This window comes from Coturnix japonica, chromosome 4 (assembly GCF_054131305.1).
Source record: "Coturnix japonica strain WE chromosome 4, WE-NBRP24, whole genome shotgun sequence".
NCBI lineage: Eukaryota > Metazoa > Chordata > Aves > Galliformes > Phasianidae > Coturnix > Coturnix japonica.
The window spans coordinates 57,991,857-58,063,945 of record NC_140666.1 but is presented as its reverse complement, the minus strand read 5'-3'; the positions used below and the strand labels follow the sequence as shown (position 1 = coordinate 58,063,945).

Sequence of the window (72,089 nt, the reverse complement as noted above, 5' to 3'; positions counted from 1 at the left end):
AATGTCTTCTATTCTCTCCTTTCTACCACTTCATATGCATGTCCTATCAGGGGTACAATGTATTTTATAACATTTTCATCATCTTAGCATATAGCCCCTAGAATATGCGTAATGTGGCAGGAAAGGGTTGAAGGGTTGAGCAGTCAATACATGATGCAAATTTGAACTCCTGCAGTTACTCCTTCCTTGAAGTTCCTCTTTGGGTTTCAGAGTTTCTCGATTCCAGTACCTCAGGTCTTACTGTAGCTTCATGCACACACACACAAAAAACTTTCTCTATAGTTTTGTTCCCCCGCAGAAAGAATATTTTTGAAGCTTTCTTTATTTCATTTAACAAAACGATTTGCTGATTATGATATTGGGGTGACATTCTATTTTTCAGCCAGAGAAGCAGAAGAATCCAGATGAAGGGCAGAATTCAAGTGCAGTGATACTGGTTAGTGCATAAGGACCTCTGTGTTTGGGGGACATCACTGTCATCAGTTGCATCCCAGTAAATAAGAATTGCAGTAAATGGTGTTTCTAATCTAGAGATGCTAATAATTCCCGGAATTTAATATTTTAGTGAAGTCGTACAGCTACAAGTGACATTTAGGCACTGGGGAGCTGGAGTCTTATCACATGACATGGAGGACTTCCAGGTCAATAGAACAGACTAATTCAGTTGGAAGAGACCAACAGAATCATCGAGTCCAACTGCCAAGACAGCAATCCCAGTTATTTTTAAAAAATGTTCTTCCTTAAAGAGCACAGAAGACCCAAATCTGTCTTCACTGTAGCTGGCTTCCCACTGATTTGAGGACAGACTGAGTATCTGTAGGAAACAGTCTTTCATAGTGATTTTTTTATTGCTGTTTCATCCTGCTGTGGAATACAAAGATAAGTGCAAGCAGAAATACGCAAAGCGCATACAGGAAATTACTCAGGTAAATAACTCTACTGTTAAATGCATTTGCTAGATTACATCTCTGTTGGAATTCAGTTAGTCCTTGAAAAGTCTCTGATTTGTGTGGTCTTTGTAATACATTAACAGAAGGAGCTTCTTGTTGCTCACTTCATATGACCAGAGAATATCATTATTCAGCTTGGCAGAAAAGTGCTACTAAAGTTGAGAAGCAATATAACCTGACTTTTTTGTTGTTGTTTTTGCTTCACTTTGGGATTTTTGCCTGTGTAATAAGAAAGAAACAATTAAATTTGTAGTTTATATCCATGAAAATTAAAACAGAATATCCTCTTTTAAAACAAAATGAAAAAAAAATGTACTTTATGCCTCATATCCCTCACTACAAACATATATTGCAAAACCTCTGAGATATTTTGATTACTAAAGGAGGAATTCATCAGTAGGTCTCTAAAATTCAAAAGGTATTTCCAAACCATTAATTCAGTGGGTAGTGCATCATCAAATGTGTAAAATAACCTTGAATAAAATCAGTCTCTGATGGCAAAGTTCTGTGACTGCTATAAAGTATCATGCTAAATGTCTTAGGAAGATGTTTCCAGACAAATTACTCAGTTAAGAAGCACCCTTTCAAATTAATACTAATGATGGGAGGAGATTAACAAAATATACAAGGAAACAATAAATTTGAGGTGGCTTTCATCTCTCCATGCAAGTAGGACTGTAGTGTGTATTGTATCTTTACATTAAAATGTAGTGTGTTGCATCTTATTAAAACAAACCAACAAAAAATCTAGGATCTTCTTATTCTGAATTTGTTTAGTAATTTGAACATGTTTGGATCAGGAACGTGGGATGAAGAAAAAGATTCCAAACTTTGCTTTATATTTGCTAACATTTTTGATCGAAACATTGTGAATAAACCCACTGGTGGTCATTAAAATACACAACTAGAAGCTTCTCTTCTTTGTCTTCCTTTCATACATAATCTGTGTTTAAATTGAAAGTCATAAGAGGATAGATTCTAATAATTTATTCTGACTCTGAAGTAATTATATTCATATCAGTGTAGTTACTTGAAATTGCATCTAACAAAATGAGATTAAAGTCTGAATCTAGGTCCATACAGTTTTGTTTCATTTCACATTCAGGAAAGCTGAGATAGATGAGGAATTTTGTGCTTTCAGTCAATTGAACCTCCAAGAGTTCTTTATTATCACTACATATAACTACTGGTTTTCTTGGACAGCCTTAACCTCCTATTGATAAGCAAAGTAATCATGATGTACAGCATTGACAAGTCCAGATTGTTTCCAAATGCTGCACTGCTTATTTGTTCAGCCTGTAGATGAGGAGACTTTTCATGTTGCATAAGGCAGCCTATAGACAGTGCATGATGTAGCCCATCTATGAAAGCCAGCAACTCTAAGTTCTGAAGCTTTGCCTGATTATTTGTATCTGTAATCACTGTGATTAGACTACTTCTGTTGAGGTGAGAGAAAAGCAGCTTTGAGGGTTTCTGTTGATTTCACAGGTAGCTGTGAAACTAATTGAGGTTCTGAGATTTCATGTTCATTTCCCAATAAACTCCTTGTGAAATTTGTGCTTTGGAATTCAGAGCTTCCGTGTTGATTTTAAAATCTTGTCTGCTTTTCTAAAAGAGCAAACTATGATTCTTTTGGCTTTCAAATTAATACTTTCCATTCTCTGGCCTCTCATAATAATTTTCTCTACATAGACTTACGCTCTCATTGAAAAACTGGTATTTGACGGAAGCTTCAAATTTCTATCCAGACCACCACGCAGAAAATTTTAGTTTTGCATGAGGAAATAGTTTGTGTCTATAGTGCCCTAAAAGTGATCTGGTCATCTCCCTGTGTGACCTGCTGTAGAGAACCTGCTTTAGCAGAGGTTTGGACTCCAGATTCCAGAGGACCCTTCCAACATCTACAGTTCTGTGATTCTGTGGAAAAAAAATAACAACAGTGCTAGGAAAAAGCTGAATCTGATGGTTTCCTCTGGGCTAAGTTCAGTTGTAAGGTGCACAACTGAGGTACCTGAACACCAGCTCAGATGAGCATCAGATGACCCTCATCATTAATTATATTAGATTTTAAAAAAAATAAAAACAACTTATCTTAAAGTGGTAAAAATTGTAGAACTTGGTCCTCAGACACTGGTTCTGGCCATGACCTAGTAATTCCCGTACATCTCAGATTGAATGTGTTTCCCTTTATTTATGTGTTTATTAATTTCAACTATTTTATTTTTTTTCAAGTATTGAGGAAGTGGGCATAAAAGGATTATGTTCTTACGATGAGGAGAAACTAATTTATTTTTCTTCATTAAATTAAGGTATACCGTTATGTGGTGAAAATGATGCTGAAATAGATTTTTGTTACTTTTTATCTTCTGAAATTTTAAAACTTGCTAAGAAAATGTCTGTTTATCAAATTCATTTATGCAACCTTCAGACTTACTAAAACATTACACTTTTCTACTTCCCACATGCTTTCTATATTTGAAAAGAGCCTCTTTGGCAGTAAGTAGCTTTGACAGAGACAATTGAGAAAACAGTTTGCTTTCTTCCTACATAATTGATACTTTCTTTTACTCTCTAAACTTAGTTCTCACTTCAAGAAGGACCACCTCAATCATAAGAATGTTTTACTGATAACAGGGGTTTCATTTTATGATCATTTGTTTAAGACTGTTTTAGTCTAGGGTCATTACAGTCTAGAGTCTAGTCATTACAATCCCAACATCCAGTCAGTTTCAATAGTTCATTTTAATATGTTGTAATGACAATAGCAACGATGGAGATAAGTCTTAGAAGATGCTATTTTAATTCTGAAGGCTTTCACACAGTTGTTTTACTCTTCAGTTTTCGTAATTATTTTACTTAACATAGTCTTTGTTCTTCATTTTTACTTGGGTGCTGTCTTTGTAAACACTGAAGTATTGGATCTGTGAAGTGGACAGCAATGTGTGAAACACAGTGGCATGACTAATTACTACACAGGGTGGCACATAATGGAGGCATCTGCACAGGTTTGAGGATTTGCATCTTTTCTGTTTTGTGTTTCAAACGTGATTGCACTTTGTGAGAGGATTTGATATAGGATGCCTGTCTATTGCTGATTCTCTGTAGTAAACATTTTTCCAGCATGATTGCAGCTCCCAGAAAAGGTTTTTGTTTGCTTTCTATTGTTTTGTTTCTCAAAAAGATTGTGCAACTAATTCATATTGCTACATATGTAAGTGTAGACATTGGCATGTTAAGATTTACTTTTCTGTTCAGAAAGGACCATTGCTGTCAACAGGGACATAACATTATACATGGTGTAGATATTGTCTATGAAAATTATTTGAAAAAACTGTTTGAGAAAATATTTCTGCAAATATTGTAAGGTTTCCCATTTTTATCTTACCCATATTCAAGGTAAATCTTAGTGTGTTCTTCATAAGTTATTTAAGTGTGCTTAGAGCTGCATACTTCAGCATATGTCTTAAATTATTTTGTCCTGCTGAAGTAAATAGAAATGTTGTGGCTGAATTCAAATGGAGGAAGGAAGCCATTCACTGTGGGTTATAGAGTTTTATGCTTGATTTTGATATTTTTTGTTTGTTTTTTTAAAGATGGAAGGGGATAATAAGCAATTGTGATTATAGGAATCCTGTCATGGAATCTGATTTATGATTAGGTGGTATTTAGAAACAAGTTCTCCTGATAGTAGAAAATGATTGAAATATTCATTCAAGTATATGTACTGATCTTATTTGTGCTACCAGGAAATGTAATGAGCACTTATCATTTGTCTAACTTCACCTATCCCTCCTCTGAAAGCATGGATAGGACATATGGGCCTTTACAAAAGTTGAGGAGATTATAAAAAGACCAGGCCATAACAAGCTGGGGGCAGAGTGACTGTATCCACAAAAGGACATTTTTGTGCAGCTTATTTCTTTGGTTCACTTAGTGTCTATAATCCTGCACTAGGCTTTGTAGTTGAAGAGTCACCGCAGGCCAGCTTGCTGAACTGGGAGTCTTTACTTAAACAAAAAGAAATGTTGATAAAGAGACCATATATTAACCCTTCCCTTCTCAGCATGTTAAGCTCTAGAGTGCAAAGGACCCAATGTAATATATTGGAATTCACAGTTGGTTGCATTTTATGCAATAATTGCGTAATGTAAAATGAGCTGTCTGCTTCTTGGAGCAGCAGATGGAGTTCAGATATCTTCTCTGCTAGGCTATATTCCTTTTAAAAAGAGATGATTCTAATAAAATCTTACTTCCAGCAGGAGGATAGACAGTAATCCAAAGACAAAATGATATACAGTCATGTATAGAGATCATTCAGTTAAGACACCTTCATTTTAATTTTTTCAGGTTAAAGGGAACAGCAAATCTAAATTTTCTGTATCCAAGACACATGCATTAGCCAGTATGAACAGGGAGTGCTCAGTGGCTGTTTGTATTTGAGTATGTATAGTATGTGTTTGAAGTGCATCCATATGATTGGACATTGAATGAGTTAGGTGGGTGGGTATTTAATTAGATGCTTCTGGAATGGTGTAGCCATAAAATAGCCATCAGACTGTGATGCCTGCATCTATGAACATGGAATCAATTTGAGATGTGGCACAAAAATAGAAATTTAATCACAGAGGAAAACCTAAGATACTGCTGTAATTATATACATGTAAAGCATTGCTGGTGATTAGAGATTTACAGCCTTAGATATTGATGTCTTATTCTGCTTTAGTTTCCCCTCAGCATTTCAGTCTTTTTGTAGATCTGAGTCTAAGAAATAAAAATAATTGAATGAATGTTTGCAAGTTGGATTTTCAAAGTATGTCAGTTTTTGTTTGTTTGTTTGTTTTTTCTGTTGGCATGCTAAGAAATATTTTTTGAAGCAAAAAGGCTGTTCCTGATGCAATCCCCCTGTAACAAAGTAGAAGGTTAAGTTGTTAAGATATCATTAGGCCTTTCATGCTAGTTTATTGAAATGTTTATCTTAAAGGATAAACTAAACAGTCTTCATAAGAATATGCTGGATTCATACAAGCTTTTATGGAGCCAGATATTTGATAATTTGGCAGGTTTTTTCTGTAATTGCTAGGTGGTGAACACTTAAATTATTAACTGCAAGCTATTTAACCATGTTTCAGGTGTTCCAAAAGCTTGCTGAACCGCAACAATCACATTTAGTACTGTAAAATTAGCACAGTAAGCACACTCCTTCTGAACAATCATGTACAGCAACCCATGGAGAAAGCTCAACATGAACTGCATCTATAAGGCCAGGAAGTAAGTTGGGGCTAGCATTGCTTCCTTAAAGAATGTGCTGTTCCTTAAAAAATGCAAGAATCAAATTGTATCTGTGACTGAGTGTGGAAAGTGATTGTAATACCTGAACAGGCAGAAAGTGCCTGATATCGTCAGCACTCCAAACACTTCTAAAACTATGTTGGAGGCTACTTTGATCTTGCAGGAGGAGAGAACAATTGATATTTGATCTACTTTGTGCAGTCTGATTGTTTTCAACAAGAACTGAATAACTACTACTTTTGAATCCTTTGGGAATTGAGCCCTTATTGGTAACTCATCTTTAGTCATCTTCATTTAGCTGGGAGAAAAGTAGATAGAGATACTACCTAGTTTCATTCTGAATGGAGGAAATATAGGAAAGTAATCTAGAATTTCTGTAATCTAGAGCCTTCCTTAAAATAATGTAACAGAATAGTAGCTTGATTCAGAAGCACCACTTTTTTCCTGCCTGTCCTCCAGTCTTATTCTTCTGAAGACATCTGTAAAGAAGACAAAATTTACAAACTATTCACTCATTTATACCACTCTCTTGATTTTCTACTTCTAATAGGGAAGTTTTCTGATTCTAGTTTTCCTACAACTGCACTTACTGAATCCTCTTCTTAATGCTCTGCTCACAGAATGGTTGCCATTTATGCAAATATGAATATCCAGAATTATATCAGTAAACATTGAAGAACTCTGAGAAGGATGTAAATCATAATGCTTTAGGGCTTAAACTACATGAAACTTTTTTCTTGTGTCATAACTGTCTAACACACAGTTACTTCCAACATAATTGCCCTTAGCTGCAGGCTGGACAAGTAGATAAGTTACCAATCCCAAATATTTGCAGACCAGATGCTAGCAGTGTTTCTATTGTGATCTTGTGATCTTCTTCTGTTACTGAAAATAACCAGAACTCAAACTTAGCCTTAACAAAGCATGCACACCTAATTTTAAAGTATCATTGTCAAACATTTTGCTTTTTCAAGGAATCGTGTATTATTACTAAAGAGTCATAGAATTATAGAATCACAAGGTTGGAAAGAACCTGTAAGACCATCTAGTCCAACTGTCCTCCCATTACCATTGCTACAAGAAACCACTAAACCATATCTCGTAGCTCCTCATCCAGATGCCTCTTTAACACTGCCAGGGATGGCGACTCCACCACCTCCCTGGGCAGCTATTCCAGTGCCTGATCACTCTCTGAGAGAAATGAAATAGTTATTCATCTTTTCTAGGCATCAGCAAAGTTTTAAATCAGCATCATTAAACTCATGTTCTTCACTATACCATGGAATATAAGTTCCAATTTCTCTCTGGTTACTCTAAGAAAGGTAGAAGTCATGCAAGGTCAGACATTTCTATGAGATATTGTTCTGAGTCAGGATCTACACAGCTTTTGACCAGATCCATCCAAGGCCAGCTAACAGCAGTACTTGATACAATCAGTTCACAAATGTTAAATCTCTGCATGAGTCAGACTATAATTTGGGACCAGCCTTCTCTCTGTTTCATTATATGGTGGTTTCATGTAGTGTACCTCCCACTTTAAAGTCAATATAGCTCTTTTGAAAGGGAGTCCAGTGTAGTCCTTTTTAAAGCAAGTTTCCCATTAAATTTTAAGAGTTGCCTTTCTTTCAACCTTACTTTCACAGAAAGAAAGATCAGATTTTTTTTTATTTTTTTATTTTTTTATTTTTTTATTTTCTTAAAAGTAAGTGTTTCACATCTGGAGAAAAGTGAAACTTTTGAAGACCTAAAAGATACTATAAAATCTGCTCAGTTTGTAATTTTTTTTTAATTTTTTTTTTTTTATATTACACTAAATTCAAAATTGATAAGGAATAATAGCTCAAAAAGGCATGGAAGAATCTATTATAGACAGTGTTATCACACTTCATTTTCTATTAAACCTAACCCTTCTGTTTCATTTTTAATAAATTATATCTAAAATTATACTATATTTAATTATGCTCTTAAACTTCAAACTAATGAAAAGCTAATTCGTGATTGTATCAAATTAGCCATGAGGACTAAGATGCTATTTGGTAATTTGCAATGTATGTCCTACATCAAGTGCTGATAGATTTAGTATATGTGAATATGTATTCCACGCTAAATAAAATTAGGCACTCAAAATTTATAGTATGTGAACAATATATCTTTATAGATTATATGCAATAATTAAAATATTTGAATGCAGGAGCAAATGAAAAGATATGTAAACTTTAAAGAATTGGAACTAGTTTGGAGTTCTAGCTTGTCGCTTTTCTGCCATTGTTTTCTTCCACTTGTGATTTAGTTTTCTCTTTCTGTAGTATGAGGTTTTTGTCACAGAGTACCTTGATGTTACCAGAAGGACCACATCCTGCTAATTTATATATGTGTGACTTGAATAACTCAAGAAAAATCTGTATAAGTAAAATTAATTCTGTATTATAAGCATAAAATAATGTATCTGGATGAAGTCCTGAATTTGATTAGCTTTAAGTATGTTCAAAAGTCAATGTTTTTGAAGAGTGAAGAGAGCTAGGAGGTTTGTGGATTTTCTGTGTAAAGAATATCAAAGTTAGTCTGGAAGCAAATAGTTCACTTATTTCAATAAGCTGTTCTGTTAAAAGGCTGTGACTAAGTACTATCCAGTTTTCTTGATGAAAAATATTTTTGTAATTATTACATGGAGTCAGACTACATAAAAGGTTTAAAGGGATTCTTATAGAGTGTTAATAACTGATCTACCCCTGATTTTGTTTTTCACAAATATTTCTAGTTTGCCTATCTATTTCTTTTCTTGAATTTTATCACTTAGCACAACTGTAACAAGCGTGAGAGAGGAAAAGAATTGTGAACCTAGAATATGCTTACTGTATTTCAGAGTATTCTTAAAATAAGGTATTAGCAGGTATGTGTGTCCAGCCTACCTCTGAACCAGACCATCTGTCACTAAGAACCTATCAGACTGAAGGAGATCAGAAGTTAAGGAGGAAGGTTGAAGTAATTAAAGTCTCTTGAGCTGAACTGAAATATTCAGGCAGGTATCAAGGCTAATTCTACATCACATTGATGTATGCCAGAACAGCAGGATGAAGTTCTGAAAAATAGTCAGCACAGATTTGTCAAGAAAATCTAGTTTCAACCTTTGATGAGACGTTGGCAGAATGGGTAAACAGGGATAAGGAAGTGGGTTTTGATTTACAAAACCAATTGAAAATTCAGAGAAAAAGGTTGAATCTTCGCCTGCTTGGTCACGAGGACACATCACTGGTTCGTGGCCAGCCCGTACCGATGCATGCAGTTATTCCTCCCCAAGTGCAGGACTCTTTTTGCCTTTGTTGAATCTCATTAGGTTCCTCTCCACTCAACTAATTCATGATTCATCCATGGGTGGAGCTTAATACATTCAAATTGTTCTCTCATATAAAGAGCAACCCCTTCAGGTTATCCTGTCCTAAAAAGTATGTAGCCATTCTTGACAGCATTCTGGACATGAGAATGTCCCTTTGCATCTCTGAGAAGGGTGGAAGGGGATCCCATATAGCCATACACAGCTTTGAGGCCACTGGCAGCTAAGGAATATTTGTCACTGTTTTGGATGGCCTGGTTTATTCTTGAGCTTGTAGCAATATTGTGCGCACTGCTAGTTTAAACCCCGCCTCCCAAGCCCTTCAGTTTAAAGCTGACCTCACTAGGCTGTTCAGCCTGCTGCAAAAGGTTGCCCTGCCTCTTCTACATAGTTGGATCTCATCCCTTCCTAACAGGTTTTAATCTTCATACAATGTCTCAGTGTCATAAAAAAATGAAACTCACACACTGGCACCAGCCACGTAGTCAGCAATTGATATGCATTCTACATCTATTTCTGGCTTCCTCCTTTCCTCTTAAAAGGTAAAAAAAAAAAAAAAAAAAAAAAAAAAAAAAAGATACTCTAGGGAAAAAATAAGCATTGCTAATATGCATTAACTGGATTGTTGTATGTACTTTAGTGGAGGTATGTTATATATTTCTGTAGTGTAATAATATGTGCGTACATTAATAGTCAGAAGTAGAAGCCTTGGATGGAGTGTTCTATGTTTGAGCACTACTGTTGATGTTTCCTTAGTCCAGGAAATAAAAAATAAAATAAAATAAAAGTAGTAGGGAAATGTAGATGCAATAGCAGTCTTGCTGTATACTTAAAATAAACAGGTTGGTGGAGGGTGCCCTTTTCTTCAGAGACTAGAGACATTTTTAATGCCCCTTGGAGCTATGACTGGGAATAATAGAGAAAAAATAGGGGGAAAATGTCTGACTACAGTATTAGTGAAGCATTGCCCAAGACTGTGATGTCCTTCATTTGAAATTATATTAGACAAACATCTTGGGGGTGGTCAAAATATAATTAATCCTGTCTCAGGGCATGAGTAAATCTTCTTGACAGCCCTTTGAGCTCTACATTTCAGTGATTTTATCACAAGTATTTAAAGACCTAACATGATTATATATTACTGTGTTTCTGAACCTTCCAATATGTTGACTAAAAATAGTTCTATATCCTTCTGCATTAGAATTTGTAAGCACAGTTTTCCTTGCCTGCAGCAATTTAGACCAAAGCATTCTTCACAAGCAGCAATATTAAACTACTCTGTGTAGCACAGAAAGATGCATTAAAACAAATACAGTGTATCATTGTCTGTGCACAAAATACATTGAAGAAAAAGGAAATGCCCTAGGCTAGACGTGCCTGCTTCAATCCCAGTCCATCCGAAAAAGACCGAAGAGGAGAAACTTGCTTCTTGCACATAACTGTATTTGAAATGTTTCTAAATGGAATCTTTATGCAGAATCTTTAGCAGAGCCATATAAAGGCTTTTCTAAGAGCAATCTTCTGAAAGTCACAGCACATTACAGAGATTTTAAAAAGTCACTGAACTTGAGTTTAGAGCCCTACAGTTTTCTTGAGGTCTTAAAATTCATGACTTCTTTTTGATGGAACTGAGAGGAGACATTTCTGTACTCAGCCCCCTTTTCAACAGCCTGAACTGTAACCCATGAATGTAACACTTCAATTAGATTTCAAAATATGATCTGAGCTGTCTGTTGGGCTACAGCCTGAGATAGATCAATATCTTAATTTAATAGCATAGCTTAGTAAGGAGAGAACCTCATATTATAGCAGACACAAAATCAATCAGTGGGGTGCATCTTATACAGGCACAAACAGAATAGAAACACTTCTAACACTGCTTTTTTTCATAGTGTTTGTCTCAGAAATGCTGAAACCAGACAGCATCCTTAAAATAGTCTCTGCAAAGCATTTTAATCAGCTTGTGAAACACAAAACAAATAACCTCCTACTGCAGAATAGTCATTTCCTGTAAAGTCTTTATTCACATGGAAGTGAAATGCAGCTCCTGGACATAATGCCAGCATCAAGCCTCTTTTAAGCTTAAAACCATTCAGAAAGCAGATAAGTAGAGCCAAAGGATACTTGTGGTGTTCTGCTACTACCCATTTGTTCAAGAGTGTGTGTTCATAGTGAGATGCTCATAAAAAATATATCTAAGTCCCATATACTGAACAAACAAGATACTCCTGTGCATCATTGATCTGTGCATTTATTTGACTCTGCTTTTATTACTGATGAACATTTCAGTATAAACAGTTTATACTTCTGTTATGTAATGTTTCTACTTAGCATTCACAATCACAGTGGAATTACTTTTTAAATAATTTTAATAATTTTAAAAAGTTTACTCATAGATTTCTCCTGCTTGCACTCTGAATTATGACAGCTGCTGTTCTGACTCAACAGTTCATGTAGCTTTAAGAAACGTATCTTTTGATTATTATTATTTTTCCTTCAATGATCACTCATGATTGGGGTTGGAACTAGATGATCTTTAAGGTTCCCTTCGAGCTAAGCCATTCTGTGATAGCTAAACAGCACTATCATTCCCTTTAGATATTTATGTTCCTACTGTAAGAAGAAGTTCAAACATCCTGGTATTCATCACTGAGTTCTCTTAGGAAATGCTGGTTAAAGGAACAGAATCACCCATGTAAATTGGATATTTGGGAAGATCGTATTGCACAAATCTATCAGGTATTAGAACTAATTATTGAAAATAATGCACAAACAGTTGAGTACTTCATGAAAATAAATGCATGTACAAGTTTCAGTATGTAAAGTAAAATACACTATAGTGAGTAGCTGGGGTATTTGACATTTAATAGAGCAACTGTAAACTGAGACTACTACAGTGAAATGAGAACAAGTAGACAAATCCAAAGAAGAGAGAACTCTTGTCTGGCTCTGTTTTTGCAGTTTGTGTGTGTGGTTTCCACAGAAAAGGCAAGCAATATTGTTATTCATCAATTGGAGTTTGGTTAATCAAAACCAAGTATCGTATAGTAGTAAAAACTCAAGTGGTGCTTAACAAGCATAAGAAAGTACACAAATCCTTCAGCATTTCCTTTATTGCATACTCCACATAGAAAATGTCAATGGCCACTTAGAGTGGAAATAAAGTTTGAAACATCCCAACAATGTTTAGTTTTCTTCTAACTGTAGATCAGTTTGTGGAGAAGTATGTTATTCTGGAATACAGAGAAGATTGTATCCTCTGGACAGAATGTCCATTAATTTGCCTCCAAATCTCTTCATTTTAACTCTAAGATACTATTTCAGGTTTATTTTAGATTTTTACAATTCTGTTTCCTAAAAGAAATTGTTACTACATTGTGCATGAAAAATAGTCCATGTGTGGTAAAAGGAAGAACAGTTGGTTAAAAAAAAAAAAAAGCAGATAAATTGTTTATCTATTTCTTTATACAATTTATTAACATTTGAATGAGCAATAGCTGGAAACACACATTTCATATACAACAAAAGTTTCTGGAGCTGGTTGTATTCAGAAATGGGAAAGACCATAGTAAGGAAAGCTTAGCCTTGATGGAAGAATGTCAGTTTAGAGGACAAGAGAGCAAAGGAACATATGTCTATGTGCCCTGATGTGTTGTGCACAGAAGCGGTAGGAAAGCTGATGTCATCGAGTGGCCACTCTTGTAATCTTCAAACAGTTGTACAACCAGGATAAAGAAAAGCGAGTGGCACTCTGCCATTGTGATGGAGGAACCAGAGAACCACAGGCTTGTAAGCTTCACCTCAATCCTGGGGAAAGTGGTGGAGCAGCTGAAGTATGCTTTATTTAACATACCATCTAATTTAGCTGAACTAATAGTAGGGACTCTGAGAACTTCTGGTAGATCAAATATTGTAGTACAAAAAATAGTGTTTTCTGTTTCTGAGAGACACATCAGTCTGTAGAGATCCCCCCCTTTATCACAGAGTGCCTTCAAAATATCAATAGGGTTATTTTGAATCTTGTTATTTCTGACTCTCTAGAATAGCATATTGACCTTTATCTTAGGTATACTGTGACATACTGCAGATCGGAAATAGAAAATATGTCTTTCTCTTGTTCTTTCCCTTTTTAGAAATGAGGCTAAATGAAATGCTTTTCTGTAATATATCTCTAGAGTCAGTAATGTGCGCCAGATAGATTTTTTTCTTTCTCCCCTCCAAAGCCTGTACAGAAGTAGCCACTGACAAGATGTAGTAGATGCAGTGTGGCTAGAAGCACATCTCCCCAGCTGTGCCTGGTGTTCATAAGCAGTTGAAGTGGAGGCACATGGTGGAGCATCCAGCATTACCTATCTCTTCTAAGTCTCTCCCAGGCCATGAGCTTGCTTTGGAGAAAGAACTGTCTGTGTTGTTACATTTGCTGTTTGTCAGTCTTGTTAGCTAAGCTAGTTAAATTATAGATAGCACAATTACACCTGACGAAAAAGAATTCTTTCATTGCAAATGCCTTATCATCTGCAAGCCATGTTAATGTAAAGCCATTCTCACTCCCGTATTTGGTTATGTCCATAGAGATATTTACCGTGGGATTTTTTCCTTGGTAGATTTCCAGTCTTCCAGTTCCATCACCATGGCAGGAGACATCCCCACTTTGGGAAAGAGTGTGTCTGAAAAGAAGTGGGATGGATTGCTTTTTGGAAGTGCTGTAGCCAGTTTAAAGTTGTAATTTATACCAGGCAGACATAGAATACCATAGTGTCGTGCCAAAACAATTTGAAAGGAAGCAAAGAAATACACATTTGAGATGGCCATCTGTCCTCATGTCTGTAACATCTTAGAGGGAGGTACTGGCATGTCTAAGGCCAGTAGCTGAGGTTTTGTTATTTTTCTCAGAGAATCGAGAAATAGTATCTGGCATCAACCTGTGATGATAGAGGTCCTTGCAGTATTTTTGGCTTGGTTATGTGACATATAAAGGGAAGAACTCCAGCTAAAGTTGGAGTCGTTGACTTAAATTTCCTGTTGAGTGTGTGTGTTTGTGGGGTGTCTGAAGGGGATGTGGCAGTGGATATATCCAGCTCTGAAATTGCTTTGTCAGAACTAGTTGCCTTCTCACTTGTTAAAAGAAGTAACACATCATTAACAGCTCAAAGAAGGCTGTTGACTTTCTGTTAATAATAAAATGGAAAGAAACTGCGACTGGCTTACTGCCTACTTCAGAGCTTTGGTGCTCGCTCAGCACACCAAGCACTTAAAAGAGGTGATTAAGAGTTTGATGGATGAGCCCCTCTATTCATTTCTAAAGAAAATTTTCTCTTACCTCATAAGTGGAATAGTTTGAATTACTCAAAAACAGATGAATGGATGAATTCTTTATTAAAAAATATAATGCTGGTAATTATAGCAGTAAGACAACTTTAAATGCTTTGTAATGTGGAGTGACATACAGTTCCAATGGCTGATTACTGGAATTCAAGAGTGAAAAAGCTGTTTCTACAAACTCCTTAAAAAAAAAAAAAAAAAAAAAAGTAGGTGTGACCAGGGGAATGAATGATGAATAATGAATATTCCACATGATGGAACATACTTGAACCTTAAACTTTTCTGGTATCAAAACTCCAGCAGGAGCACCTCATAAGTTTTATGGATTTCCAGAAGTCAGCAAGTAAGTAGTCTGATGACACTTGCCACAACAACAACAGTTACATGAACAGATAATTCATGTGGAGGTTCATTTTAATCAGAGATTCATGTGATAAAAAGCTTTCAGCTCCCGTAGAGTTCTGGAAATGTCCATACGCTCAGGAGCAGGAATGAGGTACAAAATGAAGCTGTATCTAAGGCTCCTTTTATTTTTTTCTCTGCTTCTATTTTAAACTGCAAATATCCATAATGCCAATGCTCCTCTATGGGAAGGCAATTTAATTGAGGTGGTATACTGAATAATAATAATAAAAAAGGATAAGTATTACATTCTTCAAATTCTCTAGCTGTTTGTTTAGTCACTACTGGTAAGAGTGCTAATTTCATAGCCCACTTAAGTACAAAGCATGCTTATGACTCTGATCACCAGAGTAGAGGATTAGGATACCATTTACATGCATCTAACAGATCCTGCTGTCCAGAGGCTCTACAGCCACAGAAACAGCTACCTAAAAGTCACAGTCAAAGGTTCTCCAGAGAACTAGAAGTTGAAAACTTCCCAAGCCCACCTTGCTGCAAATGGAATGGAAAGCAGATCTGCTATTTCCTGTGTAGTGCACTAGCCAGGAGATGACAAAGATGAACACATTTTATTCCTGTTTTCTTTCTGCCCTGAGCTCCAGTGCAATGAGTGTGTTGGTTTTGGTGGTAGCATAACTAGCAAACTAAGTTTGTTAGTCTAGAGTTGTGAATACTCACGTTTGGATTCAGCCCACAAGTATCTGGGAATGTGTACCTGGACAGTTTTTATTTCTGCTGACAAGGCCTAGTGGTGATCCCTGTGTCATCTGAAGAGGCTCCAGTAGGGTTTCTCTGATCAGTTTTCGAAGCCTGGTATTTTTAAGACACAAATTTTCTTTGATGTTTTGTTTATTCCTGTATTGACGAAGTAAATAGCCATTTGTTAGTAACCTTAGCAGCTGAATCAAACCTTTAGAGAGAATTTAATCCCAGTAACATTAATATGGGTACCTGGTTTTACTGAATGAAAGTATTCCCGTGTCCCCCATTGAACTCTGAATTTCTCTACTCTCTAATTTAGTGGGGGAAAATAAGTTACACATTTTTATAACGGAAAGCATGGAAAGAGGAAAGGAAACACCACATTTGAGTGTGAGAGCTTGTGTTGAGTGTTGGATTTTGCATATATGCCAAAAGATGGGGGGAGGGGGAGGGAAGAAAAAAAAGTGCAGATCACAGCAGTTGTTCTCAATGTATTGTTTGGCATGCAGCAAATCCAGTGAGCAAGGCCCTAAGCAGCAGACTTTGGAATCTATTACATTTGTTGCACAAAGTCGCTCTAAACCTATTTAATCTCTTTCATCTCTGTTTCTGATGTCCTCACCTTATGCACTGAGTAGATAAATGAAGAGGGAGATTAATAAGGCAGTGCTCTTAACTGATTCTTGAAAGGTCAGTTTTTGTGTTTTAGGAAGGGAAATGTTTTACTTTACATTATTCTTTCATTTCACCATCATCTATTTTCTTCCATATTCTCAGAATAACACTGAGTCCGAAATACTTCTTTTTATTTTTTTTTTTCTTTTTTTTTTCTTTTTACCTAACCAAAAATTAAGTGTTGATTATCAGTGCCATGTTCCCAGGGATTACCTTGCACAGAAACATGGTCCCTTTTCTCCAAGTAGAACATGAAAATGCTGGGAGCAGAAAAGTGTTGACGGACTGTGGCTTTTGTGTTTATTCAAACGCTTTCTTTGAACCAGGCATTTAATAGCAGATTGGTCTTTTTTCAAACTTTTTTGAGGGCACCAGGGGCACAGAATCTGTGGCAGAAATCCTGAATACAGCAGAAGGAGCAGCTTGTTTCACACACTTGTGCTGGCATTAGTAAATAGCTGTTGGCAGGGTGGCTGAGTGAGGAGCTCTGGACTGGGAAATAAATCAGCAGCCTTCTTTTTCTGTGTTGTGTTTTATTTTCTTTTTCTTAAAAGGCCAGCACTAAGGAGAAAAAGACAAGGAGTGCTGCAGATTTTCTCTGGAATTTTTTGAAGCATTCAGTATTGGTCTGTCACATTGAAGTTACTAAAATTCCCACCTGAAGTCAAAAGAGGAAGAGTCAATCTAATGTTTTATATTTTAAAAGATCCTACCAATGGAGAATAAATTTTCACCAAATAAACAAGACTTGACAACAGTCAAATTCCCTGTAGTAGAAGCGATTAGACTGATTAGACTCCCCTGTTAAGGTATGAACTGAATTTGCAAAATCATTATCGCATCGGTCTACACGTTCATAGTCACAGCAACATCTAAGGTGTGTTTGTACTTTTACCCTGGCATTGCCAAGATGTATCCCTGGCATGAATTTTTTCCCTCAGTACTTTTCACAATTCAGGGGTCAAATGTACAGGAAAGTAATGGTCTAAAAATATTAATGCAAATATAAGTAAAATTAACATAAAGCATAAGTGATATTGAAACAAAAATTCCAGAGAGAAATAAAAATAAAAACAAAATACTGAGTCCCTACCAGTACGTAAATATTGCTTAGGAAACCATTCAAGCCACTTGGTCTCATTTCTCTTTCTTAATTTGATTTTGCTGTGAAAGGCAGTATTTCATCAAGTTAATAATGGTAAAGTTACTGTAAAAGTACTTAAATAAAAAGATTAGAGATGCTTGGGTTTCTTCATCTGCTATCACTTGCTAATATGAAGAGTATGGAGTTCAGTGGGTAGATACTGTTCAGTTTATTAGTAATCCCCAGGTGCCTTTTCTTAGCACCTGACTTTGAAGATACATGCTTAAAAATGGAAAGATCTGGAAGAGGTCAGGAAGTATCTCTCTCAGGCTCTGTGGATATGTAGTTAGTTATATTTCTGAAAGACAGTATAATATCTAAAAACATGCCTATTTACTGTTTTATGGAAATCTTTCTCAATAAAGAGATATTAGTATTTTGGAAGTCTCTGACTGTAAGAAATGAAATGTTATCTGCCAAAAGAGTGTGGTTATTGTGCGGAAATCAGAGTGAACATTCAGACAAAACAATGAGATCAGAACTGGTATTCTCCTTATTTTATTGTTTGTGTGTTGTGGTCCCAGTGGTAGGCTCCACACAGAGCTTGGAGTTGAAAAATAGATCAACGTGCTGTTTCCAGGTACAATTGAATTCACAGCAGAGAGAAGTTATATGACCTCGGCAAGGTAGTCAGAACATAATATTTGCATTTCTTCCTTTCCGTTATGTTCATCTTTTCTTTTTTGTATCATAGAAGTATAAGGAGAGAGGAATGGGAAATACAAAGAGCAATGAAAGCTGAGAACTGTGAAAAGGAAACAGTGGAAAAGTAAGTTACTGTCACAGTAAAGATTCTATGAAGAGGGAGGGCAGAAAGCAGTATGTGTGTCATGCTGTGATGGCATTAAGAGTTTGAATGAGATGAAGTGATAGCGTCAGCTCTGCCAGCAAGTTCTGGGTGGAGTTACCCACTGTGATAGTCCTGAAGATCTGTAACAGCTCTGAAACCCTAGAAGCAGAGAATAAGAGAGAAGATGGAATTTTAGCAGCTGAGAAAATACAAAAAAGTGCTGGTCCAAATTATAAAGATCAATCTTTAGAAAATGCAGCTCTCTGGGAGCAAGGAATGTCTGCTAGATGATTCATTAACTCTCATGTGGCTTTGTTATTTTTGAGCCTTGTTTTAATTTACGGAGATACTGTTCTTGCTTATCAGGTGTAGCAGGGAGCCTGTTGGGAACTGTATCTCAAAGGAAATTTTCCTCCAGTAAGATGAAATTTGAATGCACGTGTGAGAACCAGCTGATCTCTGTTAATTCATTATGCTATTTTTACGAACAGTAATCTAATAAAATTGTCTTTTGGTGACCAACTTCTCTTTGCAGAATGCAACCAGAGTAATATTTTTACACGTAAGTTTCTTTTAATGAAAAAACTTCAAAAGCAATTTTTTCTTTCAATTCCCCTAATGAAAGAGAATCAGAGAGGTTAGCGATGCAGAGAATAGGAACAAATGATAAAGAAATTTATTTATTTCATTTCTCAAAATCCGCTAAAATGAATGAATGAAAAGTTTTAAGGTTAAAAGAAGCACCAAAGCCCTAGAAAGTTTTCTACATCAATAAGTGCTTTCTTTGAGCAGCCACAGTGCTGCTGTAGACCTGAGCACCATTTTCTGCATTTGGCATTTCTCAGATACGATGACTGTCACTGTACTGAAGATGCTGAGACATTATCTTTTCCTGCTCAGAGAAACCTGGGTGGTTCATGAATATTCTTTAGCTGGAATATAACAACCCACTGAGGCATGCAGTGTGGGGCTTAAGAGGTTGTGGTGGGTTTTTTTATTTTATGCACGCTGTTATGATTTTTCTCCTTCAGAGAAATGAAGTTATTCACTAATGTTTGCATTTCTGGTTGATAGCTGAAAATTCTACTGTGGAGGTTTGTAATCAAACAAAATGAATGTTCATAGAGAGAAAGGTGCTTAAGTTTAAAGCGATGGTAGCTTATATGCACTGTGCTGCCAAAGTTCAATCTTGGGAAAACAAATAAAACAAGACGGAAAAGTACAACCTGTGAGTAGACAGTCTTCTATTCAGCTTCAGTTGTGTCATTACTTCCTCTCAATCAAAAAGAAAAAAAAAAAGAAAAAGAAAAAGAAAAAAAAAAAAAAAAAAAGAAGGAAGCCAACACAAAGATATAAATATATGAACACAAACTTTGTAAGGCATCTAAACCCAAGTTGTCTGAGGTATTTTTTATACATGAATGCAATCAGTTAACCTAGTTAATTATTCCCTTTTTGCTGCCAGGAAAAATAAATTTGCAGCGTACAATAGGTCAAGGATCTGGTAGGGAACACAATGTGCAGTTCATAAATCTGAACAAACTGAACAGGGAGCAAAGACACAGCTGTAAAATACCATGGTGAATCCAGCTTTTCCTTGTAGATGACAATTCAACAAATTGTGACTTCTTTCAGAGGAGGTGCTATTAGATTAGGGTATTTTATTTCCAATATACTTTTACCTTTGCAGAACAAAATAGACTTTACTCAAAAAGTTGGCACACTTTTCTTGTTATCAGGCCACTAATCTAGTCTATTCAGTTGATATAATGACATTTAGTCACACGCATAAAATAAGCAGTTGTTATAAATGAAGTATACAGAAGTTAAGGCTGCTAAGTCAAACCTTCAGAAGTTGAAGTACAGAATTTGTTTTGAACTTCTGTGCTTAATTTGGCACTTCTGTGCATATAATTTAATCTCTTATTTATATCTTCTTACATCAAAATATACACATTATTTTCTTTTTAGTCCTTCTTTTAGACAATCTGCAAAGTAAACAGCTATGATTGAATGAGTGGCAATTCGATAATTATTTTAGTGCTCAGTGTCAGCTAACGCAGTTCTATTTACTATACAGCATCCTAATACCACACTGATTACAAATTTATTACTATTCTCATGGGCTTTTCATGGAGCTCATTATCGGAGCATCTGAGTGTTTCACAAATGTTAACAGGTTTATCTTCACAGCTCTTTCTGAGCAGTGTTTTTATTATAGACTCCTCTGAGAATTGCCTTGCCAGTCTTTAATTATTTCCACTGAATATTTGCAAATGGCAGCTCCAGACTTCCTAATCCTTCCAAGCTTGGACATATATTTGTTGGACATCAATAAGCATCTCCCTAATACCTGGGCATTCCCTTTGCCATTAATCTGGCAGTAATCAGTAATCCAGTCCATGCTTCAAAATTATGAAAGCTGGAAAGTTCGTCAGCTAAGAAATTATAATTTTGTTTGTTTGCTTTTAAATGTTAATTTTATATATTTTCTCTAGGTTTGTTCTTGGGAAAAGTTGGGCTGTTTTTTAAAAACTTTCTAAACCAGTTTTTCCAGTGGACTGCAGGCCAAGCTCTTTAAATCCTGCAGTGTTAAGCAATCGGTAATAGAATTTCAGAAAGCATGCCAGTGATAACCGACCACAAGTGATACTGCTTATAAACATCATGTGGCTCACTAACTTCAATTTGTTATACTCCGGTTGTTAAAATAAATCATAATATATTAATAAGACGCAAAGTATGTCAAAGCACTATTTATACATTATATATTAATTCTAATAAATATTTTTAAGCCAATTGCCCACTGCTAAATTAGAAATTTTAATTACTTGGAGAGTTTCTCCTAACTGTAGACAGGAGCCTATTCTGTTTCCACCAGCCTTCCCATGGCGCTCACTGGAAGTGCTGACATCCAGTCTCCAAAGGCTACTTGCTTTCTGTCTGCACTGCAAGTAGGTCATCTCCTCACAGCAAAAAGATAGGAGAAAGGTAAAAAAATAAATATAAAAAATAAAAAATAGGAGAGAAAAGTAGCAAAGAAATGAAAGTAGATCTCCTTGGATTCACAGAACTGACATATTCTATTAATGAGAAATTCACAAGCAGTTGTCTTGAAGAAACAGCTGTAACACCATCTTCCAAAAAGTTGCACACTCCACAGCATGAGTGAAATCTTTGCAAGAACAAAGGAGGAAATGAATAAAGCATTAAGGGCTAGGTTTCCATGCCAATGAATCCCTTCTTTTACTGTGTATAAAGCAGAGTAGAGAAGTTACTTTAAAATATAGGAATTACTAGTATTCTCCATGGATGAACAGCAAGGGCCAAATTTATTCCTCTCCCAAAGTCCTGGGTGAGTGGAAGGAAAACTGGCACAAAGTCTTCCCTGGTGCTACATTACCAGCTTTGGAGCACTGGAATAGAAATGCTTTCATTGCTCACCATGTTGCCCTCTACAAAGGTACTTGTTTAAATCCAGAATAGGGAATTTAACCCTTAGCATTGTCTAGGTGAAGTTTCATAAAGAACATCATTTGGAAAACCAGAAACACAAGGGCAGCACTATCTCTGAAGCTGTTCTTTGTGTATGTATGTCTCCTCCTATGTTTTTTGTCCAAAGGCTGATGCCTTTCCTGCAACTGTCTGTTAAAGAAACATCCCACATACCTCCACTGCATTCTCACCATTTCTCATTGCAATGTTCAGTGGGTGGAATATTGGGATCTTAATCAAATGACATATCAATACAGGAACTAGCCTTTCCAAAGATAGCTATTAGTGTAAATCCAATAGGGTTCATGTGAAATGCATTGCTCTAATGCTCAGTATGCCAAGTGGTTTGTCCTTTCTGTTAAAGTCTTGAAATGGCTTCTGTCTGGCTGAGCCCAGGTGAGTGCTGTGTTCCCAGGGCAAGTGGGGAGAATCTATTCCTTTCCTACAGCTTCTGGGAGTGAGGAGAGCAGGAAGGTTTGGTACTGGGAAGTATGAGCTGTTGTCTCCATTTTTCATCAGATCTGTAAAATCCACTTGAGGGAGGGATGCCAGGTTCAGAGCCAGTTTCCAGGGAGATAATGCTGAGTCCTCTGTGACAAGCTAATATATCATTGAGCAGAGATGGGAGAAGGCAAAAAGATGCTCTTCATGTCGGCATTCAGGCCGACTGATGCTACAAGGGTAAGTGCATGTGCTAGGTGGCAGGTTAAAGTAAGGATGAGGTGCTGAAGAGGAACACAGTGTGCTGATTGCCTACGTATGTGTCGGTTCATTTGCTCAGTCCCATGTCTCTACTCCCAGATTTCATTACAAGGATTTGACTGAGAAGGCTGCTAGAGAGGCAGCGGCAGGAATATTAAAGGGTCTTGGTGTCTTTTGTGCCTAAATCCCTCCTGTGTGATATGGAGCACAAACATAGCTGGGGCTCTCTGAGTGTGACTTACTAGCCTGGATGTAGATCTATCACTTGGATTCTCTGGATTTTGGACTCCTCTTAATGTGTCCTAAAAATAAATAGGTATAAAGTAGGTAGCAGTGACAGAAAATAGTTTAGAAAAAACTAAGATATATTTGAATGAATGTCTAAAAATACATAGGTATTTGGATGAAAGTAATTGTGTAATTATAGCATTCTAGACTAGTTTTGCAAAATGGTTATTTTTGCTTATAATGCAATTACAAAAACAATAGTAACTAGCTCACAGGCAGCTCCAAGACACTGTTAGTATAACAGAATAGTTGAGCTCTCATAGAGGGGGACCAGAAATATTTATGTGTGGGGTCTGGGAAGAAAATCCATACTTGTAAAGCTTCCTGGAGTACAGGGAAGTACAATGACCTCCTTAATGTCAATAAAATCTGATGTGCAGATGCTGTTGCTATTTTGGCATTCTGCTTATTGAGTTTTCATCAAGCTGTGACACTAAGATAGTTCTGTTAACCTGTACTTTTCCCAGCCTTTACTGTGAAGTTAGTGCAACACATTATTACTGCAGTGTTTATTCTTCTCTGATGTTTTTCCCCAACTTTATTACTAATCACAGTCAAGTGAAAGAGGAGAAACATTTCATGGTATAGAATAAAACTGTTCAAATTGATGTAAATTCTATAGATCTTGATCTGATGTTTTATTTTTTCTAAACATTACTGCATTCAAGCTTAAGAATTTTCCAGTTTTAATTGCTACACAATACATATTCTGTGTTGTTCTAATTCATGTATTTCCTGTTGACACTTAAATAATAGTTTTTACAAAGTAAGACTTTAAAATGACAAGTTAATTTAAAAATGCAGATGTTAACAAATACACTGAGATAATTTAGTTGAGATCTTGACAACTTCCTAATAAGCCACTGAGGTGCATCAATATCTAAATGTTCTCTATGAGATTGTGATCTTTCAGATTTTCCAATGTCTTGCTTCTGCTTGTGATGCCTTAATGCTTTCTACATAGAATGCTTTCTATTTTGAGGAATATGAAGTGAACAGCAGAGCTCTGAATCCCAGTGAACAGATGCTTACCCTGCCAGCGTAGTTCCAGGCAGAAGAGTATTTGAGAATATAGGTGGATGATGAGATGGAGAATATCAAGGACAAGGAAGGGACTTGGAGGAATAGCTTGTGCGAGGAAATTGCCAGGAATGGTTATGGATCTACTGAGATCTCTTCAAATCTTGAATCAATAAATGTCATTAGCATTTCATTCCCCAGAGAGAATTCTCAGACTATGCCAGAAATTCCAGCTGCTCCCAGCTAGCTGCCAACATGTCCAGCCTGACCCCTGACAGCTCTAATAGCACAGTGACAATTCACAATGCAACATCTGCATCCCACTGACATTTTGGAAGCAAAGTGAAGTTGCTTGTGCTGAATATCAAATTAAGGGTTATCACACAGAATATCCAGCAGCTGTTTCAGAAGGGAAGCTAAAGAAAGCATTTTAAATAAGACAGACAAATATATGTCCAACTGGGGGATATATATATATACGATTTTGCTCAATTTTTCAAACATTTCCCAAAGATGAACTGTGATATGTTGTAAGCTGCTGAGTCTGTTTTCATTGAAAACATTTTTTCTAGACAGGTCCCTCTCATTAGTTGAGAAAATAAACATCCAAATTATTTGCAACAATTCCTTTGTGTATATACTCTGCTTCTGCTATCAGTCACTTTCCTTCTCATTACCATGCCTTGCTTCAGAGTAAATTGTAACTTCTCCCAGTATCATCTGCACAGTGCTGTGAAGGCCCAGATTCTAACTGGCGCTTTCCAGAGCTAACACAGTTGCAAATGATTTGTAACTACCAAACAGCTGAACTACTTTGACTTGCTCTGGTTTTCAGGTCTCAGAGCTAAAACACACAACTTTGTATGGTATTACAATTATGATAAACCAGACTTTCAGTTTCATCACTGAAGTAGACTTCGTGTCACTTATGACAATTAACATTCTAATAGTAGTAGTGTTGCAAAATCAACTTTTTTGCCTAGCAATTTTAGAAAATAATTTTCTTTTTAGGTATATAGCAGTTTTCATTCTCTACATCTTGGAAATATTTACAAGCATGAATTATTAAACTTCACAGCGCTCAAGAAACAAGTATTAGTGGTTTTAATGGTCACTCTTGACTGTAGAAGGAAGCTGAAGTCCATGTATATTGTTTCATCATCACTCTCTTGCTTCATTTAGCTCCAACTCAGTGTACAATTGACTGGGTTTTTTATTTCCAGAGCCTTCAAAAAATACATGCACCACATTAGGTCTGTGATGTTTAAATATACTGATGGCCACGGTGATCTTCAGCTTTGAATTTCTCCCATGAGTTAACAGCTTCAGTATTTGATTTTATTTGAGATTTGCATTTGACAGAAAAAATATAATAGCCAATTATTCAGACTGGTCTTAGCAACATTTTTAGTGCAGCAATACTGCTAAACAGGCCCTAAGTGTATTCATCCTATGGAATATTTTCAGAATTTTAATATTGTTCCATTATCACTGAGTTGACTTAATAGTCCTTCCTAACATAAGTGTATACAACCAACGTTTTGAAAGTACTGTTCTCTATATTTCCCTGTACTGAGCATTTCCTGCTTTAAAAGCATTATATGAATAGTAGCAATTTATCTGAACTCCAGCCTTTATTTTTTTAGCAAAATAGCTCAATAACAGTTCAAATAGGTAAATGAGGAATAAAAAATGAGTTTTAATTTTCTTCATTTTTTTCTGAATTGTTACTCTAAAGCTGTTTCTCACTTTTGGCACCAAGGCAAAATGGAAGCATAAAGTTCTCTGCACTTCTGATTTCAGTTTTGTTCTGAAAAAAATAAATAGAAAGTCAAGTAGAAAATTAAGGAGGAGGTATTTTTTTAAATAGTCAGCATTTGCCTCCAAAAGACTTTCTATGAACAAACATGATTAATATACATTATTTCATCTCACAATATTCAGTGGAAGTAATCTTTATCCCCGTAGGTCCTATCTTAATGACTCACCTAAATTAAGCAAGGCTATCTCTTTCTAGCCTGAAAAGGTTGCTCCTAGTTCACATGCTCTGTACATTACTAGGAGCTGCAACATAAAAACCTCTCAATTTCCAGCTGAAGCTCCCATTCTACAGTCTTGCAGCCTGACTCTTATCTCTCATTAATTGGGCATAATTTACCTCTGCCACCATTACTGTTTTTTGTACAATTGTATAAAGTCTGGGAAAGCACTTTAAAGATTGTCCAATTCCAGCGCCCTCGCTTTGGGCAGGATTGCCTCCCGATGAGTCAGACACTAGATTAGGTTGCCCAGAGTCCCATCCAACGTGACCTTATCACCTCCAGGGGAGTTTTTGACCTATATTACTGCAGGCCTACAGGATTTCCATTTGTTTCATCATTTTTTCAAAATACTTAGAATCTTTGGAAAAAAATCCAGCTGTTAATCTGGTTATCTTCTATACTTGACACAGCATTTGCTTTTACTAGCTAAGAAAGAAATGTAGCACTTTCTTTTATATATATACATATATACATATGTATAACTGCGGCAAGAATTGTAGAGTTTGTTTACCAATATTTGAATCAGTTGAATTTTATCTCCCTCCTCTTGCAAACTCAATGTGTCACTGATAATCGTTTTGTCACTTTCTCGTCATTACAAATCAGCAATCATTGTTTGGATGTCTGTTCAGCATTCTGCTGATGACCACATCAGGTCATAATCTGATAAAGCACTCACTGTAATTTACAGGCTGACGTAAAGTGTTAGTTTGAGGTGTTAACCCTGAGTATTAACAGTACAACATGTATGAAGTACTAAGTTTTATAATTAAACCAAAATTCTTTTTTAATCACTGTCTTCTTTAAATCCCCTTATAGTTGTTTTTGGGGGGTGTTTTTTTCTCTCCTGTCTGAATTTAGTTGGATTATTCTGTGCTTTATTTTGTCTTTGTGATACTCTGCAAAATTAATTGTGTAAAATTAAATCCATCAAGGAGCATGTAGCTGATGTGCTAGAATTATTCTGAGTAAATAAAATTAGTTTCTGGAACACACGTTAGTTTTCTCAAGCATAGTAGTTCAGTTTTCCTACTCCAGACTATAGCAGGTCCCTGAACAGATTTTTATGAGACATAGAATTCATTGTTTCCTCCCAGGCTGCCAATTCCATGTTTGTGACTTCTGTAACTTTGGTCTTTTCTGTCAAGAGTTCAGGCTGTGTCCCAAAGGCTGCCAGGGACAAGTCATCGCATGAACCTAGCACTTCAGGGGAGCGTGCTGCTGCAGAAAAAGAGAAATAAAATCTATAATTTTACTGTGCAACAAAATGCCTTTTTGGGGGGTTTGTCCCCTAAGTCTTCAAGTCATTATGTAACTGTACCTGTCCAGCTGCTGGCTGACAGATCATGCCAAGATTATATGAGCGTCACCTATCTCTTATCTCAATTCTGAGGAGAAACATTGTTATCTATTATATAAAGACTTAGAAATAAGAGTGAAGTTACCAACATCTATTACTAAAAATTAAATGAGTCTTTTTTAAAAGCAAAGTCTTGCTATAGTTCTTGAGAAGTTAGAGAATGATCCAAATTAATAAATTAAAAAAATAAATAAATAAAAATTAAAATAAATAAATAAATAAAAATTTAAAAAGGCTATGAAAAGCTAAGAAATAGACTTTTAGAAACAGCATAGAATAAAAGTGAAATCTAATTTTACTGGAATTATGAGGTTGTGGTAGTCTTTGAAAACCTTACCTCTTTGTTTCTTTGTCGTGTTTCAGATATTTTCACAGTTTGGGTATAGGCCAATATATATTTTGAAGTCCTTTATGAAACATTTCTGAAGGTCATTTGAAAATGGACACCATTTAATTATTAGGACATGATAAAACACTCTTTTTGGCAGATGTTTTACTCTAGAAACTATTCAGCTTTGAATTTGAAAGTAGAACCTAAATGACGATGATGTTCTGAAGATTTGAGGGAGTTGTCTCTGGCTTCATTTTTACCTAGACTTACTAACTTGTTTTCTCACAGAGTCTTTTCAGGCATTTAATTGAATTATCCATCAGAAATCTTAAAAAGGGTTATTTCCCATCCTTTTCTTGCACATACTTTTCTTCTTCCACATAATAACCAGCTTCCTCTTCCAACTCAGTAATGCACCAGGCTACCTTACTGATATTGAACTGCATTTCTAGACCAGTGAGCACAGTGCAAGCAGTAAAGTGCTCACAGACTCCCTAGGCATGTGTGAAGAGTGTGAATACAACCTGGACAAATCAGATGTATGCAGTGTGTAATCACCTGCAGCCATTCAAGTTTCATGCTAGAGTTGTTATTTACATCCTGTGTACAGTTCTAACACAACCTCTGTAGGTTCCCATATATATGTATATGTATATATTTATATTCCCCTAAGGTTATATGCGTGTATGTGTGTAGATTTGTGTGTATATATACGTACATATCTGAAGGCTACTCCAAATGTTATGCCTGTTTTATTATGTTGGCCTGTAACAACAGAGAAAGATGTTGGTGGTGTAGCAGTACACACTGACATTCATCAATCCTTGCAGAACACAGCATGCAGAATTTGGTTCATCACTGGCAAAAATGCATAGCTGACTATGTTCAAAAATAGTGTTTTGTGGCTGAGAATTTATCAAATAGTATTATTGTACACTTCGAATCTGTTGTAGTTTCCATTGGAATAAATAGAAGACATTATTTTCAGACTGACCTATGTGTACTAATTACTAAGAGCAATTTGGATTGACTGTATGCCTACATGACATAAAGGCAATGCAGTCACCATCCCCAAGTTCAGCGGAAGCTCTCCTATTTGATCTTTCTCTCATTATGAAGCTGGACTATATGCCCAAGCTTCTGATATTCTGAAATCTTTTAGGGATATTTTAGGACAAAGCTTTCCTTCTCCACAATGAACCAGAGATTTCTGCATTTCACCGTGCCATTTGGATGAGTTTAAAAAGCATGTATATTTAATTATTTTCAGTTACTTGTTTTTCGATACTAATGTTCTAATTTTTTGCTTGCTTTTGATAGTAATTAATTAACTCAGCACTATTAAAAATCACTTTTTTGCTATCACTATCCAGAACTTTTAAAATCACTTTTTTTCTAATATTAGCAGTAATATAAACAAAATTGTAGTAACATTTTTGCTTACTGTCAAAATTTCAACACAGTTATGAATTGTGCTGATGTAAGGTGGATCAAAAAGCAGTTTAAATAGACAGTCCTTACACCAATGTGATTATATTTCATTAAATTTTCTAGTCTCACCAAGGGCCATAAATGTAAAGTCAGGCTGTAGTTCAAAGTTTTGTAATAAAAAACAAAATATTTTTATCATTATTCTTATTTCATTAAGTTTCCTTTTATAAAAAGAAGCACCTTCTGCTTAAATCTTTAAAAGTTTTGCTTTTCTCAAGCAGAGCTGTTTCCAAACCTATCATGTGGTAAACAGAGCTGTCTAACAGAGGGAAATCTCCATAGCAGCCGTGTACTGCACAGTCCCACATCTACTACCAGGTTACTTCCAGTTATGTTTTTATAATGTCTTCAATAAGCATTTAGATATTGTACTCAGGGACATGGTTTAGCAGGGAAATGTTGGTGGTAGGTGGACAGTTGGAGTGGATGATCTTGGTGGTCTTTTCCAACATTGGTGATTCAGTGATTCAATGATTTAAATCTGAGTCACACATTTTTTTCTGTGGAATGCCATGCAAAATTACAACTCTAAATGTTTAGATGAGGGTTTTGTTTTATAGAAGAGAATAATCTGGATAATTACGTGAATTGGTTTTTGTCCACTTTGCTCTCATGGATTTTTTCTGTCAGCAGTTTACACCAATGAAATTCTTTCACTGCCATACCAGAAATAAAGAAAGCTCAATACAACAGGGGCTTAAATATGCAACGTAGTAACAGTATAAGGTGATCTAGCAATTCTTTGTCACCTCTTACTTTTATAATTCCTTAGGAAAGAAGTCTTTTGAACTGAGCGTATTCATTCTGGCAAAATTACTACATAAGATTCTCATGGGACACTTGCATAACTGACCATTAAGAAGAAAACTGGCACAGTCAGGAAAACACAGTAGATACATTTTCTCTTCTCATTATTATCCTTTTCCCAAGTGTAGGACAATGTTATATAATAGCTGTTAGAATCTGCCTTGCGTTACAGTGCACTGATCAGTGACTGAAGATTTCACCAAGAGTAAAAGATTGCATTCAAATTAACTCATGCTGCAGATGATCTGAAAACTCTGCATGAACAAAAAACAGCTACAAATGGGCCCATCTGCAGTACAGATAAACTTCTTACAAATATCTCAGAATACAGAAAAAAATCATTCACAACTGTTGTTATGAAAGCAAAAGCTGAAAGGTTTAAAAGCAAGCTTGGGCTACAGCATTTCCTCCTGCTCAAAAATATCATCATGATTCTATACTGTGGTACTGCATTACGTATTTCAAAATTTTGCCTCTAAAAGTATTTTTAATGTTGAATTGAAGGTTAGTGGTACTGGTGTATCTCACAAGTAGCACAATTCTTCTCAGGGAATAAACCTTTAGAAAGCAATACGAAGGTTATGTTTATTTCCAGTGCAGACTCGTGGGTAGGATACTGTATTGGTGGTGTCAGTAGACAGGAACTTTGAACAAAGTCCTGACCACGCTTCTGTCACTGGAATTGGAAACATCTAAGGGTTTTACTAATTGTGTGTGACCTGAAAGCTCTCTGAAATCAGTGGAAGGATTTCTATTTATTACTGTAATCAGTGGCATGGGAGGTTCTTTGGCTGTTTTTCTGAAGCTCTGGGTGATCTGATCCTTCCTCCTCCCTCAGTTTCCTCGCAGGAATTGCTTTGTCCTGTGGATAATTGAGATCCTCTCCAGAAAGTCTCACTGGTGACAGTGACTTTGATAGGTCATTTAGAAAATAATTCAATATCAGCTTGAAAGACAGGTGAAATTATGTGTTCAAATGTATGCCACAAAGCAGTGCAACAAAAGAGACTGAAATATGGGCTGCTAATATGCCTCCCCTGTCCAAAAGACCATTTTGCGTCTCACTTTCTATTATTTTTTTTCTATACTTCTTTAATAGATTATTTTTATACTGGTGAAATAAGTTAGAGATCTGCCAACTCTTGTTGAACCCTGTATGTTCTCCAAAATGAGCTCTGAAATAATGCTTCAAACAAATTAAAGTCATAAAATCTTATTTTTAAGTATTTCATTATTTCATTTCCTATCCTGATGCCCTATAATTCTGCATATCACAGATTGTTAGATTTCAGTTGCAGGTATCAGTCATTCCCATAATAGACCGCAACTGAAATTGTTTTGATTTTTCTGTAGTTAGATGGATAAATGAAATAGGAATAAAAACAAGAATGAGATTGCAGGTCCAGAGCTTTTTTATAACAATTTTAAAAGTATTGCACCTAGATTATAGAGGACTCCTTAGCATGAAGGTTTCCTTTTTGCTTAAATTATAGGCTACAATGGGAAGCATCAATAGGCAATAATAAATACTAAGCTGGAAGTTGGTGTAGTCAAACTGTATTGATTTTTGGTGTTGTGGATTGCAGTCTGCATCTTTCTCTGTGTGATGCTGCCAGTAGTGATATAAGCTCTTTGATTTTTCTCTGCTAAAGCAGAGAGAGGCCATGACATCAAACATTTCCAAAACACAGAGAGTTCATGTTAGAAGGTCATGAATACTAAACTAACAAAAAACTGGCATTTTCAGTCCACTGTGGTCTTTCTTCCATCCTGTTTAGTGTTTAAAGAGCCTGGTTATTGCTCTAACAGCAGATTCTACATGGCATATGAAACTTAAAATAATATATGGCATGTGCAAATCAGCTCTGTTTCTCTGTGCTAATAGGAAAATGCATAGAAGCCCTTGATTTTCCATCTCTAGCAGCAGTAAGTTCATGTTCATGTTTGGAAAAATACGTGACCTCTGTATCCTTCCTGTATGCTGCTGCAAGACACTCCAGTTAGCTGCAGTGGGCTGTACTGCAGTCAGCAACTCGACAGTGGACTTGCATATGGCTGGCACAATGGCCAAAAGCTTTTTGGAAGCTCTTGCTAGGAAAATACTGGAGAATAATAAAGTTTTGTGTTTCAGGGAGTAGTAATCAAACTTTGTTATCCAAATATTATTGAATTTAGTGGCAAATGTATCTTTAGACTACACTGAGAAATTGTATTTCCCTGTATAATGTTTAGTCAAATGTTACATGAAGACTATATCATACTTACATGCCAGAAAAGCCAATATAATTTGAGAATGCCTGTTTTAATAAGTGCTCATATGATAGTGATTGTTGTATATGTGTTAAATATATATATGTGTGTATATATGTTTTATATATATATATATGTATGTATGTGTATATATATTATATATATATATATATACCGTGTTCTGTCAAGTATAGTTTCTTTTTTTTCTATTACATTAGACTGGCTGAAAACAAAATGTGATATTTGAATATGATGACTAAATGATCAGCAGCAGGTGATTATTATGAAAAGTAGTAAAGCCTACAGTGAAGGCCATGTTCAGTAGCAGCATTCTGGCCCAAGAACAAACTTGAAAATATTGCTAAGATTTCAAGGTACAATTTAGTTTGACCTTTAAGCACAAACCTCTGCTAGGTAACTAAATTACCTTGTCCCGAGGGTGGTCTCTTAAGATAAAGCAGCATTGTTTGCATAAGATATTTGCACTATAGAGGCTTAAAAAAAGAATGTATGCAAAGAATAACTTACCACCTTTCTTCCTTTTCATCAGCTGCCAAACCATAACATTGCTGAAGCAATTATACTTCTTTTTAGTTGATAACCAGCAGTGCATATGTATTTTACTAGTCTTGAAAAGTCTCGTTGTACTTTTGAATGATGTCAATTACTGGTAATACTGAACGATTACGTGGAACATCTTGGGAAGCTGAAAGATAGCATAGCCCTACATTTGTGTGTCCATTTGTTATCCTCTTATTTGTATTTCCCACTTGTACAGCACTGAGTGCTTTTGAGCTTGTGTCTGCGTGAAATGTGCTGAAATACTAAAAAAGAGAGGTAGAAAAGCATGTATGTAGTGCCATGCTGAGGAAAGTCACCAATCTATTTCCTATTTGAGGAAAGATGAGTCTCAGGTAGATATCAGATATTTAACTGAGACTTTGAACATGCTACATCCACATCAGTGTAAACTTTGCAAACCACTGTCCTGACCCTGAGTAAACTGGTAAAGAACTGGAAGAGAGGAAAAAACAGGTTGGCATATGTTGGTTAATAGTAGAATTTTTGGAAGTGGTGAACAGAACCAGATCAAAAAGGGAACACACAAGGTTCCCCTACAAGGACAGGCTGAATGACCTGGGGCTGGCGAAGAGAAGGCTCTAAGGAGACCTTCCAGCAGCCTTCCAGCAGGGAGGATGGATAGGGACTTTTTATAAGGGCATGTAACAAAAAGATGAGGACAAATGGCTTTAAACTGGAATGGGATAGGTTTAGACTAGGTATGAGGAAGAAATTATTTATTGTGCAGGTGGTGAGACACCAGAACAGGTTGCCCAATGAGGTTGTGAATATCCTCTCCTTATAACACTACTTGGCATTCAAGGCCAGGCTGGATGGGGCATTGAGCAACCTGGTCAAGAGGGATGTGTCCCTACCTGGAGCAGGGTAGTTGGAACTACGTGATGCTAAGGTCCCTTCCAACCCAGATCATATAATGATTCTATGATTCTGTGATAGCAGACTGCTAGACCAGATCTACAAGGACTGCTGTACAGTGTCACAGGAAGAAAATTCTAAGTAGAGAGTCATTTATCGAATTAGCAATTTGTTGCCTTAGTTTTCATACATCTGTTGTAGGAAACAGAGTTTCAGCCAACAAACATTAAATTCCTTCCATAAAATAAAAACAAAGAAAAGTTTCTCATGGAATTTTACTATTCCTGGTGCAGCATCTGCATTCAGTTAAACACAGAAGTTTGTTTGGAAATATCCAGCTGAAGATGAACACCAAACTCATTCATTAACTGTATTGATGCCAAAAACTCTTTGAAATCTCAGTGTGTCATTGACAAGATTTCCAGAATTTTCAAGATCTCATCGAGACTGTTTAGTTCATATTATCAACTATTGAGTTCTTTGCAGATCAAATATTATCCAGTGCTGCTGGCACACATTTCTTTTATTCAGTGATTAAGGAGTTGTTCATGCCTGATTGACAGCTGCATACTGATGAGGCTGGTGTTGACTACCTCTGGGCAGCAAAGGTGATCAGCATTCACTGAGCTGCACAGGGCTCACAGACTGGAGCAGCCGAATTTTCCCTATTTTGAATATGGAAATGGTTGTACTAACAAAGAATTAAAACTAACACATCACAGAAAGGCTTGTAGAAGTTATGTGAACAAGAGCTTCTAAAAGGATAAAGAAATAAATCTACTTCTGTGTATTTTTCTGATTGAGAAAATCTGAGTTATTTATGCACAATCAATTTAATTTTCCATTAGGGTCCTGATTTTCACAATATCTACTTTTTCTTTCAATTTGCAGGTGATATAATTTATGTTTCTGAAAGGGCTTTCCCAGTGTTCTAAAAGGCATGGATTTTTGTACTAGCTTTTTCCACAGGGAAAATTTTACCTACAGACTGTATCAAAAACATACCTGCTCTGCGCAGGATTACTTCCTCGCACTCAGACCTGTCACTCACAACCAAATCCCTGCCCTGCTCCCCTCCAATGTTTCTGCTCTGATTCTGATTTCCATTAGGATTCAAAATATTGCCTTCTCTGGATTTTTTGCTTTTTGGGGTTTTGTTTTTGTTTTTTGAAACATGCTGATACAAATTGTATTGGGGAAAAATATTGAAGGGTAAACTTTTATTATTATAATTTTTATTTATTTATTTATTTATTTGTCTCACTGGATAAATTTGATTCCCAAGATAGAAAACTTGAAAAGCCAGGAGAAGTATTTTTAACCTGGTGTTCATCAACAGAAATATTAGTGTAGGTACTGCTATAAGCAGTTATCGTAGTATCATCGTAGTATCATAGTCTCGTGTGAGTTGGAAGGGACCTTAGAGATCATCGAGTCCCATTTGAGCCTCTGTGTAGCAGAACGGCACTTCTACCACTTGTGCCACAGGGGGGATTTGAACCCAGGCCCCAGTGTTGCCAAGCGGCATTCCTACCACTGCGCCACCGGGGTTTCATCACTTTCTTTTTATATGAATCAGTTCGTGATATTAAATTGATTTTAGTGATTTTGAAATGAAAGTCTTTCAAACAATGATGGGGATGAACAAGAGCCCCAGCTGTAATTCTATAAAGAAAATACACTGAAATACCAAAGTCTGTAGTCTGCTGATAAAATACATCTGAATATCAAAGGAAACATCTTCCTACTACTTTTTCAAAGGCAGAAGAGTAATAAGAGAAAAAAAGAAAAAAGAAAAAAAAAACCAAAAAACTTTGCCGATTCTCTTCCTCAAAATTGTAGATAAAGGAAGCATTCAATTAAGAAGATTCACATTTATATCACATAGTTGTCTTTATTAAATATCATCCTTTGCATTTTGTGCAGTTAGCCAACTCAGTTTCCTCAAATAAATACAGTGTTAAGAACAATGTTTTCACCATAGATAGTATCTCCTGGGTGAGGAAGAATTGGCATGTTTCTTTTCAGCAATGGGTTGTTTGTTTGTTTGTTTGCATTGCTGACAGCATTCAAAACTTTATTAAAGGGCAGTTGTGATTTTAGCTGGTAGGTTATGTTCCTTGAAGGAACATAGGAAAAATATTCACAAGCTGTTCTGCTCTGTGGGAAATGGGGATCTGTATATCAACAGGACAGAGAATGGTGTGTTCTGGCCAAGAAGTAGCCAGTGGTGTTTGTAAGCACAGTGTTGTTGCTGTCACACAGTTGAGTGTGTTTATACATCTTTTGTGGACTGTAATATTCTAATTCATTAAAATTAATGGATAAAAATGTTTTACATCAACATTGGCTTCTCTAGCACATCAACTGCTGTTTTGACAAATTCTTTTGAGCTTGATTGTGTAGCACATTAATTTTTCATGGAACTGCCCCCTTTTAAAATGGTTTCTGATGACACATTGACAAGCTACAGAAAATAAACCTTTTGGTGCCATTTTCACAGCAAGATTACTCACAGTAGCGGAACACTTGCACACAAAGTTCATCCAGACAAATTTTCTTCTGTAAAACTGAATGTTGGGTTGTATTTATAGAACTGCTCTTAAGCTTGAAAATTACAATCATCTACTTTTCAAATGTGTGTGGGTAGCAGGCTGCAGAATCCAAATAAGAGCTTCAGTTCTGTAGAGAGAAAATCAATGACATGTTGAGATTGACAGCAAGCCTTTCCCTAGGGATTCAAATTCTGACAAACAAGCACCCGGAGCTTTCGTACTTATCAAGCTTCACTTCACATTATTTTGAAAGACAATTTCAAATTTTACTATTTAGTTCCCAAAGGATAATAACAATTCTGGACATTCTCAGAGATAGGCCAGAAGTACTGATTGCAATGGCTGGATCCCTGGCAGAGACAGAGCATGGAGGAAATAATAATACAGTCAGTCATTTCATTCTGGTTTTAGGAGCAGACTGAAAAATAAGTAAATAAAAATAAAAGGATGAAGAGTTGATGCTGGCAACTTGGTTAAAGACCTTTCTATTGAAACTAAAAAAGGGCAAACATTTCAACAGGCTGTACTTGTTGGGATTTTCATCACTGTAACAGTGAATCACCTGAAATCATTGGAGAAACCAAGCAGAAATAAATCAACAAAAGTCTACTGATTTCTATATTCTAGTAGTGTGTCAAGAAAATGCTCAGGAACTTCTACAGGTATAGACCTATTTCTTCTTCCTAGAGTATGTTTCTAAGAACAGTACCATGGGAAAAGTTACACTCATCAGTGCAGAATACAAAGGAAAGCCTTGTCCCTTTGGTTAATATCCTCTTTGGTTCTGTTGTACTTTGAAAGTGTGAAAATCGTAACAAGAATTCTAAGAGTTCTAGAACAAAAAGTACATTTCCTCTCAGCTTACTTTTCTTTCGTTAAGATTCATTCTTGATCTTCACTTGTAGGCACAAAGCATGACTGGAACATTAGCAAAAACAAGAGAGTATTTCTGTGACAAAGGTTTTCTTTTGCATCCCATTTGCCTGTTTTGTTGCTTTATTTTTAAATAATCACTATTGTCAACTGCAGTTTTTAAATAATTTCCTGTCAGGTTCCTTCTGTCTGCTCTACTTAACTGATATGTTAGTACTCTGAATGCCAGCATACTTTATAAATACCCCTGTAGTCTGCAGCTTTGGAGTCACTGCTTTGCTGATGGTGTAAAGAGCACAGAAGCTCTATCTGGAAGTACTGGGCTTTCCTATTGCCCAGTGGCTGGGGAGCCGGTGTATTGTGAAGTGAGATGAGGTAGTGTCTGGAATTTTTTGCCTTGCAGAAATGTTAATTAAAAGTTGGGAGTAAGTCTGATTATTATTATTATTATTATTCAGAACAGGCTAGAATCATATGGAAAACATGGTTATTCAGTACAGATCATAGAGTTGTTCTTTTTTATCTAATGTACAACCTGTTAAATTTGACAAAATCCTCATAAAATTGCTAGGAAATGTCATCTGAACCTAGTTTTCAAAAATACTGAGATTAAATGTCATATGTTACTCTTCTAAATCATAATAATGAGTTCCTTAGAACCCAGGGCAATATGTCAGGTGTCGTCATGCTGTAGAGAAGACTATTAGTTCTTTCTGGTTGATATAATAAGTATGTCTATGCAACACAAAATTACATTAACCTTTCAGACTTACGCATTGTGATGTGAATAGAGATATAATTAGCTTTCCACTGTCACCCCTAGGTTTATTTCAGAATTATTGAATTCTGAATTTTCACCTCTCCTGATTTGCATTGTTTGTTTTGGGTTTTCATTCTTTTAACCTGCATTTATTTCAATCTGAATCTTATTTTCCTGAGGGGCCTGTTGTTTTGTTTCTTCTTGTTTTGAAATCCAAACTAGTATTTCAGTTTCTTTGAAACTTGATATAACAAGTAGATTTATTGGAGTTATATTGCATCCACGAAGATCACATCAGCTCTATAAAGATTACATCTTCACACATAACTTGTGCCCTTGGCTTGCATTTGTAAATGATCTATCAGAGGAAATCTCTCCTAATGACCAGTAACACTGGAATAGAGCCATAGTATCTCTGTATATATGAATGATGAAAGTTTACTGGAAACAATCAGGAATGCTTCAAATCCATTCTCATGTTAGAATCTTAATCTACTAGATTTCATACAGAGAAAGTTTTTCAATGGCAGCATCTTCTGGGCTTCATTTTAGTTATTCAGTATAAGTGCTGCTGCTTTTCATTAAAACTTGTTAGCAACTTGTTCTACAGGGAAGAAAAAAAGAAAAGAAATAACATGATTTTTAAAAGTACTCTCTTCAACTGAATGCACTTGACTCTGCTTCTTACAGCAAATGGGAAAAGCAACTGATCTGTGTTGTTCTTTTTTACCAGCATGGACTCAATAATTCAGCAAGCCTTTTTGAGAGAAGAATTGCCTTCAGCAATTAGCTTCAGGGCAAAATGTTGAAAAATCTATAAAAAAACATAATAGGGCACTCAATTGACACAGAAAATAACTAGTATTATTAATGTAGGGTAACAAATCCAGGTATCAACACTGAGGGTAAGTGCCCTGATAAGAATGCAAATGAGCTGCACATATGAATGTTTTCCTTTGGATTTTTTTCTGTTTTTAATATTTCTCTCTTATCCTGGATTATTTTTTTATTTTTTTATTTTTTTAAAGCAGTTTTAAGGTGTTTTGTTACATGCTGTCTGGTTTGTGTTCTGAGTTGGAAAGGGATTGATTTCAGCCTAATGAGGACAAAATAATAGAACCAAAATGCTGTGCTTTTATGTGATTTTTCCTTATAGAATACAGTTCTTGTTTTTCAGTTATATATATCACATTTCTTTTATTTATTTTCTACTTATACCATATGAAAATGAATTTGCTTGCGAGATGAGTGTAGTGTTCATTTTCTTGAGTATAGCATAAAACACTAGAATAAAGCATTTATCATTAATGTTAAAATCTTATTTCTTCAGCTCACTGACATTGTGCAAAGTTGTTAGTGTATAAAGAGAATTTTTCAGTGGTATTGAACTTTTCTTACACCTCTTTATTACCTTTGCTGCAGCCTTTGGAGAACAGCAGGGAACAATCTCAAATGGCTTCTGCCGCGCTGCCTGCACTGACACACATGACAGACCATTGCAATCCTCTTTATTAGCGTCTGGTTTGGTCAGAACTTTTGGGAGCCATGATCAGTGCTCTGAGAGGTCCCTTACCTGCTTTGCAACTTGTACATTCAGCAAATTAGAATCTTTTCCTAGAGGATTATTGTACTTAGATGTATTTAATGCCTTCCTAACAGTGAATAGATAATTGTATCTTTTTGTTTATTAGAAAGTCTCTCCTTGTATTTCATGTGCAACAATAAAGGATTTTATTTATTCTTTTACAAAAGGAAATGCTAGTGACAGGGAAACAAGCAGTCATTTTAACTTAACTTTCATTGATTTGCAAACAAATGCTACTCAGAAAGGGTGGGAGAAGCCTATAGGAGAGGGACAAGGCTACATGGGGGGTAACTATAAAAAGCAGTTAAGACGGAGGCAAAAGAATCTGGAAAATAACATGGAATTTTCACATCTCATTTTTCCAAAACTGATGAGATTCTTCAGGTGATGAATAAGAAAACAATGTCAGAAAATGGTCTGTGTGCTCTTGCTCATTCCATATTGAGGAGTGCTGATGGTGATGTTGGTGGACTCAGAAATGAACACTGTCTGCATGTGTGGTTCCATGTGCATCAGAGGGATGAGAATCCAGCCGCTTTAAGGCTGAGAAAAGTCTTCTGTAATAAATTGCTTATGGTTGTTTGTTCCAAGGCACAGAGCTGGTCAGAGCTGTAGGGACCTACTCAAGCAGCTTATTCCCACAAGAGGTGCTGAAAAGCAGGCGATACAAATTATCTGAGGCTGCCATAGAAGATAGCAGACTACAAAAGGCAGCTACACCAGGCTACTTTTCTGTAAAAAGCCTTGCTGCAAGCCTGCCTACTAGGAACTACTCTATGAAATGCAAACTGCATTGTTCACTATGCTTTCTTGTGTTTAATACCGTTATTTTATCTGATTTTCTTTCCGCACATCCTTGATGAGCAACTTTGGAGCATAACCCACCAAAACCCTTGCTCCACCGTCCCCTTGCTGATATCTTCTGGAGTCATTACACTAGTCTTAAGTCTGAAGTCTGGAGATACTGTATTAGTACCTTTTATTTGATGAAAACTCTGCAAAAGGGCAAGAAGCATTCCTCATTCCCTTTTGCTCATTTATATTGGAGATGTGTACATGCCTTTTGCTTACATGATAAAGGGGTAACATAGCATATAACATATTTTGTTCTTTTAATTGGGCAAGCATCTAAACACCATTCAGCCCTTTGCTCATTCTCTCCCCTTCCCAGTGAAACTTGGGAGATAATCAGGGAAAAAAAGGTAGAGCTCATGGCTTGAGATAAAAACTAGGACTGAAAAGGGAGACAAAAATGATAGTAATGACAATTGTATTTATATTTACAGAACAGGTGGTTCACAACACAGTTGCTCACCAACAAATGATCAATGCCTGGCCAGTCCCTGAGCAGTGCTGCCCCCTCAGCCAATTCCCCTCAGTTATATAGTTTTCCCCATGATGTCATGCAGTATAGAAAATCCCTTTGGCCAGCTGTGGTCATCTGGAGCTTTGTCAGGGGAGGGTCAGGTTGGTTGTTAGGAAAATGCCCTTCACTAGTGGGTGTTGGGCATGGAACAAGCTGCCCAGGGCCCTGGTCATTACCTCAAGCTGACAGAACTCAAGAAGTGTTTGGACACTGCCCTCAGACATAGGGTTTGAATTTTCAGTGGTCCCATGCAGAGCCTGAAGTAAAACTTTATATTACTTGTGGGTCCATTCTAACCTGAGATACTCTGTGATCCTATGATACTGTCCACTTCTGAGTACTCTCTTTACACAGACTTTGTCACTTAATAGAAACCTTTGTAAGCCTGCTCCACACACTAACGTGGCAACAAGTTAAAATGACGGAGTAATGCAGTTTTCCTTGGACTTAGAAAAGACAGACAACTCAACAAAGAATTTGGTATTTCAAACACCAAGCAGGTGCAAGGGGAAGTATGTGGTATGCAAGGAACAAGATGAGATCATATATCATATGGCCAAGGAGCAAAGAAAAGGAAGGCAGAACAGCAGGGAATGAGTGGAGTGAATGTACATTTTTCACCAAAGCTTAACTATAGTGTCAAACTGCCCTTTGCTTTCCTGCTTGTCACTGGATGTACATAGCTTGCACAGTTACTGTCTCAATGAATGAGTTTCTCAAAGTTGATTTGGGGCTCAGTGGAATAAAATGACTTTAGAACACATCTGTATTTAAAATAAATGACCCTTGTAGAATCCCTGACCTGAACAATTTGAAGTCAGATTTTCAGCATTTAAACACTAGTTATGTTTGCTACAGTGTCTACAGTACCCCCTTATTTCTCATATAGGTGAGGTAGTAAACTAGGTAAGAGAAAAAATAGCATAGCTGTGTACAAATCAGATCTTTAACAGCATCCTGTGCACCCTGTTCTTTTTAGAAAACCCTGTCAGAATCTTTTGTTTATTTAATAGTTCATGTAGCTGTTTTTTGAACAAAGTGATATAATTTTTTTGAGGAATAGAAGAGGCAACAGTTCTTGTCATAGTATGTATGCCCTGGAGTTTGTTACATTATTTGTCTGAAGTATGAATTTTTGAAGATAAATCCTCAGCCAGTGTAAATGTACATGACTCCAGTGAGCTCAGACAAAACTGACTTGTGATGTTTTCTCCTTGAGTAGAGCTATGTATTGTAGCTGAGCGTATTGAATTGTTCACTACCATTGAAAGGAGTATTTCCACTGTTGGCCTGCAGTTCTGCTCCCTTCCTTGCATTACTCCAGTGTTATCTGCACTCTGCTGAACCACTTCAGTTGGCTTATTCTGGAAAAAATACATTCAGCTGCAGAATGTGACTTTAGCCTGGGCTGGAAGTTTTCCCACCACAACAGTGTGGAATAGTTCATTCAACTGAAGGAGAAAAAAATCAGAAAAAAAAGAAAACTGTTGCTCACAGTCTAAGACCAACCCAGTTCTCAGTCAGAGAGGTGGAACAAATACAGAAGTGAATATGTTAGAAAACAATAGTCTCAATGGTATATTTTAGTTCTATAACTTACATTCCAAAACACTTTAAAGACACAATTATTTTTATAATTTATTAGAAATTTGGGGGTGTAGTTTCCCAAAAGATATCTGGTGGTACTAAAAAAAAATAATCTAACTTAGTTTTATTCTTACTTATTATTAATACTTACTTATTGTAAGTATTCTTGCAGGCTCCGTATGCTTTTAATATGAAGATTTCGGATAAGAAGATCTAAATTTAAAATAGTTCACTCAATGTCTTTGTCTTATTTAGTAAGTAGTAAAAATTTTTCCATTTACACTTGTTAGAACTGCATAGTGAGAGCTAATGATACAGCCAACTGAAAGTAATTTCATTCCTGTTACGCTGAGCTGTAGAATAAAGTTCATGGAGTTGCTGTTAGTTTGATTCAAGCCTATTTCCTTCTCTAAATAAACCTTCTTATATATTGGGAGTTGAAACTGAGATCTGGGTCTGTGGTCTAATTCTTAATCACTGCTTAAAGTCGTTATTTGAATCAATAGCTGTTATTATGTTAACCAGGGTATTTTTTTATTATTTTTTATTTATAAACTACAGTAGAAATTAGGATTTTTTACACTCCATGTAAAGTTTGGAATTCCCTAGAATTTTATATGTATATATATCTGAATGTCATTCTTTGACTGTTAGTCTTTTGTAACACATAGGCATAGGCAAATCCTACAAAATATTACCTTCTGGTCTAAATATTAAATTTGTTTTGAATAAAAAAACAACAACAACAACAACAAAAAACAACAACAACAAAACAATCACAATACAGAAATTTCCTTCAGCAAAATAAGTTAATATGTAATTTCTGCTTGTACGAGGTTTTTCACTAGACTTTTGGAGTTTCTGGCTTGACAGCTAAGCTGTTTAGAAAGTTTTCTAGAAGCAGATTATAATTTAAACCATGCAACTTGATATGTAAAATAACTAATTATTTGTTGGAAGTAAACTAAAAATATTTCTGAATTAATAACTAGACGGTGAGTAATGTACACTGTTTTCTCTCTTTTGAAGGACTGAGAAAATAACTTGCAAGTTCAACTGCTGTGGACAGCAGAGTTATGATGTAGAATGGAACTTCAAGAATGGATGTCCAGGTTAGTGCAACTAATATTTGAGTTATTTCATCAGAATGGTACTTCAATTCCCTGATTCTCTGTCATGAATCCAGGAACCACAGGTGATGATACGGAAGGATAAATATCATTATGTTGTCTAACTGTTATATTATTGAGAGTGCAAATCATCCACTATGCAGGTCATTTTCAACTCCTGATAATCAGACTTCAACAATACCAGTGTATAGTTGGTGGAGGAAGAGTTTGGCTTTGCTACAAAGTATAGCAGACTGTATTTCTTCCTATAAAGTACAGGAGGGTCAGTAGTCACTCTTAATTCATTTGTATTTTATCTCTCACTATCATAACCATTATGTTAGTTTCAGTCATTCTGAAGTGAAAGAATTTGAGAATACATTTATTTACCTCACAGGCTTGTAATAGAATCTGTCTGTAGTTTATGTATGTACGTGTCCATTTACATACCTGATGGTGTGATCTAAAGCTTCACACAGTTAGTTTTTAAGAGCATTAATTTACATTCAATTTCTGAAAGTGTGAAATATGTATCATCCTTTTCGGATGAAACTTCAGTTAATCTTTGATAAAAGTGCTACTACTATTCAGACCATCACAAAATGTGGTTCTTTAGATTGTACAGCAGATAATCAAAGAAACAAAGCTCACACAGTGCAGTATTTTCTGGCATACCTGTGAAAAGGTTAATTCACAAAGGCTTAAGCTTTTAGGTGTTAGCTGCTAAAAAGAGTTTCAAGGTTTTGGATCAAGAGTTTGATCCTGTGATTTAGTGCTCTCAGGTCAGAGATGAATTTCTACATCATGTTGCAGACTTCTTCAGTTTCTGCTAAACCCTTTTATTAGTAGAGATGGGCCTGAGCACTGAAGTTCAGGGTGTTTGCCTGCTGTGAGGACTAATAGGCAGACTAATAGGTGACTCATCCAGAAGCTTAGCCTACTTCCACTTTTAGCATTTAGCTCAGATGCCAGCCCTTGTTTGATGATGAACATTTTGCTGCCTGTGACATGAAAGAATTCAGACAGAATTCACTCTAAGTAATAATGTGTGAGATTTATCAGCAAAACTTCCCTGTAACAGCAAACAAATATCCTGAGTGCTTTTCCTGCTTTCTTTTTTACTTTTTTTTCTGGCTCTCAGAAAGATATAAGCACTAGTTTTCATTTTTTTTAATTTTATTTTTTTCCCATCTTGAGACCAGTTATAGTTTATCATGCCCTCTAACTAACAGCCTACACAGACACCTTCACAAAACATCTAACCTTCTTGTCCAATGAGGCTTGTAATTTGCTGCTAACCCACTGGACTATTAAGACTCAGAGAAGGAATGACTGAGTTTTTCATACTTATAATTATGCAAATTAGCATCAACGCTTTCTCCAGACTCCATTCATAAAAGACCCTACTTATTTAACTACTAAAAATAATAATAATAATAATAATCCAGTATAGATTGTGGAAGCTTTCAGAACCACTTTCATGATGAATAAAATAATGATATAAATATATGTAATATATATATATATATATATATTATTCCAGCATATATATATTACAGTAAGAGTCTTTCTGCTCCTAACCAGCTTTATTCCAAGAGAGCAGAAATTACAGTGTTTCTAGAAATGTAAGTGATACCACGTGCTAATATAAATATCTGGAATTATTAAGACTAGGTTAGTTTTACTTTGTCAAGAATTTTCAGTCTTTGATTTCAGACTCACAGTTACTTTGGTAAACCCTGTGGTTCCTGGTCTCTGGTGTTAGTTATCTGTGGCGTGTTCTCTGACATGAGAATGGACCTTATTGTCTCTAGCTGCATTCAGTTCTGCACCTCAGGTGAACCTCTGAAACAAGCTGAAGAAAATGAGAATTTCTACAATAAGCACTTCAAACATTTTTCTGTCTTTGGAGGTTATTGCTTACACATGCAAGTGCAGCATTCCTTCTTTTCTGCTATCTTGTAAAATCTGCCTTAGAGAAGTGTATTTTTCACTTGGAGCTCTTAAAGTGACAGAGCATGGCAATGAGCACCAAGTGGAGATTCTGAAAGACAAATTATAGAGTTGGCTTTTGCAATATCTTCTGTGCAAATTCACAAAATAATCACTTTCAGTGTAGAAATCAATCATTAATGAGTTACATTAAAATGTCACGTTGGTATTGGACAGATTTGTTTTAATGGTTTTGATTATCTATTTCATTGTTTCAGTAAAGTGTATAATTTTACATATGCAGAATTTAATGGTGTAGGAAGTCTTGATTTCATTATGTTATAAGCAGATGTTTTTATTGCATTTAATGAGTTAGCTGATTAGCTGATTCAATTGTTCGAGAGATTTAGGTTTAGTATATAATGTAGCCTATTTCAATCTGAGATTTAATTGAATGTGTGTTATTTGTCCTTTGTATCTTCCATATAAAAACTTGATGTTATTTGATACCATTTTTTTCCTAAGTAAAATGACATAATTAGGAAATTCTTAATTAGAGGAAGAATGTTTTGTGTTTCATTTTTCTTTAATTCCTCACATAATTCTCTTTGTTATCTGTTAAGAGATCTGCTCCCAAACTATTAGCATAATATTGGAAAGCCCATTTCCATTGTACATACTTTTTTATGTAGATTTAGGCAAAGGAAATGCTCAATGAGGTAATGCAACATACGGTATGAAATCTCTGGCATCTCTGATAAATACAGAAGTTATTATGAGTCAATGGTGGTATCCATTGTGGGTTGCGTTAGATACAAGTTTTAACTATGTCTGAAAATCTGTGAGAATAGCTTGAGTTCAGAAGTGTTCTTGAAACCAAGCACAAGATCCATGAAAATTCCTAGTAAAGTTGTTGTAGACATAAACATAAAAAGGCTTCCAGGCTGTACTAAAGCCTGTATGATCAAAACAGTTCTTGTCAGACAAGGTGGTTGGTTATAGAACACATCTTTTCTCTTTTGTAGTATTGCTTTATGTTTGGAATTTGCATTACTGCCTTTGCTGAGCCAAAATGAGAGTTCCTTTCTCCTACTTGTGTTGTAATCACAAAGGAGACTTCAACATTCTCATCTTCCATGTAGCTTAATGTCTGTAGTTTAGGAAGATATAAGTATTCATATCCAAAAAAGCTGCTCCAGAGCCAGTGTGAGATATCTTAATTGATTCTTGATATTGTCAACCGCGATTTGTATGTCCTTGGTACAAACTTGACTCATAGTTGTTTCTTTTATTTAATGCTTTTAAACCTCCAACTCAGTCTCTGAATGGACTTATCACTCCAGTAGTTGGCGGTATTTTCAGCCAAATGTACCTAGCTCAACTTGGCTGTAGTATCCTGACCAGAGTTCAAATCTCTGCTTTCATTTGGATGGGTAACGTGCGCTTATCCATCATATAAATCCTGATCAGATAACCATTAGTAGGTAACACCTAAAGTGAAAGGTGCTCTTGGAATATAAGCTGTTACTGCTAGCTGTTTTGTCACATGAACACCAGTAAGTATTTCCTATATTCAAGGTTATTTGTTTTAATATGCATATTTAATAATAAGAAACAACCCTGCATAGATCCTTTCCTCTGCAAATATTTCAGGAAAATCTCATAGTTCATTTAAGTACTGCAGTGCTTAAAGATTCATTGTGTCCTACTTAAAAATACAGTTCTATTCTCCTGAAAGAGAGTTAAAGAAATGTAAAATAACGTTCCACTGAAGGACCAATAATGAAAGAATGAATAGACTTCCCACAAAGAGTTCACAAGTTTCTCAGTATCCTTGCAAGTGATTTTCATTAAAAAGAAAAAAAAAGAAAAAGAAAAAAAAAGCAAAAAAAAAAGCATGAGCTTGCCAATTAGATGAGTTAAGACACATCACATCACCAACAATTGTTTGTTTTATGTAAGTCAAGCAATAAATAAATGAATATTAACTCAATATTTTCTGAACTTCTGTCAGTCTTTTCCTTGTTTTTTTAAGAGCATAGCCAGAAATGATGGTCACTGAGTATGTATCATATTTTTCTGCAAATAAGGGTTTTAGTTGTCCTGAATGCAACAGGAAATGCACAAATTAAGGCGCAAAATAGCACTCTGCATTTTAAGGTTCATGCTGTTTTCATTTCAGTTGGATGTTTTTAGTCACTGTTTGGCCAGTATTACATTTCATCTAAACAGCGTTTAACATTTCCTCTTCTTCCAGAGTAGTAATATATACCTAAGTTAATGGATCAGTTTCTGTGATTACACTAAAAAAAATTAAATTGTAAAATATTATTACTTTTAAATTTTGAACATAAGAATGATTTTATGTGAAAAGAAAGTTGCAATGTCTTCATGTATAATTAATACAAATAGAAGAACTAGATATAGAGGGGTACATTTACTTTAAAGGACGAAGATAATGAAGAACAATACAAAATCAGAAATGAGACTCCTGAAAAAAACAAACCAACACGTACTAATCTCTGTAACTTCGAGTGTTTTGAAGATTAGAGTTTCTTACATAAATATAGATGAAAATATTTATCTGTGATACAGTTTTGGAAATACTTTGCAACACTTCTGAAATGGTTTTGAGGGTTAATTTACAAATAGTGGTGTTAACCTTAGAATAGGCTCCAGGGAGCTTTTTGGCTTCCAATGTGCCTCACATTTTCATGAAACAGAGAAAGAGCTCATCTAAGAGAGTGGTTGCAGTAAGGGTCAGAAACAAATCTCTTTTCTCACAAGAAATTATCATTAAAGAGTTACTGAAATCTTAATTATTCATGGAATCCTATGTAAAAATGGCAAGCAGAAGTCTTAGTGAAAGCATAAAGAATAAATGGGTAATTATAATTAAATTCTTTGACTCAGGTTAGATTTTCTGAAAGAATCTGACACTTTACTTTAGCTTCCCTGTCTTCTCCTCAAAAATCTCATTTACCATTAAAGCTAATGGTCTAGCATGAGAACAACTACTTTTCTAAGCAAGCCAGTTTTTCTTTTTTAAATCATTATTTTTCTTTATGTTCTGTCTTGTCATTTCTTGTTATGTGTGATTTTATATAGATTACTGTAATTATAGAAAAATACTCAACCAGGTCCTCTTACAATTTGGAGATATATGGTCTTGAAAACATTATTTCTGATATGTTTCTCAGTGGGTTCTATTTCATTATTATGAAACTGTGTGAGAAACTAGAGGTTTTTGTACACAAATTATGTACAGACAATTATATGTGATGAACACTCATAAAACAAAGGAACAGTTAAGAGCCAAATATGAGCAAAGTCTGCAGCTGGAGAAAACAAGCTTTGTGGCACAGTAAATAGCACAATCTCTCTGAGCTTTCAACATATCCAGTTAGAATAACTTGCACTGTGACACATATAGAACAAAGTAAAGAATCAGATTAAACCTAAGAACAGTAGTGTGCTTGGGGTGCCAAAGGGTGAACAGGGTAATAATTCATTTTTGATGGCTTGATTTAAAAGATACTTCGTATCAGAAACTTCTATGTTTAATGAAAAATTGCACCATCCTCAAAGCAGAAAAAAATGGGAAGGAAAAGCAGGTGGTACTTAGCTGGAGGTATAAAAAATGTAGAAGACTGATTGGAAAGCAAAATAGGCTTTTATCAAAGAAGAGATTTATTTACTTATCTAGTATTAAGACCTCCATTCACTTGTGAAGGGTTGGTTTCAATTTCTTCATTAAAAAGATAAAAGAAAGAGATACAGAAGAAGAGCAAAATAAGTGATAAAGAGGAGAACTCATGATCTTCCTGCATTTGTGTTTCCATTGTGTATAAGCAGAGATGGACGCAAGCCAGCCCAGACACAGATCTCTGTTCTTACCCTGGGCAAACCAAGTTCATATTTCTGTAGAGGTAATACAAGGCAGAAGGCTTCTGGGATGAACTCCAAGCACAGTTTATTAAAATAATTTCTTCTCTGTTTTTTGTTTTTGTTTTTGTTTGTTTGTTTGATTGATTCTTTGTTTGGGTTTGTTTGTTTTTCTCAACAAAAAGGTATTATCTGTACAGTCCAGTGTGTGTTTCCCCTTATGAAAGTGCCTCTTTCTAGTGCCTCCTAAATTTTTGATTAATGAATGTGTGTCAGTTCACAAGTTGCTTGTTTCAGAATGGATGTGTAGACTTTTGAGAAACACAGATGACTTGTTATTGAACATAGGTTTATTTAGCAGATAATTTAAATACAATTTCCTTTTCAACATGATCAAGAATATAATCAGTCTTCACATCAAAGTTATTATTAAGGTGGGCTTGGGCAGAAAATAACAAAAATAAAAACATTTCTGTTGTGCTTTTGCATAGGTGAAAAGCCTTTAAGATAAGTGTATTGTTTATTTTAACTATTTTGAATTGAAAGAAAAATATATATAATTTTCCATGTTTTATCATGAAATTCAATGTATATTAATGTTACTCATAACTTAAACAACCAAAAACAAGACCAGTAGCTAAGGTGGTTCCTCACAGGCCAATTAATGACGGTTTCTTTTCAAAACATGACAAATTTGTGAACAAGCAGTGTGTCAGGCAGTCAAGGACAAATTCAAGTAAAAAGTCCATGATTAAATTTGCTCAAAACAGGAAACAATCCCAAAAATCCTGGCACCTGCGTGCCAGGTATCATCTTAATATCCTTCCCCAAGCATTCATTGTTACTGGAGATCTAGTTGGTATGGATATTCTTTCCATTTTTTTTAGTGAAAAGCAATGTATAGCATTGTTATGGGTAGTACTTAAAGGAACTACACTTCTCTAGATAAACCCACTTATCATATTTTTAACTAACCTTGTTCATATGAAAGAAAAAAACAAATAAAAACCAACACCTGAAGTCCCCAGCTGTTTGTTGTGTTCTCTACATCTTAAATACTTTTTCATAGAATGTAAAGAGGTTAGAATTTCAGTGGTGTAAGAATTTTGAAAGCCAGAGGGATGGATTTTCCTTCTTGTGTTCAACAAAATGTAAGATCAGTTTGTTTAACCTGCCGTGTTATACTTCCTTTGGTTAACTAGAATGAATTCACCCAATTTTCATTTGTAAATGCTTTGCATTTCATGTCTTGAATGTCTCTGTCAGTCTTTTATCCATCTCTGCTACTGTATTTTGACATATATCTGTTAAGATTTTGATGTATGTTTGGTCTAACTGCATGTTTGTTAATAGGTGACCTTTTGATTTGATTGTATGGCTGACTTCAGTGCTAATAAGCTGAAGGATGAGATGTCTAATGAGTCCTGTGTATAGAAATAATGATAGATGACTTATTTGGAATTCTACAGACACAGCATGGCCAAGCATGCTGAGGAGTCCCTGGAAATGAGCCAATCTTTGAGTGGGAAGCTTTATTGATTACACAGGGATAGGGCACGTTTTAATCATTTTTACAACACTGTACTAGCCTTAGGTACAAAAATCCATTAAACAAGGAATAAAAACTCCATTTTAAACTGGATCCCAAGTTGTTTCCTGACTTAGTCAACAGCAGTTCCATAAGATCAATCACAGTTACCAAGGCGTATTAAAATCAACTTGTTTAATTTTAATAGTTCATATTCCTGACAGTGAGTAGCAGTTCATAAAGCTAAGTTGCTTTTCACTGAGACAAGGGTTTCATTTATCTTTGTGGTAGTTCTCTTTCTTTTACACCAACCAGCATTTTGCTTTCCTTTCTCCCTCCTTCCTCCTGGCCCACACTTCCCATTTTCCTTAGAGAATTTTCTATCTTTGTGACTTTCATCCTCATTTCTAGAAGCAGAAGCCTTGTAAATGACTCAACTTCAGTAAAGAAGGTGGATCACTTGAATTATTAGATGACGTAAATTTACAGACCTCAATCTCTTTTCAGGAGTCTCTGTTAACCTCTACTACATGAGTGATTATGCTTTCAGACTCCTAATCAAATTATAAAATTTGTCAGCTGTACTGTGAGCAGGTACATTCATTTTAAACTTGTACTTTCTGTTTAGCTCCATTTATTTTAGTGTTCTCTGTTCTTTATTTTCTTAGGGGAGTTCTGTGTAACTAATTACTAATTTCATTCCTACAGTTATGTCTGTTCTTTTGAGAATGAAAGATCCCAGTTCAGTTTGAATCATTTTATTTCCTTCCTCCAGTATCTAAAGTTAATAGTAGACTATTGAGACTAGTTGCAGAAAAGAGTAGCAAGTTTGAGTCTGAATCTCAGACAAAATATTACTGTTACCTTAAACTTCAGCAGTATGAGCTTTTATAAACCCATACCTACTTACTGCCTAGACTGGACACAAAGTTATTCTACTCTCTTCTGAAGAGTCATGTGCGCTTTCAAATTTCCAGTCGTTTTGGGTATTTTCTGTGTCATTAATCTAAAGATCAAAGTGTGTTACATGGACAGATGCAAGGAAATATAACCCAGAGGTAGAAAATGAGACATAAAGTTTGTTTGGAATACACAAATATGTAGAAAAGATCGTTAGTGCAGTGAAGCTTCTATTTCTAATCAATATTCTCAGCCTGATAGTATGGAGAGAAATAAGGATAAAATCATGGTTTTAAGTTTTGTTGAATTACCTGGTTACCCAGAGTTGAAGGAAAACAGCTGAGAAGAAACCAAATGCTGAGTCTTTTCAGAAGAACAGTGAGTGATGGTTCTAGCACATGAGCTCCACTGCAGCAGAATTTATATAAAGCATCACAGCAATGGCATGTTAAGGCAGTAAGTGGAAGAAATGAGTATGATTTGAACACATCATCTGTGAATCTTTAGATGTAAAGGAAATAAGTGGTATGGATAGAAAATTTAACACTGAAATAGTAAGAGAAAAAACATGTAATATTAGCAAGCACAATTATGGGAACACACAATACCAAGGGACTGTTTTTAGTAAAATTTCAGGGGTTTTAAAAAATTTTGTAAAATTCTTACAAATTTTACTTAAAAGGTTACCTTTTTTGTAGCATTAGATCCCACAGACTTTAGGGCAGCCTGTGGATTTTCATACAGTTTCATTCATGTTAAATAAAGAAGGTCCTTTTTGTACAGATGATTTCCTAATTTGACAACTTCAGTTCAGATGTGACTGTCTATTTCTCCTTTAGTTCTAGTTTTTCATGTACTATTCTCTACAAGTTTTGTTGCAAATTTTAAAATGCCAGCTGACATGCAGGTGCAGGGGGCAGAGGGACAGCATACGCTACAGCTTTGCTGTGGAAATTGAAAGCTTAACAAAATGGAGCTCTTTGCACATTTCATTTTTTCTTGGCAGCATATCATGATTTGTACAGACTTTGTTTTCTGGAGTTTTTCTGAGCCAATAATTAATGTTGAAAATAGGAATTCAGTGAATACAGCTAACTTGAGGATCTCTAGAGATTCTGGAGAGTGCCATTTACTGAGCTGCAGTGACACATGTATATGGCCCATCCTTTGCAACTGGCCTGGCTTCTCTTTACACTTCTTCCATTTACGAGTTTCATGAAAGTAGACGAAGCTCACAGTCCTGTCCTGTGGTCTTTTGTCTCTGAAAGACTGACAAAACTTCACTTAACTGCTGGCTGTTACTATTCCAGTGTTCTAGGGACTCATCACTTAGAAATAGTGTGCCTTCCTATATTCTCTGTGCTTGGTATGCCTGTTGAATAGTTTTTTCAGCTTTTGTGTGCCTTCAAATGCAAAGGTTTAGCAAAGTTCATCATGTTGTTAAAGGAGAATCTACAGATTGCCAAGATTGTTCTGTGAGAGTTCATCAAGTTTAGGATGCACTCCTGGGTTGATCTTAAATAACTTGATTTTGTTTAGATTTATTTGGAAAAAAAACTATCTTAGTGCAACTTTGATCTTAGTTATCCAGAAGGGAAAAATTTTAAACTAAAATTCTGCCCAGTTGAACTTGTCCTCTAAATAAAGTACAAATTATATTGTTTTTAAAGGGCTTGACAAATTACCAGCTTTATTCAAGTAGACCTCTACAAAGAGCTGCTAGATAGTAAAACAAATACATGATTTAGCTTTTTCCTCTCCCTAGGCCAAATTCAAGAAAAGAAGTTTTGCTCTAAGGAGAAGGCAAGTTTTGCTTTTATATGCATATAATCTTGCAGAATCATTATTATGAATAATGGGCCATAAGAATTGGAAGAGCCCCATGGCTCATATTTATCAACCAACTACTGTAATGATGGACATAGTATAACAATCTCACTAAAATAGAACTCTAGGATATTTTCCCTAGTTTTTCTCATCAGTCCCTGGCAAGCATTCTCAGAAATGAAAATCCTCAAGGCAATGTTAAATGTAACTCAATTTCAAATTGCAGGAATTCATCTTCAAAATGGAAAAGTTGTGTGTCTCTGTGTCCAATTAATTCTTGGCTTTCATTTGAAACTGCCAGCAAATTTGCCAACCCAATTTGATGGGTTTTATTTATGTGATATAAATTTTGTCAGCTGATAATTGGTCTCATATATATTGGAAGGTGATTTTTTTGTTCACCAGCAACCTAGATCAAAATGTACACAAAATGTACCTGAAAATGTAATAATCTATTTCACCTCACAGAGCCAATCACTCTCTTTAAGTAGCTCTCAACCCTGTGCAGATGGCAGATAAATCAGTGCAACTTTGATTATTAATGGAAAGCAGAATATGTATATTATCATCTTCCTGATGAAAACCCCTGCTAAAACATTTTTTCAGAATTCTTCTGACTTGCTTTATATGAGGGAAAAAAAAACTAATCTATACTTGCAAAAGCCTATACTTGCAAGATAGAATCATAGAATCACCAAGGTTGGAAAAGCCCTCCATAATCATCTAGTCCAAACATCCACTTACCACTTAAACCATTTCCCTTTGTATAACATCTAAATTTGTCTTGAACACCTCCAGGGATGATGACTCCATCACCTCCAAGGGCATCCTGTTCTAGTGCCTAAGAACTCTTTCAAGGAAGATTTTTTTTTCCTAATATCCAAAGCGAACTTCCCCCAGTACAACTTGAGGCCATTTTTTCTTATCCTATGTCACTAGATACATGGGAGAACAGGCTGATCTTCGCCTCACCACAACCTCCTTTCAGTGTGTTGTAGAGATCAACGAGGTTGCCCCTGAGTTTTGTTCAGACTGAGCAATCCTGATTACCTCAGCCACTCCTCATAAGACTTGTGCTCCAGATCCCTCACCAACTTTGTTGTACTGCATATGCTCCAGGGCCTCAGTGTCCTTCTTGTAATGAGTGGCCCGAATTTGAACTCAAGATGCTTCTTCAACAGATCCAAGTACAGGGGGATGATCACCTCCCTGCTGGAAATGCTATTTCTGATACAAACCATGATGCCATTGGCCTTTTTGGCTACCTGGACACACTGCTGGATCATGTTTAGCCAAGTGTTGATGGACAATCTCAGGTCCATTTCTTTCACACAGACTTCCAGCCACTCTGCCAGAAGCTTGTCACATTTCCTGGAGTTGTTGTGGCTAAACTGAAACATTTAGCACTTGTTCTTGTTGAAGTTCATCCCATTAGCCTCAGCCCAGCAATCCAGCCTGTCCAAAACCCTCTGAAAGGCCTTCCTACCCTCAGGCAGTTCAGCACTTCTTCCTAGCTTTTTGTCGTTTGCAAACTTTCTGAGGGTGCACTCAGTCCCCTTGTTCAGGTCATCAGTAGAGGCACTGAACAGGTCAGGCCCCAGTACTGATCCCTGGGGAACACCACTTGGGACTTAAAAACCATCTGGATTTAACTCCATTTACCACCACTCTCTGGGCCTAATCCTCCAGCCAGTTATTTACCCAGAAAAAAGTGTACCTGTCCTAGACACAAGCTGCCAGCAGGCAGACACAAAGGCTTTGCTGAAGTCTAAGTAGACTACATCAACAGCCTTTCCATAATCCACCAGGTAAGTCACTCAGTCATAGAAAGAGATGAGGTTGGTCAAGCAGGACCTGTCCTTCATGCTTGCTTGGCCTGATCCATGCTGGTTTTCTTCCCCTTTGGCTCATCTTATGGCAAAGGGGGATGGCCTGTTCCTGTGCATCTGAGACTTCCTTGCTGAGGAATGCCCAGACATCCAGAACCCATAAGATTTTGTTCTCAAAATGACGAACAGTAATGACTGGATTTGATCAAACAATTAAGTCGCATTTCAGTATGTTTGAGAGTTATTGTGTGTTCCCTTTGCAAATTCTGCTTGGATGCATTCCAAAACCTCTGCATTTTGCTACTTTCAGTTTTTGTTTTTTATTCCAATATAGATTTCCCGCCCATAATCTTTCTCATACCACAGAGGATGACAGTAACACTGTCACTCTCCCAGCCAGTGTGTGGGCATAAATCCTTGATAAATTGCTTTGCCCTTGTTGGAAGCTCATGCTTAGTTCCCAACTGTCCAATGACTTTGTCAAGCATATAATAACAAGGATTTTAGTGATCTGGAACCTTCTATTTCCATTGCTGTTTTGTTGATCTTCTACAGAAGCCTTTGGGATTTGCTATGACAGAGTGCCTGAGAAAGGTTATATATGTCCAGTAAGAATAGTCAGTGATTCAAATAGTTATTGTAGATATATTATTTATGAAAATGAATTATCAATATTTATTCTATCTATATTTAACAGTATTAGACCTATATGCAGAGATTTTATATATTAAGATAGATGTGTTTTGTAATCTACAGCATTCAAAATCACTATTACGTTTCTCACAATACATAAGATACCTTAGAATTGTAAAACATTTTGTAGTTTGCATTAAAATCAGGAGATGTAGGTTGCTGGTGAAGCAAATTGTAAATTAAACCTTTAAAAATATTGATAGCTTACAAGTAGCAGTTATGTAGTCTGCCCTATAGACAACAAAGCAGAATTTCTGAGAGCAAAGGATCTGGATATTAGTATTCACAAATAAAAGAATTTAAATATTATCAAGAAAGCAGTTGTTGTACTGGAGTTCATACAGTAGGCAGTACCCCTCACAAAACACATGCAGTGATGTGTTCATACATGCAAAGATCTTAGTGGCTTGTGGTAGCAATTGTAGCAGTGGTAGCAATGGTAATGGGAGTTGGACTAGTTGATCTTGTAGGTCCTTTCCAATCTTGTGATTCTATGATTCTGTGATCCCTTTGCTCCACACAATATGCGAAGAGTAGCTGTGCAAAGGCAGGACACTGCCCTTCAAGACAGATCTGTGCAAAATGAATTCAATCATTGTCCATGACCATGGTGAGGAAAAACAGTAAACATAAATGTACTAGTGAGCCCGTAACTGAGGGTTGCATACCTGACCACTCTTTATGATTTTCCCTCCTCCACCCCTTGTTTTGTGGGCAGGAGACAGCCCAGGTAGCAGGACTGAAGAGGATCTGAAGCTTTTCCTCCATCTTCCTGCTTCTGGCTTGCAGCACCTTTTCTTTTTCAAGTGTAATTCAGCAAGGAGCAATTCCCTCTAAACTGCCATCAATATCTGAACTCTGTGGTCCCAAGGAGAAGAGTAGATCAACTTTGGAAGTTTTTGATTTGTTTTTGTTTTGTTTTGTTTTTTGTTTGTTTGTTTGTTTGTTTTGTTCTGTTTTATCAAATACTAGAAAGTCTTAGAAAATTTTAAGTTTGCTAAAATTAGTAGATGCATAAGCAAGTCCCATTAAGAACAGAGAAAGTCAGTAGTGTGGAGAGCCTCCACCACTTGACAGTCATTCTGGAGCTATCATTGGTCATTTCCTGCAGTAGAGAGATGGATTGCATGGCTTCTCAATGCCCCTTGCATTACTCCTTTTCTCATCTGCTTCTGTAGTGAAAATTCTTTTAGAAAAGGACTGATGAAAAATAAAGCTTCTGTTGGAAACATCTTGTGGATGAAATGGCACTAAGAAAAAATCCAGCGATGGAAGGTGATTAGCTAATTTAGAATATTATGTTTTAGGGTATTCATTGCTCCTCTCAGTATGTTCCTGTAAAGAACTTAACAAATATTAGGCTTTTTAATACATTTTTAAATTCTATTAAAATATTTCCATGTTAAATATGTATGTGGAGTGCACGAGGAATGCCATTAGAGTTCCCAAGAGTCGACACTGTCACTAAAAGTTATCCTTAAAATGAATTTTTCCATCTCTTCATTGATTTCCCATAGGTTTCCTAAAGGATGAATCATTTGCATCCTCAGGTAGGTTTTCATGGCCAAATTATGTGTTGGAATAATTCTGGTGAAGGGAATAAAATAACACTACTGGATAATCTGTTGTTACACAAATTGTAGGAGCATGTAAGATACCTGGTGGTCTGAGATATTCCCAAGTAGTTGATATTGCACTGATAAGATTTGTTTTGCACAGATAGCTGTATGGACGAACTGGAATAGGATTACTGAAAATAACTTATTTTCAAACTACATTTTTTTCCCATTTAAAATTATCCTGAAGCACTTTAAATCTGTAATGTAAAACTGTGTTGGAAATCCAGTGAAGTCTTCACGTTAGATACAATAACCATTTTTAGCCACATGAGTAGTAAATAACTGCAATTTTATTGCAAATTATTTAATTTTACACTTTAAAAATGTAGGTTGCAATTAATTTTTGTTTGACTTTAAGGTTTGTTCCAAAAGGAAATTGGGGATCATTTTTCATACCAGGGAAATAATGGATAAAAATCAACTAAAACTTTACCATCAGCTTTTATGAAACCAAATGTTACCCCTTGCCTTAAAGCTGAGATTTCACTGGATAACAGTAGGAACAAAATAAACCCTGCTAACATAAAATACATAAGTTTACTGTGGGCTACTAGTCCAATCACTTCAGTTCCCCAGTGTTTTGAACAGACATTCTCTGTAAAGGAGTAAGGAAACAGTTTCAAATACAGAATTTTAGAGCTTGTAACTTGAGAATTATCTCATAAAACAAAGCTGTTCTACAGCAGTAATATCCATAATATGCATGTGCAGGTAAAGCAAGGGTGAAATTTGACCGCAGCTTTCCTACTCTCTGTAGCCCTTCCACATTCTTCTTTTTTTTCCCACATTTTCCCACTGATTAGTCTGATCAGTCTGATCTCCTTTTTCCACCCTTGCCTTTGATTTGGTGCAAAAATTTCTGTGCATTCTTTTTCATTAAATGGAATTTATAAAAGAGAGGTAATTATTTGAGAGGAGAGCTTAAAAAGAATATGTGGTACACTCAGGAAATTGTTTATGTAAAGTAACATGCAGTATAAATAACTCTCAGTTGAATGTAATGCATATATCTTCTAATTCTCGATTCACTTCATAAACAATATTTTTTTGAGACAGATAAATTCTTGTCCAAGAAAGCTCACATCCCAAACTTTGCTTGTGGTCTCTATTAATAGAGTAACTTCACTGTCTTCTCAGTGCTTTGACTTTGCCAGAAAATATTGATCTGTAGCATGATCTGTCCAAGGGCAACAGCATCATTAATTGCTAAGTGATCTGCAAAACAATTAGAGACCTCCTGGCTGTTGTACAAATAGATGAATGGAGCTGTCTACCTAATCAGATACGGTTGTATCTATCTATGGACCCAATTGTGTTGTTCACAAATGTCTTCAACATCTGTCACTTTCCCACTTCTCTCAATAACATATGCCCTGCTTTGCTCAGCAGGGTTCCTATCAAAAGCCTCGGAGGGAACAGGGGGTTTCATGCAGTTTCCTAAGAAGATTTTTATCCTGTATCCACATTCTCAGATTTATTTAAGAGACAAGCAGGATTAATCTAAAGTTCATAAGCATACAAGAGGCTGTATTTCACATTTGCATTAGCAGCATGAAGGCAGAACAAATATATTAAAAATTAACACAAAGCCTGGATGCAGAGAATTTAATATTTAAGAAAATGAAAGGAACTGATGGCTTTCTAGGCTGTTATTCAGCACCCACTGCAGTGGAAGTCTGTCTTTAACCAGGGTCTCTGAGGGCCAAATGGTTAATGGTAAGAATAAGACTGTGTTTATCACTGACGTATTTCTGTGTGAAGGAAACCTATTAAGAAGGGAATACAGAGTTAGTGCTTAGTCTCCTTAAAGTTTGATTGTACAGATGTTGCATAAATATTCTCTGCTGAAAATGCTTGTATTGAGATCCAAGTGATTGTTGAGAAAAAATAAACAAACAAACAAACAGACAAAACAGACTGACACTGCAATGTGCTCTGTCAGTTAAACACCCATGAACTGAATTTGCGATGCAGCAGAGTGACTCGGGTAAGAAACATTCCTACTGACACACAAATGTTTTCCTAAATATTACTAGTGCATGTTTCCTGAGTATTTGAAGGGCTTAGTCCTGTTTTGGGAAGGGTTTGTGTTCTTCTCAACAAAACTGATATTTTTAGTAGTGTCTTGAAGAGTAAACACAAGCACTGCATTGATGCTGTTTGTGTATGTATATGATACTTAGCTTAGTGCTTCTAGATAATTCAGTGTTGAAAATTAGATGCTAAGGTCTGACTTCCTTCACATTCTTTGGTTATGTATGCTGGTGTTTTAAAGCTCTTTTATCTTTGTATCTGGCTGTGAGGTTTGTTACCAAATTTCTGCGTCACTATATCATTTTGTGTTGAATTTTAAGTTGCTTTTGGTTTGAATGGTACATAGACTTTAAGACAACTTTCCCCTTTATGAAGTATTGTTTATATTCTGTTTGGCACTGAGCAATGAGGAATATACCCACTCAGTAGCTCCCAGTATTCTCACTGATCTGTCTGGCTGTATTTTAGTCATTCGTGTTATAAAGGTTAGCATTTTTTCCCCCTTTTTCTAGTTATGGCTTCACTGCACATGGTACGAGAATCAGAAAATGTGCACAAGCAGGAGAGTGTGTACTTGAGAAGTGCACAAGTTGCTTCTTTGTATGTGATTTAGCTCCTGCCTCTTCTAAGGATTACCTAATCTCATAATATAGATGCAGGTCCACTGACTCTCCTTTCAGTCTTTCAGGAGGAAAAGGCATTGAGTGATTCCTGTAGGAAGTGATTGAGTGCAATCCCCATTACTCCATTTCTGGGGAGGACACTGGGAAAGACCCAAGAAGATATATCTAGTAGGTGGAAAGGTTGAAGGCAGAAAGTGATCCTTTTACAGCAATAAGAAAACAAAACATTATTTATGTTCCTCTAAGAAGCAGTTTCAAAAAATCTGTACTTTTTGTTAAAAAACTGCTATGTGGATCCTACCCTTGTTTTGTCTCTAAGCATCCGTAATCTACACATGGATACATAACATCCTGTTTTTACAGAAACAATCCCTGTTTGAGTGGAATGGTTTGGAGATGCTTTTCATCAGAGGTTATCTGGTGCAATAGAATAATAAACTAGCTTTCCACCTTGTACAGACAGCTGGTCAGATGCACTGTAGATCACATGTGAAAATGAAGCTGGTGGTCCTGTCCCTACTGCTGTGTTTTATAGCCCAGAAGAGTGGAAGCAAAACATGAAAAATACTTAGTTCTTGGCAACCTCCCAATTTAATTTTCATCTGTATATTCCTCTGCCCTCCATTCAAATAAAAGCAAACACAAATCATAATGCAGGTCATAAGAAAGGTAACAGAAAAGCAATAGCCTAAACAGTCACAGTCAAATTTTCTAACAGCACAGCACTGCAAAGGGTAGATGTTTATAGCAGGGAAGATTTGGTCTTTACTCCCACATCTCAGTTATGCGTTTCCTAGCGCTGCTCTCATATTATTGGCAATTGCATTTTGGAGCTACAACAGTGCTGTTTCACTTGCGTAAACAAAAAGCTTTCCTGGGAAAGTGGCATTATACTGCCTTAGTTACAGATAATATGATATTTTTTTCTGGATTTAAGAGTGGTGGATTTGGGGCTACAAATATATTATGCAATGAAAATAATTTTCTCTTACCCTTAAGAAAATGGTTTGATATTTTCTAAACAAACAAACAAACAAAAAACCTAATAAAAAACTTTAATACTTTCAGACAAAATCTTTTGTTTAATAACAAGAATACATAATTGAGATAGGTTCTCATAGTGCTGCATGGGGAGTTGTAGAACAGGGTCAATATACAGCCTGTATCTAATGCAAAACTCCATAAATATTCATCTTCCCTTTTCTCCAGCAAAAGCAACATGGACATCTGTCCCACCAATCAACAGCACCACTTCTCAATCCAGGAACACAAGAGTAGTATCTTTAATGCTATACAAAGTTGCATCTTGATGGATAAAATTGGCCTTTCCAGAAAAAAAAAAACAGAAAATTACATGTTTTTAGTTAAAGAGCCTACGTGCTTGTCCCAGGCTAGATTCTGCTGCCCTTGCTGATAATCAATAGCCATTTCCTATTTAAGTATGCTCACAGTATTCTGGTGGTCTGTCTGCAGGGTAAAATGATACTTACTCAGAAGCTGAGTTAAACTCACTAGTCATCATGCAGTCACACTAGTCATCAAGAGCAGCATCGGAAACTGTTTATGGCCATGAATCTCATACAGTTTTGGCTTCTGTGTAAGGTTTATAATGCATTTCTTGGATGCCATATTCTACATTATGTTTAAAAATAAAAATAATTTAAAAGCCTTTACTTCAAAACAGAGTGTCCTGTGCAGAAGTTCACCCGTGCCAAATAGCTAAAAGTCAAGTTCTTCAAACTGATTCTCTCCAAACTGGCCAGAAGCAGTAGTGCCCTATAAACGTTCAGTCCTTCCACTTTCAGTGTTTCTTGTAAGCATATTTAATCTGATAATGAATATGTAAGAGGAAAAGACAGTATATTTTAGCATTTGTTGCAGCATCAAGCTTTAGCAAAAAAGGCATAGTGGAGGCACAGTGAAGCAGTCTGTAATTCAGCTAATTCATCCATACATTGCAAAGCAACTGGGGGCTGAGTTGTGAGTTCTTCAGGTAAGTTCTTCTGTCATTTCCTGAGAGCAAATCCAGAATGGGTCCAATAGGATTGTTCTAAATTTATTTGTGTCACAAAGTTTCCAGAGTGCATGAGGCACCATGTGAAGGCAGATTTACATCCAGAAATGAGAGAGTATTTAAATTCTGTACACAAATCTAATCTTAAAACAGTGGCAGCTAATTTGGTAAGGGAATAGCAGTGTCTGGAAGTTCTGCACCATGAAATAGCACTAACATATTTATAGTCAGCATTCCCAGAATAAGACATAAAGCAGTGTCTTCACAGACAGGTAAGAAAGCCTATTCCTGTTTACAAGACTCTGGTAATGAACCATGAAGGAAAGTGTTTTGAGGCCATCTGTCATGTAGATCACTTTTTTTTTTTGGTAATTGAAATTGATTTAGTACATCATGGAAAACAAAGGTCTAACCATGTACCATAAGCCTTACCACAGTTGCTTGCTGTACAGAATGAGGAGTGCAGCAGTTTCATGCAGACATTAAGAAAAGGTGCACTCTGTGCATGTTCAAAAAGTGCAAATGAATCCCCTGCCCTGCATGGCACTAACTTAATTACCCAGTACAAATATGTCCTGGCTGACAACTTCAGTAAGTATTAATTTCTTTACAGATTTCACCATCTCCTGTGAATAGGTTTTTATTCTCTAGTACTTGCAAGGCTATGATGTACAGGTTTCATAGAAGTGAATTTCACCCAGATTAGTTTAACTCTGTGAAAAAGTTTTCTTTTTCCTCATTTCCAGTAATTACTCATCTGTTGATGATCACTATTTTTATTGAAAGCTTAACGTATCCAAATGTGATTATATCACATGTGAATTTGGTTTCATTTTCTACTACCATATAGCCATATAAGATATTTCCATTCTTTTGGGTAGAATGGAGGTTCTCCAACTCCTTGTAGAGCTCAGGAGATTATAATTGTGGCAGGGGAAGTATGTAATTGCCTGGGATATACAGTTAAATCACCCATCTGGTAAAGAAAGGATGATTTAGCTGGCAGTAAAGATAGAAATTTAATTGGACAAGTCCAGTGAAATGCAAGATTATTAGCAAGGCAACTGGGTATCATACTTGCCCACTGAAAGCTACAGGTAACCCTGAGCCACTCCCATGAGTGATGTTACACAACAGAGGAGAAATAAATATCTCCAAATGGTTCTCTCAGTCCAAATAAATTGCGTACAGTTTTAGACAGAAAGCTGTGGTCTTGAAATCCAATTGAATTGTTTTAGTTGCCTAATTTGAGAGAAAAACAAAAAATTGAAGGGTGATAAGAGCAATATATAAGTGGTATTGGAAGAGAACAGTAAAATGAACCCTGTAAGGGATAAGATTCTTTGAAGCTTTCATTGTTATGTTATTCTTCTGGACAAAGATTGATACTGCATTTTTTTTCCTCCTCAGCATATTCTTTTCTGTCCCTGGCTCTCTTGTGCTAATTTAGATGACCCCAACATGTACAATATTAAACACTGGGATTTCAGGGAGGCAAACCAAAGCATGCTTATTCCCATGGTGACGAGCACAGTGAATAATCCTTATAAGATGCAGAAAATGAAGTAATTACTATTTCTATTTTATTCATGGAAGTATTTACAGTGTAGAGCTTTATTCAGTTTCCCCAGTGCAAAAAGCTTTTGTATGCTCTTTCACTTTTGGGAAAGCAGAAGTTGGCTGTTGCAGGCTAGTACTATTATTCTTTCTATTGTTAGTAGAGTGCAGGAGTTTCGGGAAGACAGGCTTTAGCTTATATGGTTATAAAGGAAACAGAATGTGTAGAAGGACAGCTTCCATTTCTCATTTAGAATTCATAATTTCTTTCCTGGAAAAACATGGGCAATGCTTGCAGTTTACCTGTCAGCATCTGCCAGGAAAGAAGCTTCATTTTTGAGAAGTGGCCACAATTGCCTCAATCTTAAATTGAATAAGTCCTTCAGAACTTGTTCATTGGTTTGCTGATGGTAGTCCCAACTAGATTTTGGTTAAGCAGTGATGTGCTGGCAGATTAGAGAGTAACAGAAGACAGTGTATGGGAAGTTTATTTCCATTCCTCTCTATCAGTGAGTGTGTGTGACATCAGTAAACTTTAAGTCTGGACTAAACTATGTAGCATTGTCCCGATCTCATTAAGATGTAACGATATGGACATTTTTTGGGCCTTCATCCACTTTCCAGTGTTTAATCTCATCACTGGTATAAACCTGTTGGAATCTTTTGAGTCTCACTCCTTAAAAATATAGATAATATTGAGTTATCTAGTGAGGTCAGTGTGAAAAATAAACATTCATCAAAGGTTGTGCGTATTCTATTGAATGGTGAAAAATCAGTGTTATCAAAGTAGCTTAGGTACTAAATCAGTCTGTTAATTTAACATTTAGCATCCTGAATAGCAGTTAACAAGGGTACATGTAATTAACAAATATGTAAGTGCAAATACAGACATTTAACTAATTATTTTCAAGCCTGGCATGTATGTGGGTCTTAGCATTTCTTTTCCTCACATGACTTGTACTTCAGAAGAAAAAAACTTGATGCTTTTCTATGTAGAACAAACAAACGAACAAGAAAGAGAACAATCTGTGTTTCTTCAATCTTTATCTAGAAAACAGATGAAGAGTTTAAAACTAACTTCAAAATTATATCAAAATCTGCTTATATGCCAAGTTTCAGCCAAAAATACTTTTTACAGCCAAATTATCAAATCCTCTGAAAAAGTGTTTGTAATGAAGTTGCTGATGCAATCTTTATTATAGGGATATGAATGGCTGTAATGAAAGCTTCCGTTGAAGCTCTGGCAAGCCTACTGCTAAAAATTATTCTGAATTTATCTGGCATTCAGAAAATGCTTGAAGTGGCCAAAATGTTTACACCATCATTATCACTTTGACAATGTCTCTTTTATCCCAAAGGAAGTCAGTAATGAACAAATTCAAGCAATGTGTGAGATGTGCATATTTAGCATGTTAGGCATTCTCAGGCAGCATTGTTTCATGTGAGAAATCCCAGCCAATGTTTCAGCCACCAGCTTTGAAGCAGTGTATTTGAATCAAATGTTGCCTGTTGTGTCATTTGAAACTGTATTAGTTTTGTGCATTGTGATTTTTTTCTTATGATTTGCTTTTGGTTTATGATCAAGAGGCTCCTGAGTCCGAGCAAGAGGGCAAAATTCAGAGTGATATTATTTTGGAGTTCCAATTCTTTCCTTTGTTTTTTCATACCTTTTGTTTGTACAGTTTGGAAGATCATTGGCACATGTATTTCTTTTTTTTATTTTTTTATTTTTTTATTTTTAGAAAAGACATACAAAGTGTTCTTGATCTTGGACCAATAACAGACATGCTATTTTCCTGATTTTAGATTCCTGAAGCAGATTCAGGTAGATATCTGATGACAGGAATTCATGGTCAGTATTTGATACATCGTAATACAGAATATATTTTTGAACTGGTTCTCTTTTTTCTAGTAGTAAATTTTTAGATGATAAAATGGTACTTCTTCTGATGGCTTGACTGCATACAAGATTGCACAGATTCATCAAGTTTGGGTGCTAAACTGATTTTATTAAGCTCCCATGCAGAGAGCTATAAAGTGAATTAAGTTGGTCCTGTCTTGATGTACCTTAACTTCAGAAAGACTTAATTTACGCTAATCCAATATATTATTATTATTTAAAGATTTAAAGATTTAAAATTATATATGTGGCTGCACAGTAGTGTTTGAACTAATGTAATAAAATAAATTCTAACACAGTTTAAACAAGTTCACTGTGATATTGTTCAGTCTTCTGACTGTATTTACAAGGATTTTGATCCTGAGATAAGTAAAAAAAAATAGAATGCCCTTCAGAAAAACACAAGAAATTTCACGAACGGTGAATGATTTGAGAAACAGGAGTTTTGTACATAGAATTTTCATACAGCAAATGCCAAAATTTCTGGTGGAATTTTTTTGTATCATCTTGGAAATATCAGAAGAAAAAGTAGCATAACCTCATTTTAAAATTAATTTGAAATGAAATACAAGTGCTTCTCTTGAACGACAGGGCCAATGCTGTTGTGTGTCACATCACTGAAAAATATAGTTCTGAAGTTTTTAGAATTCTTCATCCGTCCCTTTTGGCTTTCAAAAAATAAAGTACAGAAAAGAAACCTGAGAATGAAACCAATATGTATTACTTTAGTTTGAATGCTTTAAATTGGATTTAATTTGAGGAGTCTTGCAACCAACTAAATATGATGATAATCTGGTTTTAAAAAACCTGTCCCTGTCATGCTCTATAGCCAGGCACATGTGACTCTACACCAGGAGGAAGGAGTCTCTTGAATATCTTCTGTTCTTCCTTGGATTCAAAGCAGAAGTCTTTTTGTTCCAAATCATTCTGAATTAGATGGAAATATATTTGAGGTTTGTCTTGCACAATTTCTCAATATTGAACAATAATAAAATAATTTTAAAAATAATAATAAAAAAAAATAAGTGGTTCTTAACAATGGTTCTTGGCAAAGGTACAGCTCATTGCAAGCTTAACTGGTAGTGGGTCCTTCTCAGTGTGAGATTTAATTTTCTTTTAGATAGCTAGCTGTGCTTGGTGTCATTACGTATAAACCATCTTGTCAGCACTTGGTTGCATGCTGAGATGTGAAAGGGCCCCACGGGAAGGAAGGAGAAAGCCACTTCTTAGCATGACATCATCTGTAGGACTCTGTGCAGTGCTTTCAAGGATGAGCTTATATATAATGGATATTAGATATGTCAGCACTTGAATCAAAGAAAATGAAGTACATTGGGAGAGGGGAAGAGGAAATACTGAGCAGTGTCATATTAACAAGCCCAAAGTACATACCGTTAATTGAAACACCTATGACACAACCCAGTCCTTAAAATATCTGAAACAAAACAACTTAAGTCTCCTTTCCATATATGCGTGTGTATATATGACATATGTATTTTTTGAGTGATTAGCTACAGTAGTGTGATTTCCATCAATTCAATGGAGAACTGCCTGAGATAACTGTAGGTCAAAGCAGGAACCACTTGAAGAACTGACAGTCTTATGAAATGATCTGGTTTTCAACTTTACTTACTCATATCTACTAAACAAGCCATGATTCTGATTCAGAAAAAGTTAATTTGGTACTCACAAAAATACATACATATACATACATATATATACATATACATACATATATATTACTGATGTGAAATGAAAATACCAAATAAAATAACTGGTGCCAAAAAGAGTCATGATGACAGAAGAGACTGAGTATTTAATTACTTTTTCAAACATAGAACACAAAGAAGAACTGACCTGTTTGGACAGTTCTGTTCTAGTCCTTGTATCTTCCTTAACTTGCATCTTCCCTAATTCAAATTCTCCATAATTTTTCAGTCTCAGCTCCTACCTGATGACCTCACTCCTCACTTACTGTGTTACATGAGTGCACTGAATGGGTTGATTTTTCAAGATAAATCTGGGGCCCATGAAAACTCAGAGAAGCTACGTGTTTAATTTCCCAGATCATGAGAGAGTTGTGACTTGATGGTTTTTTATTAACAAGCCGTATATGGTTCTAAAAGTTCTTTCTTTTGGAAACACTGTAGAACACTGAAGGACAGACACCCTGGAGGACAGCAGACATATCAGAAAATGCAATAGCTTGTTTAGAAATAAGTGCAGTTTACATTATCAAATCTCCAATAAATTTTTGTGACTTTCTTGCATGTAGTAACTAGATGACCTACATACATTTTACCTACATGTTTGTGTACTTAGTGGAGATAGCTAAAAGAGAATATTCTTCACTTTTTGAGGGCCACCTTCTCCAGACTAACTTATACGAATGCATTGCAAATAATCATAGACTTCTATCATTTAGTCTTGCCCAGATCAAATTTAAACTTCTCCTGGCACCCAAATTGTCACTCTTCTTGCCACTGCTAAGATTGAAAAAAAACATGTATCTAAACTATAGAAATACTTCTGCTTATGTAGATGCAGTATATAAACATATTTGGATAATGTACACACAAGTCCATGAAATTAACAGCTGGCAACCATGTGGAAGTCAGAATTGAATGAGTAATAAATGGAAGATCAGCACAGCCTATCTTTGATTAAAGACTACTGTGAGTGTTAGAGAACAGACACGTGTAAAAATGCTAGTGGAGGGTCAAAAGCTAATGCACCAATTAAAACAATCAACTCAGCCAAAACTTCAGGGTATGATAAATAATAAAAATGGTAGATCTCTTAGATGAAGATATGCATGAGAGAGTGCTGAGAAGGTGGCTAGTCAAGGGGAGTGAGATTGTCTCATTATCCTGTACTGGCAGATGGAAATCTATGAAGAAGTGTAGCCTAGGGCAGCTGAACATGTTCAGGTGGAAAAATCTCAACCACAAGGAACACTTAACAAGCAGCTTATGGCAGAATTGTAAACTGAGATATTTCTTAAAGAAAGAGGGTGTCTGCATGAAGTGAGGTGTGAAGACAAGATCGGGGTTCAGAGATGACAGTAAGAACAAGAGTTTCCTAGAAATTCAGGAAGAACTGTCTTAAGCTGGGAAGACATTAAAAAATATTGGCTAGAAGAGAGCTCAGAAGGTTTGACATTTTTTATTAGAATTCCCTTCTTCTAAAATGATTTCAGACTCCCAGAGAAATGTATCCTTAGAGGTTGCAAGCTTTTGTTGGCTCTGTCATGTTTAAATAGGAAGTCCTATTCAGTAAACAGCATTCATGTTACACAATTTACAAAAGGAATACTGAGTACTCTAGATAATCTATATACATTGCAGAAAGTTCTGTATTTTAACAAAAGTGATGATGATATCATTAAGAAGTCATAAATACACATTTTAGAAATTTTGTGCAAGTTAATTCAGAACCATGGTTATTTTAGAACATTTTCTCAGGGCCTAATTTCAACCACTTGGTTGTTGACTAATTTCCAAATTGCTTGTTCTTAAGACTGCTACATATATCATGAATGCTATTCGGTGATGTAAGTTCTCAGTTAAGTAATGCCGAATGGAATATTCTTCAAGAGGACAACTCGAACAAAAAGCCAGGCAATGTTTCTTCCATGTGTTTGTTTGATTGTTGTTTTTGTGTTTTGTTTTGTTGTTTGTTTGTTTTTTAAAATATATTTAGTGATATTACAAAACAAAACAAGTCTGGATCAGATAAGTTCCCCTACAGAAAAAGCTGAAAATAAAGTTCAAAGCTCATTTTATAAATATTTCACTTTTTTAACCTGGAGGGGGACACAATTATTAAGGAAAGGTTTGATGGATCAGAAATAACTTTGGTTTTTTGTTTCATCTTGTATTTCCCACCCACCCCCAACCCCCCCCCCTCCCCCACCCCCCCCCCCAAAAAAAAAAAGAAAAAAGAAAAAGAAAAAGAAAAAGAAAAAGAAAAAGAAAAAGAAAAAGAAAAAGAAAAAGAAAAAGAAAAAGAAAAAGAAAAAGAAAAAGAAAAAGAAAAAGAAAAAGAAAAAGAAAAAGAAAAAGAAAAAGGAAAAGGAAAAGAAAAAGAAAAAGAAAAAGAAAAAGAAAAAGAAAAAGAAAAAGAAAAAGAAAAAGAAAAAGAAAAAGAGAAAAAGAAAAAGAAAAAGAAAAAGAAAAAGAAAAAGAAAAAGAAAAAGAAAAAGAAAAAGAAAAAGAAAAAGAGAAAAAGAAAAAGAAAAAGAAAAAGAAAAAGAAAAAGAAAAAGAAAAAGAAAAAGAAAAAGAAAAAGAAAGAGCTTTTGACTGACCTGAAATGATATTTCTTTTAATTGTGGAATGTGCAGATAGTTACATAATTCAGGCTACTACCCAGATGGAATGACAAAGATCACAAGTTCTGACAGACAATATCTGGGTCATATCTAAAATCCACGTTAGGTTTCTGTCGTTTTCCTGGTTAATGTATATTGACAGTAAGAACACAGCTCAATGGCAATTGAAAACCTTGTAAACACTTAACATTGTTTAATTTGTTTTCTGTATTGGTATTCTAATAGGCTTTTTGTGGAAGAGAGGGAAAATTATTCTTTTTTTAGGCCTGAACTGGAAATGTTACACTGGTGAGAATGAATTGGAGTGTAGTACCTTATGACTTGAAACTCCAGAGTAATCGCATAGGGCCAATTCAGAAATATTTATTGAATATTGAATACATATATTCCATACACTTCAACATGCAAAAATTCTTGCAATACTTCACAGCTAACTAAGGACTATTCATAAACTATTAATACAGAATGCTGCACAAGTAAATGAAAATATTATGTACCTCTCAGAGAAGAAGTTGTTCTTTAAAACTGTATTCCTCCAAGATCCATTTAGATTTGCTGTCCCTTGAGTGAAAACTTTACATTTGAGAAAAATCCTTTACTAGAATTCATTTCACATTCCTTTGTGTAATTGTCTTAATAAAATGACAGTACTTTCTACAATAGTTTTTCTACAAATTGACTCAATTTTGACATTTTTCAAAATTAGTGGAATTGAATTGATTTTCCAAAAAGCATAACAAAAATGCTTCATATGGATGAAATATTTCACAAATTTTCCTCCTCTCATATGATTCACAGGTGTAATTTACGGCAAAATTGAGCCCTCAGAGAGCAGGTAGACATAAACCTAACTTTAGAAATGAAAGATGCATTCAACCAGCAAATGCTATAGCTCATTGTATTATCTGAAATATGTCACACAAGGTATTTCACTTAAATGATTCTTCTACTTCTGATAGACAGAAGCAGGGAGGTTGGCCTCAAATATTAATAATTCCATTATTCTTTATGCTGTCAGTCATTAGCTAACCTTCTATTATGTAAGGGGAGGTTAAATAGCACTGCTGAAACAGTATCTTCTCCCTTGTTAATAATAATGCTCACATAATTCTGTTCTGAATAATGGATTAACGATTTTCACCAGCAGCAGGTAGGCCAATGGGTAACTGCAGTTTAAAAAGCAGGTTAATAAAACTATATTTAGTGAGTAATAAAAACAGCTGAAATAGAGCTTAAGATGGATTCAGATGCCTTATTAGGCAAGGGATGTCAATAGTCAGTAGAAGAATTATAGACCTGTATCTTTGAGATTATAAACTTTATAAAAACTTGTTTAACATTTGATTTATCTAGAGAGTGGTGCAAGGACAAAGAAATAAGAATTTAATAGCACTCTTTATTTTCCTTTCTAACAGTATTCATCTTTGAAAGGAATATTACTGGCTTGCCAAATTAGAGAAGATATTGATATTATTGGAGGAGCAGCTTCCTGAGAGAGGATAATCCAGTGATACAGTAGATGATTGTTATGTAAGTGAAATTTTGAATTTACTTACACACATACATATTGAGGTATAATTGTAATAGCAATCAAGAATTCCACATCAAAGTTATTTCCTACTTGTCATGAGAAAACTGTTTCAAAAAGGATAAGATAAAAAGATAAACTGTTTCAGACAGTTTATTTTTTAGAAGAACAAAATTTGTGGAAAATGTTCTGCTTTCTGATGGAGGGGTTGGACATGGAAATAAG

At 35.7% G+C, this 72,089-nt stretch overlaps 1 long non-coding RNA gene across 1 annotated transcript; it reads left to right on the top strand.

The window, feature by feature from the left end:
* Positions 1–22,638: 22,638 nt before the first annotated feature.
* Positions 22,639–71,866, top strand: LOC107313530 (uncharacterized). The gene is made up of 3 exons (XR_004307157.2): positions 22,639–22,781; positions 43,584–43,666; positions 71,752–71,866. It is a non-coding gene; the product is annotated as an uncharacterized LOC107313530 (long non-coding RNA).
* The last annotated feature ends 223 nt before the right edge of the window (positions 71,867–72,089 follow it).